The 60,948-nt window shown below is 46.1% G+C and overlaps 1 protein-coding gene across 1 annotated transcript; it reads left to right on the forward strand.

Annotated features, from left to right (window-relative positions):
- The first annotated feature begins 14,426 nt into the window (after positions 1 to 14,426).
- On the forward strand, positions 14,427 to 57,500 carry TSPAN31 (tetraspanin 31). Its single transcript, XM_088465925.1, has 6 exons — positions 14,427 to 14,696; positions 33,562 to 33,729; positions 33,943 to 34,023; positions 44,985 to 45,125; positions 45,616 to 45,729; positions 54,160 to 57,500. Exons 1-6 carry the CDS (start codon positions 14,634 to 14,636, stop codon positions 54,232 to 54,234), a joined length of 642 nt encoding a protein of 213 aa, XP_088322051.1. The 5' UTR covers positions 14,427 to 14,633; the 3' UTR covers positions 54,235 to 57,500.
- The last annotated feature ends 3,448 nt before the right edge of the window (positions 57,501 to 60,948 follow it).

Raw genomic sequence — 60,948 nt, forward strand, 5'->3', positions numbered from 1 at the left:
CTTGGTGTTATCAATTTTCTCCCAAATCATCCCTGTGTTATCAATTTTTCTCCTAATTCATCCCTGTGAGTATCAGTTGGTCTGCCAAGTACTGGAAGAGTGTGTACAGTGACAAAATCTTTATAGCAGATTGTTTCAGCAAAGTATATCTGAGATCTGCTGCAAAATTGGACAGGTGTGTAGGTATATATTGGGTGTTGAATCTGTGACCAGGTCTCCAATAGGACAGTGTTAATAGTCTGCTCTGGAGTTGGATCTCCATGGGATAGCACAAGTCAGAGCCGTAGCTAGACTTTTTGGTGCCCTGTGCCAGAAAGAGCATTGGCACCCCCCTCATTTTTCAAAGGGACTTTATACACCCAAAAAAGGGGAATGTCCTCATAGGGAAGGGCCAGGGAAGACATAGGGGAGGCCAGAAGATTCTGGGGATGAAATAAGAGGAAGCTACAAGTGAGAATGATAATAAACAGAAATTTGACAGGCCCAAACAGCGCCCCCTGACCTGTGGTGCCCGGTGCGATGGCACTGGCAGCACTACCCTAGCTACGGCCCTGGCACAAGTGTACCACATCCTAGTTATTCCAGCATCACATTAGATGTATAATTTGCTTTATCCAATGTTTCTAAATAAAAACAGCAGATAAAACTGAGGGAGGTGTCTAAAGGGGTAAGGATGACAGGCTAAAAGTCATTATATAGTCCTTACCTTAAGATGTTATTCAGATTTGATTTCTAAAGATGATATTGTTGTTTAGGACCTTATTGGAAGATGAAGTCCAGGTAGTTGTTATTCAAAGTTGCTAATTAAAAGCAGCACCCATTTAGAGAGTAACTACGTAGGACAAAATGTCACCACAAAATGGCTGCCAGCAGCATGGCATCCTTTACATACTTCTGTGACCTGCATTGTGACATCATAATGCATGCAGGCAGCAGCTGGAGATGGCTGTAGATTACATAAGCTCTGGGACCTAACTGACACATTTATATAACATGATTAGAATTAAATAAAAATGGAGAAATGTTTGGTTTTGATCTTTTCTTCTTCTTTTGAATGTGCACTTATTTATAGACATTATAAATTCGCTGTAATATTTTTGGATTTAGTTATTAATTTATAGCATAATATATATTTATATACTGTAAATATATACTCCTTATGGTAGCTGTACCCAAACAGTTTATTTAGCAAATTCTGTTTTTAACCAACAGCTACCATATAGTCTCTGGTGAGTTCCTTTTAGTAGCTGTATAGGAACACCATCTAGACTCCCAGTGGATAAATTAATCGTTTAAACCTCCTACAGCTGGTTTGTTCACTGGATCACACAGGAAATCTGGAGATAGTCACAAGACGTTATGTATCTCCTGGGTCAGGTCACCTGTCATCAGCTATGCAGCTTCCATGGATAGTGGGGGTGATATAACGCATTTCTCTGCCTATTTAAATCATCAGGGGCTTCCTCAGATATAGAAATGATCTCCCATTAAGCTGGTATTTATAGCGGGGGGTCTGCCCGCCATTTTTTACTGGAAGCGCATGCGCGGTCCAGCACTATGCGTTCCAGGCCTCATTGTGGATACTGTCTATATATAGTCTCCGGCGGCTATCTTTAGATGCATTCCAAGCCTCGTTTTTATATTGCGGCAGCCATCTTTGTTTGCCCCAGTGAATTGTATTGTGTATTTAAGTACAATGTCCAAAGCAGTGGGTGGGTTTGTGGGCCGATATGTGGAAAGGGGTTTTCAGCTGTCAGCAGAATGGGCTATATTGGGCATAAGGCCGCAGGGCAGTATAGATACACAAGGGAGAAGGAAATTATTAATGGCGATTTCTTCCGCAGCTCGGAAAACGATATTACAATCATGGGCTCACCCAGAAAAACCTACTATGTCTATGTTTTTAGACAAATTGTATTATTTGTTTCGGATGGACTGGGTTGAGTCAACAGTACAAAAGGAAAAAAGTGCTTCGAGATTTTATGATACATGGGGTAAATACATGGTAATGCTGTCCAGAACAACACGAGAAAAAATACAAATATGCTTTTCAGGGATTATGTGGTATGGATAGGGGGAAATAAAATTTGACCTGAAAGCTTAGATAATGGAATCAGATGGAAAAGGAGAAGGAGGAGAATATATTAGAGTATTATTACTGGGTTGTTGTTTTTTTGGGGGGGGTTATGGGGTTTAATTAAGTTAAGGATAGGGAACCTCTCCGTGTCCTGTTCTGCCATATAAGGTATTAAATTAATGGATTGTGCCCAGGTTTAATAGTGTTGTATACGCAGTATATTTATGAATAAGATATGTTGATATAGGATATGTGGATATTCTTGTAAAGAAAAAGAAAGAAAAATGTCATGTCTGATCTTAGAAATAATAGATATATTAATTGTATGGATTATAGTGATGTTTGTGGAAACTTATTGGGATATTGAAGTTGTGCAAATAAAGAGAGATTTAAAAAAAAAGTACAATGTCCAATATGTAAAACCTTGAATTTGCGGCGGACATTTTTGTTCACTCTACAGCACTGTAATCTTGTTTCTATTCCTTTTAACTACAGCATCCATCATTGTATACCCAGGGTTCCCTGATGGTGGCCATCTTGGTCCACCCTTAATTATTAATTTACAGAGACTGATTTTACTATTCCATTATTTTAAATAGACCCTACTCTCATAGCTTAATAAAAAATGAAAACAGTTATCATATTTTAGTTATCAAGTGTAAATCCTGTTGCATAAAAGTATAATAAATAGAAATAATAATAAAGATTATAAAAATTAATAATAATAAAAATAATAATACATAATTACATATAAAATATACCTTATTTATTTATTCCTATATTGTCACCAGTATTACTTTTCATCTACAATGGCTTGATTAAATGTATCTATCCAATTTCTTCAAAAGATCAGAGAAAATGTATAACAGAATATATAACAAGTGAGGGGGGATATAGGAAAACATTATGTAGTAGGGAGACTATACTGCATTCAATTCGATGGTATAATTTAACCCATATTGGTCCTATGTTTGTAATCTAAATATGTAGTATGCCTCCCTCCTACATAATCTGGTATATCTGGCTCCCTCTCTTACAGTTTTTCCCACTTGTTCAATGCCTACAATTCTGATTTACTCAACCTCGCCCTGTATACACTCAGTAACATGTTTGTATAATGCATTATTTCTTATTGTTTTTGTAATGTTTCGTTTATGCTCCATAAACCTAACATTTAAGGTTCTCGTGGTTCAGCCCATGTATTGTAGACCGCAACCACAGGTTAATACATAAATTAAACCATCGGGTTTGCGTACAGCAGTGAACCAGGCCATAAATCCTAAAAATAAGATACATCATGACAGGTTTTATCCCCATTAATGTGATCTTACAATCAACAAAATTCAAGTAAAAACCTCACCATGTTATTAGGAAGAAAATGTAAATAAATAACTACAAATAACTTAACGAACACTTATGCAACCAGTGTATTGTAGAGTTCTGTAATTCATAAATTTATTTTTCTGAAATGTCTATCTGTGTTTCTCTTGAATTGACAGGATTTATCTTTAATCAGGCGGGACCCAAAAACCTACAATGGCAATAACGATGTGTAAACAATTTATATATATATATATATATATATATAGAAACCAGAAAACCCGGCACTCTCATGTAGGGGATAAAATATAATACTTGCTAGGGTGCCTCTCCAGAGGTGCAAGCTGCTATCTCCATGTAGTTGGTGAAGAGAGGATGGCACTCCATAGACTTGCAAAATAATAATGTAAAAGCAGTCCTTTATTGACGTTTCGGGGTTTCCCCCTTCCTCAGGGACAACAGTACAAATAAAACATACAAAGTGCAGATATATAAAGCCACACAATCACTGAACATCACACTCACCTGCAGGACCCACGCATCTGACTCCACGAAATCGCGCCCAGCACACTCGGCGCCGAGTACGTGACATCATAAGACAGGGCCCCGCAGATCAGCGGACAATGTGATCTGGTTGCCAGGCAACCATAAACGACATATATTACACAATTATTATAAAAATATAAGCAAACGCTCATATATATGTCTAAGGCATATTAGTAATACCGCTAGGTATATCACAAATGCAACACAGAACTAATAAAAACAAACGGATACAGTAACAGCAGAGATGTTCTATTTATGCTCCAAGCTGTTGGAAGGGAGCTACTGGGAAACCATTTATGTTCTGTGTAGATGATCTGACAAGCAATTATTATTATACTTTACTCTTTTTCTTTTACTTTGTAATAAATGTCTTTTTAACTGATATTTGTTGTGTGGCTTGAGTAATGTCTTTGTATCCAAAGAATCTTATCTCGTTCCACCAAGAACACTTGGACATCATTTTGCCTTATAACTGTGTTTACAATGGATATACAATAAAATAAAGCAAATACTCTAAATCACTTTTTTGTGCGTTTCACTGAAGCCCAACGATGATGGCACAAGAGGAGGAGAGGCCAGTGGGTGAAGAGCTGGGCCCATCAGTGGAGAGGCAGGATTATCAACTATGGAACAGGGGCTATCGGGGGAGACACAAGGCTCCTAAGGATTTTGTTGAAGGTAGGTAAATGAGTAATTTTATTTTCTTGGCTCTTCATCTACTATTCCTGAGTTTATTTTACTTTAGAGATAGTATGGTCCTTATATGAGAATGTTCACCAAGCAAACTCATGTGTGTCAGTGATTGCATTAATTGCACTTAATTATCTTATATTGGGCCTGATTCAGAGATGGACGCAAATGGCTTCAAAATATGCAAATGTCGCAGCCGCCTGGATTTGTATTGAAATGCCCACTGGTGGCTTTGCAAATCCATTCGACTGTGCACAAAGGCCCTAATTCAGCAGCATTTTCTGATGTCTCCAGTGATTCTACAACACCTGGTCATAGAGATGCTCTATTAGTTCTATTATTTCTATTCCCATATATACATATCTGTTTTTTCAGATGTAGCTAGTTCTTCAGGAATCCGGTTGGGTCACACCCTTTAACCTTTTTTTTCCTTTCCTCTACCAATCGCCCCCCTCCCCCCATCGCTGTGGATTGCCACGCCACACTCCTTTCTTTTTTATTGTGCTGTTCTCCTTTTTCTTATTAATATTATTAAAAAAAAAATTCTGATTGTTATTGTGTTATTGTATTGCAGTTTTTGGTTTATCTCTCCTTGTTTTAATGGTCCCCTGCGTGGGTTCCACTGCATATTGTGTTTCATCTTTTGAATAAAATATTGATAAAAAAATATGAGATATGGTAAGAACTTACCTTTGTTATATCTATTTCTACGAAGTCCATAGGGTTCCACAGGATACCTTGGGGTATAGGTGATGACGTCAGGCATCGGGCACCATAGAGTTAAGTTTTCAGCCTCCCAGGATGCACTAGGGTCCCCCTCCTATACCCCGCCCCCGAGCCAAGGCACCTCAGTTACGTACCAAGTCATAGGCCGGAGGAGAAGGAAGAGAGAGAAAAAAGATCTGGACACACACAAGAATCACATTCTCACCAGAGGGAGACGGAAAAACCGGTGACCAGAGCAAAGCCCATCTGCAGCACAGGTGCGACAGGGTGGGAGTCCTGTGGAACCCTATGGACTTCGTAGAAATAGAGATAACAAAGGTAAGTTCTTACCATATCTCATATTTTCTACTTCAGGGTCCATAGGGTATCCACAGGAAACCTTGGGGATGTCCCAAAGCAGTATCCTTCAAGGGTGGGGATGCTCCTGTGCTGAAAGGAGAATCCGTCGCCCGAAGGAAGCATCCTGATAGGCAAAGGTGTCAAACGCGTAATACCTCACAAAGGTATGGACAGAGGACCACGTGGCAGCCTTGCAGATCTGGACTGCAGAGGCACCACGTCGAGCTGCCCACAAAGGACCCACAGACCTAGTGGAATGAGCCCTCACAGAGAATGGAACTGGCAGGCCTTCATGAAGATAAGCTTCTGAAATTGCCATACGGATCCAACCTGCCAAAGTTTGCTTTGAAGCAGGCCAACCCTTTTTACGAAAGCCATAGAGGACAAACAAGGCGTCCGACTTCCTAAAAGAAGAAGTGCGGTCAACATAAATCCTTAAGGCCCGCACAACGTCCAAAGTGGCTTCACCCACTGATAGGTCAGGTGAGTTAAAAGCCGGCACAACGATTTCCTCGTTGATATGAAAACGGGAAACAACTTTGGGAAGAAAATCAGGACGAGTGCGCAGCACCGGCCTGTTCCCATGAAAAATCAAGAAAGGGGGTCTACAAGAGAGAGCCCCTAAATCAGAAACACGTCTGGCCAAAGCGATGGCCAGAAGGAAAATTGTTTTAGCTGTCAGCCATTTAAGATCCAGAGCCCAGTGGTTCAAACGGCGGTCCCTGGAGAGCCCTCAGGACCACAGCTAAATCCCAAGGCGACACCGGTGGAACAAATGGCAGCTGAATTCGAAGAACACCTTGCATAAAGGTCTAGTCCCACCTGTAGGAAGGCTAGCACTCTAGACAGACGGAACTCCCGAGGCGCATAACCTCTCGGTCGACACCATTGGAAGAACGTATGCCACACATGATGGTATATTCTTGCAGAAGACGGTTTCCGAGCTCTCAGCATAGTACGTACTACAGAGCTGGAAAACCCCCTGGACCTTAACATGGCTGTATCAACAGCCACGCCGTCAAAGACAGCCGAGTCAGGTCCGGGTGAAGACAAGGACCCTGTGACAGTAGGTCCGGTCGTAGCGGAAACCGCAGAGGGATGTCTACGGACAGACCCTGAAGGTCTGAGAACCAGTGTTATCAACAGGAGCATCCCTCCTTCCTGTTTGAATTTCCAGATTACCCGTGAGGGAAAACGGAGGAAAAAGGTAAGCAAACTGGAACGTCCACTGGACGGACAGAGCATCCACCTTTTCGTCTCTTGTGCAAGACCCGTACACCGGCAACTTGTTGTAGTGCCGTGACACCATGAGGTCGATCTTTGGAAGACCCCACCTGTCCACCAGAAGTTGAAAGACGTCCTGGTGTAGAGACCATTCCCCCGGATGAACGTCCTGGCGACTAAGAAAGTCGGCCTCCCAGTTGAGGACTCCCGGGATGAATACCGCTGATATGGCCGGGAGATTGCGCTCCGCCCAGATCAGGATGCAGAACATCTCTACGAGAGCCGCCCGACTTCTGGTTCCTCCTTGCCGATTTATGTAGGCCACGGTGGTGGCGTTGTCCGACTGGATCTGCACGGGATGACCCTGGAGAACCCGATGTGCCTGCTGGAGAGCATTGAAAACGGCGCGGAGTTCCAAGATGTTTATCGGAAGTTCCTTTTCCACCTGAGTACATCTGCCCTGGAACAAGTGTGGACCCGAGACCGCTCCCCAGCCCCAAAGACTGGCGTCCGTCGTCAATAGGACGACCCAAAATGGACGACCCTTGTTGAGATGGGTCATCTGCAACCACCAGGCAAGGGACAGGCGAACCTCCGGAGTGAGCACCATCGTCTGGGACTTGAGACTCTGAGGCAGTCCATTCCATTTGGACAGGATCAATTGCTGCAGAGGTCTGGAGTGAAACTGGGCATATTCCACCATGTCGAATACGGACACCATGGAGCCCAGTAACCTCATTGCCGAGTGAAGAGACACACGGCGACTCTGCAGACAACTGCGGACCCTCAACTGCAAGGCAGAGATCTTTTCCCCCGTCACAAAGATCCTCTGCTGACTGGAGTCCAACAAGGCTCCGAGGTGCAGAATCCTCTGAGACAGGATCAGTGTGGACTTTTGCCAGTTTATCAACCAGCCGTGCCGTTGCAGTACTGCAATCGTCAGATCTAAATGGTATAGAAGGAGCTCTGGAGATCCTGCCACCAACAGAAGGTCGTCTAGGTACGGCAACATGCAGACTGCCTGCAGCCGCAGGGAAGCCGCCATGACCGCCATAACCTTGGGGAACACACGTGGTGCTGTCGCCAGGCCAAAAGGTAACACCCGGAACTGGAAGTGATCGTTGCGGATTGCAAACCTGAGGAACTGTTGATGGTGCGAAAGAATAGGGACATGCAGGTAAGTGTCCTGTATGTCCAACGACACCATGTAATCCCCAGGTTCCAGCACCAGAATGATGGACTGTAGGGTCTCCATCCGAAACCTTGGCACCCGCAAGGACTTGTTGAGTGCTTTGAGGATCGGACGGTACGACCCATTGGGTTTCTGCACCAAAAACAGATTGGAATAGAAACCCTGGCCCCTCTGGGAGAAAGGAACAGGCACTATAACTCCAGCCTGGAGCATAGTGTGCAAAACGTTCCGCAGTTCCGTGGCTTTGTTCCGATCTGATGGAAGACCCATGGTGAAGAATCGGGATGTGGGCCTGTGCCGAAAGGAGAGGGCATACCCGTGAGAAAAAACCTCGTGAACCCAACTGTCTGTCGTGGTTACCGACCAACACTGGGTGAACCGTAGCAGGCGGCCTCCCACTTTGGGATCACCCAAAGGGAGGCCCGGACCGTCAGGCCGCAGGTTTGTCATCGGACTTAGGGGCCGGATGTCTGGTACTCCAGGCCTGCTTCTGGGGCTTGGCCGATTTCTTGGGGCCAGCCTGTCGGGGAAAGGACTGTGCTTTAGGCCTACCCTGGGCCCTGTAAGGCCGAAAAGGCCAATGTACCTGAACTGGAAGAAACTGCAGCAGATGGGAGACATGCCGATTTGGCTGCCGCCAGCGTGGCTACAATTTTGTCCAGATCCAGACCAAATAGGACTTCTCCATTAAAAGGCAAAGCTTCCAAACCCTTTTTGGAATCAGCGTCCGCCTTCCAAGATCGCAACCATAAGGTGCGACGAGCCGCCACAGCTGCCAAGGAAATCCGAGAAGTCAGGGTACTGATATCTAAAGCCGCTTCATTGATGTAAGTGGCTGAATCCCGGAGATTGCCTATCAACTCGGTCTGTTCAGCCGAACAGTCAGAATCAAAAGACGCCTCCAAACTATCAGCCCAGCGCTCCATAGCTCTGGCTACCCAACAAATGGCCATAGCCGGCCTGGCTGCCCCCCCCGCGAGGGAATAAATGGACTTCAGGCAGATTTCCACCTTACGGTCCGTGGCATCCTTTAAGGAGGACATGGAGGGCATGGGCAACGTGGCACTTCGGACCAGGCGTGTCACATGAGAATCCACCTGTGGCGGGGATTCCCACTTAGCAAAATAATTGTCCGCAAACGGGTAAGCCACTGCTAAACATTTCTGAGGCTGATACCGTTTGCCAGGATGTTTCCACACTTCCTCTAAGTGGTCGACCAATTGACCCAAAAGAGGAAACACTGTGTTGTCACCCTTAACATCCTTGAAAAGGGCATATTTGGATTTTGATACCGGAGGTTCATCATCCTCAATAACTAAAGCTGTGCGGACTGCACGAATAAGGCCAGGTATATAAACCTTAGACTTAGCGTCCGACTCTTTAGTACGGAGAGGTTCTTGGTCCGAAAAATCCAGAATGTCCCCATCATCGGTCGTCCCCTCATCATCCTCATAAGGAGTGCGCAGAGACGCCACCGGCCACTTGTGAGGCCGCAACTCAGACTCCCCTTGTAACACGTCTGACAAATGCTGCACAGAACTTGTCAGAAAATTAACCCACGCAGGCTCCTGAGAAACCTGAGGAGGGGAAATAGGGAGACTGTGAGGTACCATCAGTTGTCTCGGGAACCCCTGGATGGGTGACGACACCACTGACTGCTGGGACAATCCCATCTGAGGGAACGCAGGTTGCGGAGCTAACTGGCCCAATAGGGTTGTGTCACGGCCAGGGTATTTCAGCATGGCGCTAGGCGAGTGTTACCTGTGAGGTCATTGTGGCGCGGGCTGTCTGGTGGAATAGCTGGTGTCTGGCGGGGGGCTTTGGCTGCGCGCGTTGTTGTGCGGGCCTGTTGTCACTGCGCTGGTAAGGCCTGGCGGCGTCTCCATTCCGTTTGGCATGGGCGCCGCCATCTTGCCTTCTGATGCAGCTGGCCAATCCTGGTGAGTCACATGTTACCTCCGGCCAGTAACAGCACGGCATGGGGTATTTAGGAAGGGTCAGTGCCTTCCTTCTTTGCCAGTGCAACGTGTATCTCAGCCTAGCTGAGAGGGAGTTCTCTGTGCTTATCCTGTTCCTGTGAATTCGCTGTCTGCCTGTCAGTTCCTAGCTCCCACTGGACTACCCCGCTTCCTCCATCACCCTTGCCCATGCCTGAGCCTGCTGACATCCTGTGCTTCAGTTCACTACCTGCATACCTGGCTTGATTATTTTCAGTTCACTACCTGCATACCTGGTTTGATTATTTTCAGTTTCACTACCTGCACACCTGGACAGCTCTAATTGTTTCTACTTGGACATTAACCCTTTTACTTCCACCACAGAACTCTTATACACATTTATATATTCCTGGACTTTTATTTACTGCCACATTATATGTCTACTCAAGCACTTATTAAAAATCCTAGTTTCATTTTCAAATCTGCTTCTGTGATCGCTCCTGCTACCACCCCGGGTCCACAAACAACACAGAACATAAGAGTTGCACTGGCCCCATGGAGCCGGCCACGGATCAGGATTGGATTTGTTCCGATGCATTTCTGGTCGTTTAGAAAATCTGGAAAACATGCAGCTTCAGATGGCTCAATTTCTGCAAGAGATGTCCAAGCGACAGGATAGTTTGCAAACTTCCTTTTCTACCCCTGAAGTACAAGCATCTACATCCGCATCAGCGTCTGGGAATACAGGAGGCAGATCATCTCCCCGCTTACATCTTCCTTTACCAAATAAATTTGACGGCAATCCTAAACTCTGCCGAGGATTCTTAAATCAGTGTGACATACATTTTACCCTGCAGCCTGACAACTTTCTAACTGCAAGAACTAAAGTGGCTTATATAGTATATATATATAGTGGCTTATTATAATCCGCTGCTGAATAATTATGCAGGCTTTGTGTCATCCTTCAGGAGGATTTTCGATGAACCTGGGCGTACTGTATCAGCATCATCAAACATCATGACACTGAGACAAGGGGTCCGTCCTGTCAGTCAATATGCCGTGCAATTTCAAATTTTAGCATCAGAGCTCAAATGGAATGAGGAAGCCCTCACCTCGACCTTCTGGCATGGGTTGTCAGACCGACTAAAGGATGATCTAGTCACTCGAGAGCTTCCTACTAATCTGAACGACATGATTTCGTTGTGTATCAAAGTTGACCTACGCTTCAGGGAACGTCAGGCTGAAAAAAACAGAAGTCACATACAATGCAAAGAAATCAATCCCTGCACTATCAGCGCTGATCCTCAACTACGCAGACACAGGGCCTGGTAGGACATAGCGCTGCATACACAGACCTGTTCCAACGGAGGAGAGGCATGCCGGGGGACCCAGACCACGATGCCACCGATCAGCAGCTTCCAGCAACGTTCACCATGCTTCCATAAAGATGGCCACCGAGGAGCAGAGAGGAGGCCGGCCTGGGGGAGGAGCGCTGCCACAGGGCCAATCGGCAGGTGCAGAGAGGGCTGTGTGCAGCGGGGGAGGCGCCAGCTGTGTACAGGGAAGGCGCGCTCCCCTGGCATGCATTTAACCCCTGGGACGCCGCAGCGCTACCGCTCAGCTGCGGTCCGCTGTCCCAAGGGGGTAGTGGAAGCGCAGGTCCGTAACCTGGCTCCACACTGCAGCCAGTCCCCAGGGAGCCCCCTGCCTGGGGACTCCAGACCATGTTCCAGCGGGGACCCACCGTGGGACCCCGCTGCTTACCTGCTGTCCCCCTTAAATCCGGCCATGGTCCCAAACATCTGGGGTCACCGCTAGCTGTGACCCCAGATGCCTACCAGCATCCCCAGATCAGTACCGGCGTTCTGGTACCGGCGGGGGTGTAGGGAAGACAGCATGGACGCCAAGAATGACTGTCCATGCTGTACCTCCAGATGTGCAGCCACAGCTGCCTTGTAGAAAACTTCAGGGGCTATCCTTAGCCCCCCTCTAACAGGTGCATCCGACTCCGGCCGGGCACCAAACGAAACTGAGATGCCTTGGCTCGGGGGCGGGGTATAGGAGGGGGACCCTAGTGCATCCTGGGAGGCTGAAAACTTAACTCTATGGTGCCTGATGCCTGACGTCATCACCTATACCCCAAGGTATCCTGTGGATACCCTATGGACCCTGAAGTAGAAAAAACAGATCTTCACTTCATTAACAAGACTGCATAGACCTGTGTTTGGCCCTATTTTTACCTCCATGAATTATTGTAACCTATACCATAGCCATACCTTCCAACATGACCCATTGCAGGAAGAACAAAATGCTCTGTTCATCATGGATTTTTCTCTAAATTCATGATTGCCGTCACCTTTGTTGAAACACCCTTCTTATCAATTAACTAGATCACCACAGGTGATGGCAATCATAAATTAGGCGGGAAGTCCAGGAACAGAGCATTTTGTCACTATTGGAATGGGTCATGTTAAGAGGTATGCCATAGATAATGGAATCTGTGTAATTCTATGTGAATATAGGTTCTGGGCCACAACAAACTAGTCATCCACTGCTCTTTTACAGTATACAGACCGTCAAACATGACCCCTTCCACCTGGTACAAAATGCTCTGCACCTGGACTTCCTTCTTAGGATGGTATTCAATTAGTTTTGCACCTGCGGAAAAGTTTTGCCTGCCGGACTTTTCGCCTACATCGAGTCTTTTGGCCATGGAAACTTAGCGCGCACGTCCCCACTATTCAATTACAAAAGACGCGAAAATGGCGGCACGCGAAGTCAGAATAGGCGAAAAGTGGTGTCAAAATCGGGGAAATCAACCTGATCCCCCCAAAGAGATGCAAAAACATTGGTGATCATTGTAGTAGTGCCTGAATAGCCTTAATAAAACTGTTTGAGGTACTTAAGTTGGTACAATAGCATCTAATTAGCGTCTTTGCACAAGTGGTGAAGAATGGCATAAAGCAGTATTTTTTGGTGAAAATAAGTAGTCCTGGCAAATTTGGGGTACCTGAAAATGAGTGCTAGCAACTTTTGTTTATAAAGTGAAGTATTAATAAAAGTGAAATTCCTCCCTCATAAAAGCACCTGCAATCCCCAAAACACTTGACCCCTTCTTAGAGCACCCCCAGAACCTTATTTAGCTAGTTTTTGAATTTGTCCCCTCACTTTGTACTTTTCGCCCCCAAATTCAAAGTACTTTTTTGGGGTGTTATTTGATGCAATTTTTTGACGTAGTTGTCCTTTGTGGGGCTGTCCCAAGGGCTCTGAGTGTTTTCTCCACCTTTGCACCCCAAAACAAAAATGTTGCTCTTCTTTTCTCCTGCTATTCAGTGGGAAATCTTTTTCGCTAAAAACATTGCATTGATTTTCCGTGTATGCGAAACCCGGCTGGAATTGAATACGGCGATAGTTTTCAGACAGGCGAAAAGACGCAATCAGTTATACTTTTTCGCGGATCTCAGCTTTTCGCATCTAATACCCCTTTCAGACATATCTTGAATCCCGGGAATTTTTCCTGCCTTAGCCAAATTCCCGGGTAGCCGCGTATGTCTGAAAGGTACCCGGGTAGCCGACCCTTCAATCGACCAGGGTTTTTCCCGGGACTTAAGTCCCAGGAAATTACCCTGCTCATGTCTGAATGGTGCTACCTGGGAATTTACTACTCCCGGGCTGCACCAAGCAGCTTTTACATAGAGTTGGCAGCGCAGTGCGTCCTATAGGACGCTCAGCGCTGCCGCTCACCACCCCCGTCGGTGGCTGTGTCGCTGTAAATGGAGTCAGCGTCACAGGACCCCAGCTGGACGCTTGGGACACTTGCTTGCGCTGGAGACCGCCGACTGGTCTCAGCAATAGCGGGCCACCCGCACTCCAGCTGGACCACCAGGGCAATAACAGAATTAAAACAAGTAATAAAATGTAAAAAAAAAATGCAGCATTTTGATTGCCCAGCTTCCGACAGCCCAATGATGACATTGATGACATCATCAGCGGTAATTGAAAACGGTCCTCAATTGATGATTGCAGTCACCTGTGGCGAAACACCTGTCTCATCTATTAACGAGCTCAACACATGTGGCTGCAATTATTAATTAGGTGGGAAGTCCAGGAGCAGAGCATTTTGTATCGGGGAGAAGGGGTCATGTTGGAGGGTAGGCAGTATATACTTAAAATAAAATGCTGACTGTGCACACATTTTCCATTACTGATGCACAGACAGCACCAGAGGCGCAACAACAACAACCACTAGCACAGACTTGGGCAGGGAGTGGCTGTGGTAGCCGCAGGAGGTGTAGCAAGATGGCAGCTGATATACGCTCCATCTGCCGACGTCATCCCTGCGCCAGCGTAACGTCGCCATGCCAGTAACCGGCTAGCGAGGCGTAAGGGATGCCTGGGCGGTGTTGTTTCCTGCGTAGCCAATCAGCGCTCACCGGTGACGTTACTGGGAAGGGGCAGTGACGTCACCGGCTAGCGGGGTCAGCGGAGGAAGGAACGAGGAGTGGGAGCTAGTTCTCATTGTAAAGAGGCACCCCCGTCATTCGCTGGAGCCCCGGGCCGGCCCGGCGAGAGGAGGAGGAGGATGGTGTGTGGCGGCTTCACCTGCTCCAAAAATGCACTATGTGCACTTAACGTGGTCTATATGGTAAGTGTAGCCGGGAATCGGTGCGACTTCACTGTCCTCACTTCTCCCCTATAGATCAGTCCTGTATCCTCCCCCCCCATCTCCCCACACACAGGGCTGCCCCTGTCTGCTGTTCTGTAGTGCTCACTGTAGGCCCGTCATACCCAGCAGTCCTCCCTGAATCAATAATTCAGTTTGTGTTCTGTTATATAGGAGTAGGACAGAGTATATAACGTGTTGTAGATTGTCAATGTGCTTTTTCTGCATTATGCTGACAGGAACTCTATGACCCAGTTTGAGAAATTAATGCTTTTGATTTATATGCAGTTTAGTGTGGTAAGTTCTTAAAGGGTATTGTAGCTGTAATGGTGGGTACACACTGGGCGATATTACTGAGCGACTGCACGATTACGACATCGTAATCGTGCACTTTCATGTCGGAAACGACCAGCGATGCGCTTTCCCACTGGTCATTTCTGACATTGTCCATCGCCTGAACATGCAGCACAATCTGACGATAACGACAGATTGGCATGTTCAGGAATGATGGACAGTGCCTGCACTGAATGACTGATCGTTCAGTGCAGACACTACAGGGGATCAGGAACTACGGTACGATTACGATGTCGTAATCGTACTGTTTTTCCTGATCGCCTAGTGTGTACGCACCATAAGTGTTATGAATGTATCTGCTGTTCTGGTTACATGATAACCCACCCCCACCCCCCCCCATCACACAGTGTGTGGGACTACTTTGTGCGTCAGGTTGATGCTCTTGATGTCCTCTGCCTTTTGTATTCTCTCTTGCTCATGAGCTGTTCTCTACATCATGGGGCAGATGTATGAAGCTCTGGGAAGTGATAAAGTGGAGAGTGATAAACGACCAACTGATCAGCTCTCAACTCTCATTTTTTTAAACAGTCTGTAACATGACAATCAATTGGGAGCTGATTGGTTGATCATTTATCATTCTCCACTTTATCACTTTCCAGAGCTTCATACATCTGCCCCAATATCCTCAGTACTGCTCTGTGCATTCCCAGTACTTTCTTTCTCACCCTGGCACATGAGTGACTTAAGTTACTTTGTGACTGGTGAAGAGTGTCAGGGAGCACCAAGAGGAAGCGCTGATTGGATAATGTACAAGGTGGTGTCCACCAGCTCTTACATGTGTTAATGTCAAGGTACAGTACTAGGCTGCACCCTAGATTCTCTCAGCCTCCGCTTCCAATCCAAATAGCTACTCCATCTTGAAATAAGTAGCTTGTGAGCCATTGGCGATCTCAAATCTGCCAGTTAGTGGCAGATTTGAAATCGCCAATGGCTCACAATGTTTAGTCAGTAAAATCTGGCACACTTTTCGTATGGCACTCATCACATGTAAGCTCAACCATTTTTCCAAATCTTTAGCTGTGGACGGTATGCGTTCGGCATCCTGGCAGGGAAGGTTAGGGTTATGGTAGGGAGAGGGGGGGAGGGTTAGCATACCAACCAACAAGTGTCGGTATGTTAACCCTGTGGGATTCCGGCGTCGGTATTATGACTGTCAGGATCCCGACTGTCAGTATTTCATAATGATTCCGCTGTGGACAGCCCACTAAAAGGTCCCCTTCAGCTTTAGTTGATGCTCTCTGAGTGACTGATTCAGATGTACTCTATTGCTGCAGTCACACCAAACAGCCATTCTCTGCAAGCCAGATCCCGTGCCACTCAGCTTGCACAGAGCTATTTTTTTTTGACCGAAAATGCATCTTAGTCGCAATGCGATGTGACTAACATGCACCAGGAGACCACACTGATTAATGTGACACTTGTATATCTGTGTGCGACTGAGTTTGTATCTGTTACGATGCCATAGCCTTTTTACACGCCAAGCTCCATCGTGCTTTGTTTACAGACTGAGTCGCAGACAGATATACAAGTATCACATATTAATCAGTGTGGTCTCCTGGTGCATGTTGGTCACATCGCATTGCGACTAAGATGCATTTTCGCCCGAAAAAGTTACACAGTGCAAGCAGGCTCGCATGGGACCTGGCAGCTCACTCGCGCCAGGCATCCTGCGCCGCATGGCATATTAAGGCTAGGTGTATGAGGACACATCTGTATTATATTGATTTTCATATTTGCTTGTGTTTAACCTTTTAAGTAAACCTTTTTTTAAACAAGATTGTTTCATTGGGTCCTATTTGACATCTGTTTACATCAGGATTCAACTTTTTTTTTTTTTCCTTAAATCCAAAGTCCAGCTAAAAAGCGTAGTAGCCTGGCAACAGTTTTATATAATATCTGTTAATAAATATTGGACCATACACATAGTTCAGCCTTCTTACATACAGTATAGCACCTTCTTCTTCTTAATCTCACACGTCTTCTATTTCCCTCAAGTCCATTCTCTATGCTCCCTCACACCTCAAAATCATACACCCCACTCAGCATCATCATACCCCATGACAATTATTTTATTCTTCTTGTAAACCTTATTTCCTTATCTCCCTATCAACATATCATTTACCCTCCTGTCCTCTCCTCATCATCAAAGTGCCCCATTACAATTCTAATCCTAATGATCTTCCCTCCTCGGTCATCATCCATTCCTGTGCGCTGTCATTATTTACAACCTAGTTCTGCATTTTCTTAAATCCCCATCTGTAACTTCCCATCATGACATAAACCATTCTTGCTTGTTCCCCTCTGCTCTGCATTTACTCAGTTGGGAACTGATAATTATCACTTCCCCCTCTGAGTGCTTCAGAGCCAGTGCTGAGTCTGCTTGAACAGAGAGGAAGTGAACTGTAAACCTCTGAACAAGATTCCATTTTGGCTGTACTCTGCTTTCTGGTGTCTCAGACGCTGGTGTTGGTGGTCAGTGTAGACAGCTCTTTACACAGCTCACTGCAGCCGCTTACACTAAGCGCAGCGTGACACCGCAGCACTCAGAGGAGGAAGAAGGTCCAGTTTCACACAATTCACTGTTATAAAGGTGTAAGGTGTCACAGCCCAATTTTTAGGTGTCCTTATGCCCAGGGCTTGTTGGTTTACATGCATTTTATTATCATAAAAAATGCATAATTTCTACATCAGGGTCCATAGGGTATCCACAGGATACCTTGGGGTATAGGTGATGACGTCAGGCATCGGGCACCATAGAGTTAAGTTTTCAGCCTCCCAGGATGCACTAGGGTCCCCCTCCTATACCTCGCCCCCGAGCCAAGGCATCTCAGTTTCGTTTGGTGCCCGGTCGGAGTCGGATGCACCTGTTAGAGGGGGGCTAAGGATAGCCCCTGAAGTTTTCTTCAAAGCAGCTGTGGCTGCTCATCTAGATGTACAGCATGGGCAGTCAGTACTGACGTCCATGCTGTCTTCCCTACACCCCCACCGGTACCAGACCGCCGGTACTGATCCGGGGATGCTGGTAAGCATCTGGGGTCACAGCTAGCGGTGACCCCAGATGTTTGGGACCATGGCCGGATCCAAGGGGGCAGCAGATAAGCAGCGGGGTCCCGTGGTGGGACCCTGCTGACACATAGTCCAGAGTCCCCAGGCAGGGGCCTTCCTGGGGACTGGCTGCAGCGTGGAGCCAGGTACCTAACCTGTGCTTCCACTACCCCCCTGGGACAGCGGACCGTGGCTGAGCGGTAGCACTGCGGCGTCCCAGGGGTTAAATGCATGAAAGGGGAGCGCGCCTTCCCTGTAACACAGCCGGCGCCTCCCCCGCTGCACACAGCCCTCTCTGCTCTGCTGACTGGCCCTGTGGCAGCGCTCCTCCCCCAGGCCGGCCTTCTCTCTGCTACTTGGTGGCCATCTTTCCTGGAAGCATGGTGAGCGCTGTTGGACGCTGAAGATCGGTGGCATCGCGGTCTGGGTCCCCCATACCTCTCCTCCGTTGGCTTAAGGTCTGTGTATGCAGCGCTGTGTCCTACCAGGCTCTGTGTCTGCGTAGTTGAGAATCAGTGCTGATAGTGCAGGAATTGATTTCTTTGCGTTGTATGTGACTTCTGCTAGCATCTGCTGCCTGTACTTTTACTTTCTACTGTCATCCATTTTACTGTCCCTGATCTTTTTCTGCTAAAGCCCTTGCGGTGCGGTGATTGCAGGGTGGTCTCACACTGTACTAACAAGTATCAGTGAGAGGGGTCACATACTTATCATCATGTCTGAGTGACTTTCCTCTCCAGCTTATGTGTACTACATGCAAGGTACCAATAGCAGAGGGGGAGGGTAACGCAGAGGGGCTATGTCGGCAGTGTTATTTATTGGCGCGGCCAATTACTGTCACGGCTCCGGTACAGAAGCCGCCCTGGGCTTGTTTCGCCAAAGCGCTTACAACCCTCGTGGGCCGGTTAGCTCCGCAGCCTGCGTTCTCACAGATGGGATTGTCCCAGCAGTCAGTGGTGTCGTCACCCATGCAGGGTTTCCCGAGGCAATTGATGGTACCCCACAGTCTCCCTATTTCCCCTCCCCAAGTCTCTCAGGAGCCTGCGTGGGTTAATTCACTGACAATTTCTGTACAGCACTTGTTGGACGTGTTGCAAGGGGAGTCTGTGTTGAGGCCACATAAGCGGCCGATGGCGTCTCTGTCCGCTCCTTATGAAGATGACGACGTGACGTCTGATGATGGGGAGATTCTGGATCTTTCTAACCAGGAACCTCTCCGTACTAAAGAATCGGACGCTAGGTCCAAGGTGTATATTCCTGGACTTATTCGGGCAGTCCGCACAGCTTTAGTGATTGAGGATGAAGGTCCTCCGGTGTCCACGTCTAAATATGCCATTTAGAGGAGGCGTGGAAACATCCTGGCAAACAGTATCAGCCTCAGAGACGCTTGGCGGTGGCTTATCCGTTTGCGGATAATTATTTTTCTAAGTGGGAATCCCCTCCACAGGTGGATTCTCATGTGACACGCCTAGTTCGTAGTGCCACATTGCCCATGCCTTCCATGTCTTCCTTGAAGGATGCTACGGACCGTAAGGTAGAGATCTGCCTAAAGTCCATTTATTTCCTTGCGGGGGGGGCAGCTAGGCCGGCTATGGCCATTTGTTGGGTAGCCAGAGCTATGGAGCACTGGGCTGATAGTTTGGAGGCGTCTTTCGATTCCGACTGTTCGGCTGAACAGACCGAGTTGATAGGCAATCTCCGGGATTTGGCCACTTATATCAATGAAGCGGCTTTGGATATCAGTACTCTGGCGTCTCGGATTTCTTCGGCAGCTGTAGCTGCTCGTCGCACCTTATGGTTGCGATCTTGGAAGGTGGACGCTGATTCCAAATAGGTCTTGGAAGCTTTGCCTTTTAATAAAGAAGTCCTATTTGGTCCGGATCGGGACAAAATTGTAGCCACGCTGGCGGCAGCCAAATCTGCATGTCTCCCGTCTGCTACAGTTCCTTCCAGTTCAGGTACGTCGTCCTTTTGGCCTTACAGGGCCCAGGGAAGACCTAAAGCAGTGTCTTTTCCCCATCAGACTGGCCCCAAAAAATCGGCCAAGCCCCGGAAAAAACAGGCCTGGAGTACCAGACATCCGGGCCCTAAGCCAGATGACAAGCCTGCGACCTGACGGTCCGGGCCTCCCTTTGGGGGATCCCAAAGTGGGAGGCCGCCTGCTGCAGTTCGCCCAGTGTTGGTCGGTTACCACGACAGACACTTGGGTTCTCGAGGTGGTTTCTCACGGGTTCGCCCTCTCCTTTAAGGCAACAGGCCCCCGTCTCGATTCTTCATCACGGGTCTTCCATCAGACCGGAACAAAGCCTTGGAACTGCGGAAGGTTTTGCACACTATGCTCCAGGCTGGAGTTATAGTGCCTGTTCCATTCTCCCAGAGGGGCCAGGGTTTCTATTCCAATCTGTTTTTGGTGCAGAAACCCAATGGGTCGTACCGTCCGATCCTCAACCTCAAAGCACTCAACAAGTCCTTGCGGGTGCCAAGGTTTCGGATGGAGACCCTTTGGTCCATCATTCTGGCCCTGGAACCTGGGGATTACATAGTGTCGTTGGACATACAGGATGCTTACCTGCATGTCCCTATTCTTTTACGCCATCAACAGTTCCTCAGGTTTGCAATCCGCAACGACCACTTTCAGTTCCGGGCGTTACCTTTTGGGCTGGTGACTGCACCACGTGTATTCACCAAGGTGATGGCGGTCATGGCGGCTTCCCTGCGGCTGCAGGGAGTCCGCTTGTTGCCGTACTTGGACGACCTTCTGTTGGTGGCAGGATCTCCAGAGCTCCTTTTACGTCACTTGGACCTGACCCATTGCGGTACTGCAACGGCACGGCTGGTTGATAAACTGGCAGAAGTCCACCTTGATCCCGTCTCAGAGGATTCTGCACCTCGGAGCCTTATTGGACTCCGGACAGCAAAGGATCTTTGTGACGGGGGAAAAGATCTCTGCCTTGCAGTTGAGGGTGCGCAGTTGTCTGCAGAATCGCCGTGTGTCTCTGCACTCGGCGATGGGGTTACTGGGCTCCATGGTGTCAGTATTCGACATGGTGGAATATGCCCAGTTTCACTCCAGACCTCTGCAGCAATTGATCCTATCCAAATGGAATGGATTGCCTCAGTGTCTAAAATCCCAGACGATGGTGCTCACTCCGGAGGTTCGCCTGTCCCTAGCCTGGTGGTTGCAGACGACCCATCTCAACAAGGGTCGTCCGTTCTGGGTGGCGAATTGGGACCTGTTGACAACGGACACCAGTCTTCGGGGCTGGGGAGCAGTCACGGGTCCACACTTGTTCCAGGGCAGGTGGACTCGGTTGGAAGCAGAGCTTCCAATAAACATCTTGGAGCTCCGCGCGGTTTTCAATGCTCTCCAGCAGGCACATCGGGTTCTCCATTGTCACCCAGTGCAGGTCCAGTCGGACAACGCTACCACCGTGGCCTACATAAATCGGCAAGGAGGAACCCGAAGTCGGGAGGCTCTCGTAGAAAGGTCCCGCATCCTGGTTTGCGCGGAGCGCAATCTCCCGGCCATATCAGCAGTATTCATCCTGGGAGTCCTAAACTGGGAGGCGGACTTTCTCAGTCGCCAGGATGTTCATCCGGGGGAATGGTCTCTGCACCAGGACGTCTTTCAACTTCTGGTGGACAGGTGGGGTCTTCCAGAGATCGACCTCATGGCGTCACGGCACAACAACAAGTTGCCGGTGTACGGGTCTCGCACAAGAGACGAAAAGGCGTCTCTGGTGGATGCTCTGTCCGTCCGGTGAACGTTCCGGTGTGCTTATCTTTTTCCTCCGTTTTTCCCTTCTTCCACGGGTAATCCGGAAATTCAAACAGGAAGGAGGGACGCTCCTGTTGATAGCTCCCGCGTGGCCCTGGAGGCACTGGTTCTCAGACCTCCAGGGACTGTACGTGGACATTCCTCTGCGGTTGCCGTTACGCCCGGACCTACTGTCACAGGGTCCTTGTCTTCACCCGGACCTGACTCGGCTGTCTTTGACGGCGTTGCTGTTGAGACGGCCATGTTAAGGTCCAGGGGATTTTCCAGCTCTGTAGTGCAAACAATGCTAAGGGCTCGGAAACCATCCTCTGCAAGGATATACCATCATGTGTGGCATACGTTCTTCCAGTGGTGTCGGCCGAGAGGTTATGCTCTTCGGGAGTTCCATCTATCTAGAGTGTTAGCTTTCCTACAGGTGGGACTGGACCATGGGTTTCGCCTTGCATCTCTGAAGGTGCAGGTGTCTGCCCTATCCGATTGGTTTCATCGTAGGATTGCTGCAATCCCTGATGTGCGCACCCATTATGCAAGGTGTTCTCAGAATTCAGCCACCTTTTTGTTGTGGTCCTGAGGGCGCTCCAGGGACCGCCGTTTGAACCCGCTGGGCTCAGTGGACCTCATATGGCTGACAGCTAATACAATTTTCCTTCTGGCCATCGCTTCGGCCAGACGTGTTTCTGACTTAGGGGCTCTCTCATGTAGACCCCCTTTTCTGATTTTTCATAGGAACAGGGCGGTGCTGCGCACTCGTCCTGGTTTCCTTCCTAAAGTTGTTTCCAGTGTTCACATCAACGAGGAAATCGTTGTGCCGGCTTTTAACTCACCTGATCTTTCAGTGGGTGAGGCCACTTTGATTGTTGTGCGGGCCTTAAGGCTTTATGTTGACCGCACTTCTTCGTTTAGGAAGTCTGACGCCTTGTTTGTCCTCTATGGCTTCCGTAAAAAGGGTTGGCCTGCTTCAAAGCAAACTTTGGCAGGCTGAATTCGTATGGCCATTTCTGAAGCTTATCTTCATGAAGGCCTTCCGGTTCCATCCTCTGTGAGGGCTCATTCCACTAGGTCTGTGGGTCCTTCGTGGGCTGCTCGACGTGGTGCCTCTGCAGTCCAGATATGCAAGGTTGCCACATGGTCCTCTGTCCATACCTTTGTGAGGTATTACCCGTTTGACACCTTTGCCTCTCAGGATGCTTCGTTCGGGCGGCGGATTCTCCTTTCAGCACAGGAGCGTCCCCACCCTTAAAGGATACTGCTTTGGGACATCCCCAAGGTATCCTGTGGATACCCTATGGACCCTGATGTAGAAAATATGAGAAATGGTAAGAACTTACCTTTTGTTATCTCTATTTCTACGAAGTCCATAGGGTTCCACAGGTCTCCGCCCTGTCGCACCTGTGCTGCAGATGGGCTTTGCTCTGGTCACCGGTGTTTCCATCTCCCTCTGGTGAGAATGTGATTCTTGTGTGTGTCCTGATCTTTTTTCTCTCTCTTCCTTCTCCTCCGGCCTATGGCTTGGTACGTAACTGAGATGCCTTGGCTCGGGGGCGGGGTATAGGAGGGGGACCCTAGTGCATCCTGGGAGGCTGAAAACTTAACTCTATGGTGCCCGATGCCTGACGTCATCACCTATACCCCAAGGTATCCTGTGGAACCCTATGGACTTCGTAGAAATAGATATAACAAAGGTAAGTTCTTACCATATCTCATATTTTTAATGGCAGTTGGTGCAAGGCTGTGCTGAGTTGTGTAGACCAGTGTGTGGTAGGGGTAGCTATTGTATAAAGGGGGATGAGAGAGTGGCAGAAAAGAGGGTTAGACATATACTGCACATACCACTGATCCTGAGTTTGTAACATTGAACTGTGCAATTGCCCATGCTGCAGTCGCACTAAAAAGCCCTTCCCGGCGCCATGTGACTCTGCTAGAGACGGGCGCCTTTTTGCATTTTTTTGGCGATGCGACTAGGACGCACCAGCAGACTATGCTGATTAATTTGATATGCAACACTTGTATATCTGTGCGTAAGACAGTCTCTGAATATGTATATTAAGTGCTGCAATGTAGCGGCTGCAGCTTTTTTCATTGAAAAATAAGTTGTGCTACAAGTCGCGATACACATAACGTGGGAGCTCAGTGTGTGATTCAGTAGTGCCAAGCGTCTTTTCGTGCGACTTTTTACCTTCAAATGTGTCTTATTCACACAGCTATGCAAATAGAGCACACAAGCAGCTTCTGCTGATTACAATGATATGCAGCATGTTTTGTGTGTGACTGTGGTTGTATCTGCATACAAATCGCTACGTTACAGTATTACAGCCGCTGACAATGTAACATAGCGTTTCACATGTAGATACACCAGCAGTTGCTCACAGAATATAGGCATGCAGCATATCATTTAAATCAACAGAAGCTGCTTGTACTAGGTATTCGCATCGCTGTGCGAATAAGACGCATTTGAAAAAGTTGCATGAAATGACACTCAGCGCTACCGAGCCACTACACGGCATGGCGCGACTAGAAGGGCTGTTTAGCGCGCAAGAAGACTAGATTTATGAGGACACATCTGTACAGATTCAGGTGCACATAAATAACCCAGTGTCACATATCAAATTAATCAGCACAGTCTGCTGCTGCGTTTTTTTAATCTCAATGTACCTACCTGTTGATTTTCACCCTTGCATTCTGAGGAAAAATTTTGTTAGTGCATTTTAACACACATTTCTATGGCTCTGTGGGTCATTTAGGGGCAATGTTAAATGATGAACACTGTCTTTTATGTTTTGGTCTGAACGTGATATAATTGGAAAAGTCTCTGTGATTTGTGCCTTTAGTACAGCCATAGGTTGTAGCGATTGATACTGTTTGTCCATTCCCTCCCCCCAAAAAATATTAGCTTTTTTAGAGTAATAAATGGTTTTCCTTGGTTAACATGTATTGGGGAACTTGTTCATGTCCATTATAATCAGGATATGTGCAGATGGATAACAGTACTGTGTCTCTGGTGGTTTCCATGAAATATATAAATTAGGGGTGTGCATCGGCCACTTTTTGTGTTTTAGATCTGGATCTTTCTTTGTGTTTTGGATCTGGATTGGTTTTGCCAAAACCACCCTTCCGTGTTTTGGGTTCTGGGTTTTGTGTTTTGGATCTGTATTTTTTTTAAAAAAAAGCATAAAAACAGCTAAAATCACAGAATTTGTGGGTTTTTCTGCTCCTATGCTATTATTAACCTCTATAACCTTAATTTCCGCTCATTTCCAGTCTATTCTGAACACCTCACAATAGTGTTTTTATGTCCAAAAGGTTGCACCGAGGTAGCTGGATGACTATGCTAAGAGATACGAGTGGGCGGCACAAACACGTGGCCCATCTAGGAGGGACACTGCAGTGGCAGACAGGATGGCAGTTTGAAAAACTAGGCCCCAAACAGTACATAATGCAAAGAAAAAAAAGCGGTGCAAGATGGAATTGTCCTTTGGCCCTCCCACCCACCCTTATGTTGTATAAACAGGACATGCACACTTTAACAAACCAATCATTTCAGCGCCAGGGTCTGCCATGAAATGATTGGTTCGTTTGGGCCCCCACAAAACAAGCTGGCAATTAATCTGTCCCTGCACAAACTGGCTCCACGGAGGCAAGATGTCGTCCTCATCCACCGATTCCTCACCCTCTTCAGGGTTGTGTACATCCTCATCCTCACAGAGTATTAACTCGTCCCCGCTGGAATCCACCACCACAGGTCCCTCTGTACGTTCTGGAGGCTGGTCTCCCTGGAAGAGTTGATAATTCATTTTGATGAACATCATCTTCTCCACATTTTGTGAAAGCAACCTCCTACGCCTTTCGCTGACAAGGTTCCCGGCTGCACTAAACACTCTTTCGGAGTACACACTGGAGGGGGGGCAACTCAGGAAAAATAGAGCCAGTTTGTACAGGGGCCTCCAAATTGCCTATTTTTCCTGCCAGTACAGGTATGGACTGTCTGACATGCCTACTTGGATGCTGTCACCGATGTAATCCTCCACCATTCTGTCAATGGTGACAGTATCATATGCAGTGACAGTAGACATGTCAGAAATTGTTGCCAGGTCCTTCAGTCCGGACCAGATGTCCAAATTTGGTCCTGTCTGCCCTGCATCACCGCCAGCGGGTTGCTTAGGATTCCTAAGTTTTTTCCTGGCAGCCTCAGTTGCGGGAGAAAATGAAGGAGCTGTTGACTTGTCACGTTCTGCTTCAGCTGACAGTGTTTTCACCAGCAGGTCTTTGCACCTCTGCAGGCTTGTTTTGGGACGGAAAGAGAGACTCCACATAGGCTTTAAACCTAGGATCGAGCACAGTGGCCAAAATGTAGTGGTCTGATTTCAACAGATTGACCACCCTGGAATCCTGGCAAAGCGAATGAAGGGCTTCATCCACAAGTCCCACATGCCGAGCGGAATCGCTCCGTCTTAGCTCCTCCTTCACTTTCTCCAGCTGCTTCTGCAAAAGCCTGATGAGGGGAATGACCTGACTCAAGCTGGCAGTGTCTGAACTGACTTCACGTGTGGCAAGTTCGAAGGGCTGGAGAACCTTGCACAACACGGAAATCATTCTCCACTGCGCTTGAGTCAGGTGCATGGCCTTTTGCTGCTCCTCCATCCTCTGAAGCATATAGAGGGTTGAGTTCCACCGCGTCACAACCTCTTGCTTCAGGTGATGCGGGGCAGGTTCAAGAGTGTTTGCTGGCGCTCCAGTCTTCGGCAGGCAGTCGCTGAGTGGCGAAAGTGGGCAGAAATTTTTCGGACCACCCAAAGCGTCTCCTGCACGCCCCTGTTGCTTTTCAGAAAATTCTGCACCACTAAGTTTATTGTGTGAGCAAAACATGGGACGTGCTGGAATTTGCCCAGATGTAATGCCCGCACAATATTGGTGGTGTTGTCAGATATCACGAATCCCCAGGAGAGTCTAAGTGGGGTAAGCCACTGGGCGATGATTTCCCTCAGTTTCTCTAAGAGTTTGTCGGCGGTGTGCCTCTTACTGAAACCGGTGATACACAGCGTAGCCTGCCTTGGAACGAGCTGGCGTTTCTGAGATGCTGCTACTGGTGACGCTGCTGTTGTTGCTGCATAAGGTGATACATCTACCCAGTGGGCTGTCACAGTCATATAGTCCTTAGTCTGCCCTCTTCCACTTATTCACATGTCCGTGGTTAAGTGGACATTGGGCACAACCGCATTTTTAGGACACTGAGGACACTTTTTCTGACGTTTCTGTACAGTCTCGGTATCGCCTGCCTAGTGAAGTGGAATCTAGACGGGATTTGGAACCGGGGACATACTACCTCCATCAATTGTCTAAATCCCACTGCACTAATGGCGGATACCGGACGCACGTCTAACACCAACATAGCAGTCAAGGCCTCAGTTATCTGCTTTGCTTCAGGATGACTGCTGTCGTACTTCATCCTCCTCGCTAAGGACTGTTGGAGGGTCAATTGCTTAGTAAAAGTAGTGGTGTTCCTACTTCCTCTCTGGGATGATGAAGGACTCCCAGCAGCAGCTTCTTTTTAGCAATGCAGGATCCTCCGGAGGAATCCCGGATAGGAGAGTCAGTCATGCCAGTGACATGGCCTGCAGGACTACTTCCGATCCTGTCTAAGGAGGAAATTGACGAGGAGGGAGTTGACGGTGTGGTTTGCAGGCGCTTGGATACAATAGGACAACGGGATTTAGGTGTCCCTGGACTGCTTACGGTCTTAGCCAAAGTTTCTGAACTTGACAGTAACTTTTTATGAATGCGCTGCAGGTGCCGTATAAGGGAGGATGTTCCTAGGTGGCTAACATCCCTACCCCTACTTATTTCACCTTTACATATGGTACATATGGCAAGACAGTTGTTGTCCGGATTTGGATAGAAATATTGCCAGACCAAAGAGGTGGAATGTTTGGTCTTCTGCCCAGGCATGTCCGTGATGGGCTTTTTCATCCCACGGACAACAACTGTCTCCCCCGGAGCCTGATTTAAACAAACCACATCACCATCAGAATCCTCCTCGCCAACTTCCTCCTCAGCGCCAGCTACACCAGTATCCTCATCCTGTTGTACTTCAACAGTGACATCTTCAATTTGCTTATCAGCAAGTGGACTGTGGGTGCTCCTTTCAGCACTTGCAGGGGGCGTGCAAATGGTGGAAAGAGCCACCTCTTCCCGTCCAGTGCTGGGAAGGTCATGCATCGCAACCACCACCACACTTGGACTCTCCTTGGGGATTTGTGATATTTTCTTAGAATGCACAGTTCTTCGCTGTGCTTTTGCCAGCTTAACTCTTTTGATTTTTGTAGCGGGAGGAGGGCTTCCATCGTCATGTGAAGCTGAACCACTAGTCATGAACATAGGGAAAGACCTTAGCCGTTCTTTGCCACTCCATGTCGTAAATGGCATATTGAAAAAAGAAGAATTTTTTATTCTTTGTGGAGCACACTTTGGGGGTTACACCACCCTTTAACAGACAGACGCACGCTTGGCGCTGCTCCTTTGTTGATGCACATGCAGCCACAGTGCACACAATTCACAAACACAGAAAATATTTTTCTTATTTTGTTTGGAGTGCCCTTTGGGGGTTACAGCACCCTTTAACGGACAAGCCAGCTGGCCCTTTACTTATGGGGCACAGGCGCACGCTTGGCACTGCTCCTTTGTTGATGCACGTGCAGCTACTGCGCACACAATTCACAAACACAGAAAAAATATTTATTTTTTTTGCACTTGGGGAGAGCACCCCTGATGGACAGAGCACCCCCTGGACAACACTACTGCACCCTTTTAGGACTGGGACACTGCACAGGACTTTGGAGTGGACACAGCCCCTATGGACAACTGACTGCACAACACAGTCCAGCCAGCCCCTATGGACTTTGGAGGAGTGGACACAGCCCCTATGGACAACAGCAGCACAGCACTACACAGCCAGCCCCTATGGACTTTGAAGTAGTGGACAACAGCAGCACTACACTACACTACACTACACTACACTGCCCAGCCAGCCCTAATTCCCACCCTCCCTCTTCACTGTCCACAGCCGAGTGAGAAAATGGCGCCGACGCGGGAACCTTATATAGATTCCAAAACCTGCGAGATCCGGAAGGCGGGATGATGACGTTTTGCCTCGATTTCAGATCCGTGTCCTACGGGAAAAGTAGAGCCTGACTCGGATCGGCCTCGGATCGGGGGGCTCGGATTTCAGAACTCCGAACCCGCTCACCCTTAATATAAATAGTAGTAATGAAGCAAACATTTACAATTGATAGGTTGTGTCATCAAGGTATATGTTAATGGGGTTTGGAATTTATAAATGACTCTCATGCAGCATTGATGTAGTTTTGTGCGCTTGATAATATTTGTTCTTCTCCTATGTAACCGTGTGACTGTTCTTGATTTTGTTTTAGTGTTTGTGTTACAGGTTACTTCCCTGACCATTGTAATGATTGACCCTGGCAGGTACTAGAATAACATGACCTTGGATTTTGTTTTTCCATAAGATTGGAACAAATACAGTGCGTGTTTCAGTAGATTATAGAGTGGTCTTTTCTAGCACAACACAAAAGTTGATGCTTACCAGGCACTTTTATTTACCGTATATACTCGAGTATAAGCCGACCCGAATATAAGCCGAGGTACCTACTTTTACCACAAAAAACGGGGAAAACTTATTGACTCGAGTATAAGCCTAGTGTGGGAAATGGCAGCAGCTGGTAGTGCCCCCAGTAGTAATCCCCCCCCCTGGTAGTACCCCCAGTGGTAATCCCCCCCCCCCCCCCCCTTTTTAGTGCCCCCTGTAGTAATCCCCCACTGGTAGTGCCCCCTGTAGTAATCCTCCCCTGGTAGTTCCCCCAGTGGTAATCGCCCCCTGTAGTAATCCCCCCCTGGTAGTTCCCCCAGTGGTAATGCCCCCTGTAGTAATCGCCCCCTGTAGTCCCCCCCCCCCTCCCCCCAGTAGAGAGAGACACGTGACAAGAATAAAAACAAAAAATCACTTACCTGAAACTCCCGCTCCTGGTCCCGCCGCTGTCCGCTCCTCCGGCCGCTTTGCATTGAGAGACGTCGTCATGATGACGTGTCTCCCATCACCCACTGCGGGAGCCGAAAGATGGCTCCCGCAGTGGGAGCAGCAGCAGCCGCTGAGAGTCTGACAGACTCTCAGCGGCTGCTTATTACACCAAACACGCAGCTGCCGGCTCCGGCGGCTGTGTGTTTGACAGTGTGTAGCGCTGACCGAACTCCGTCCGGTCAGCGCTACACTTGACTCGAGTATAAGCCGAGGGGGTACTTTTTCAGCACATTTTTTGTGCTGAAAAACTCGGCTTATACTCGAGTATATACGGTAACTGGTATTCTTGAACATTCTTCTTTTGTGCATGAACTACATAAGGGACGAGAGTTGGAGAAAGGTGGGGTCTTCTCTGAATAAATGCTAGGAGATGGTTTTCATAAAATACTTCATAGGTCACCAAATTGTGCAAAAGTATACATAAACATTTACATATAGTCAGGTGCATAAATATTGGGACATTGACAGAATTTTCATATTTTGGCCTCTATTCACCATCACAATGGCTTTGAAATGAAACAAACAAGATGTGCTTTAACTGCAGACTTTCAGATTTAATTTGAGAGTAATTACATCCAAATCAGGTGAACGGTGTAGGAATTACAACGGTTTCTATATGTGCTCCCACTTTTTAAGGGGCCAAAAGTAATGGGACAAACTAAACAGTCCTAAATCTAACTTTCACTTTTTAATACTTTGTTGCAAATCCTTTGCAGGCAATTACAGCCTGAAGTCTGGAACGCATAGACATCACCAGACGCTGGGTTTCATCCCTGGTGATGCTCTGCCAGGCCTCTACTGCAAATGTCTTCAGTTCCTGCTTGTTCTTGGGGCATTTTCCCTTCAGTTTTGTCTTCATCAAGTGAAATGCATGCTCAATCGAATTCAGGACAGGGGATTGACTTGGCCATTGCCTAACATTCCACTTTTTAGCCTTAAAAAAACTATTTGGTTGCTTTTGCAGTATGCTTCGGGTCATTGTCCATCTGCACTGTGAAGCGCCGTCCAATGAGTTCTGAAGCATTTGACTGAATGAGCATATAATATTGCCCGAAACACTTCAGAATTCATTCTGCTGCTTTTGTCAGCAGTCACATCATCAATAAATACAAGGGAACAATGCCCACGCCATGACACTACCACCACCATGCTTCACTGATGAGGTGGTATGTTTTGGATCATGAGCAGTTCCTTTCCTTCTCCATACTCTTCTCTTCCCATCACTCTGGTACAAGTTGATCTTTGTCTCATCTGTCCATAGGATGTTGTTACAGAACTGTAATGGCTTTTTTAGATGTTGTTTGGCAAACTCTAATCTGGTCTTCCTGTTTTTGAGGCTCACCAATGGTTTACATCTTGTGGTGAACCCTCTATATTCACTCTTGTGAAGTCTTCTCTTGATTATTGACTTTGACACATATATACCTACCTCCTGGAGAGTGTTCTTGATTTGGCCAACTGTTGTGAAGGGGTTTTTCTTCACCAGGGAAATAATTCTTCTGTCATCCACCACAGTTGTTTTCCGTTGTCTTCCAGGTCTTTTGGTGTTGCTGAGCTCTCTGGTGCGTTCTTTCTTTTTTAGAATGTTCCAAACAGTTGGTTTGGCCACACCTAATGTTTTTGCTATCTCTCTGATGGGTTTGTTTTGATTTTTCACCCTAATGATGGCTTGCTTCACCGATAGTGACAGCTCTTTGGATCTCATATTGAGAGTCGACAGCAACTGATTCCAAATGCAAATGTCACACCTAGAATCAACTCCAGACCTTTTACCTGCTTAATTGATAATGAAATAACGAGGGAATAGCCCACACCTGTCCATGAAATAGCTTTTGATTTGATAGTCCCATTACTTTTGGCCCCTGAAAAAGTGGGAGGCACATACAGAAACCGTTGTAATTACTACACCGTTCACCTGATCTGGATGTAATTACCGTCAAATTAAATCTGAAAGTCTGCAGTTCAAGCACATCTTGTTTGTTTTACTTCAAAGCCATTGTGGTGGTGAATAGAGGCCAAAATATGAAAATTCTGTCAATGTCCCAATACTTATGCACCTGACTGTATAACATCTGTCACATAAAGGTCTTCTAAAAAATGAATTATATTAATGAAAGCTTTGACTCTCATCTATTGTGTAATTCAGCGTGCTGTTGATAGTGCCGGAAGGGAGCTCTTGGAGCTACTCAATTCAGCACTCTGTTAGGATGACTAAATGGAATCCTTCTAAAGTGCTGGCCGCGAGGCTGTTTTCCAGCTTAGCGCAGCACTAACAGCCTCGCAGCCAGCACACTAGTCGGAGAATGGAGGTTCTCGTGTCTAAACACCCAGGTTAAGTCGCAAGGACCGGCATTCTCCGACTTGGCTTGTAATAATCGGACTAAACAGTGCGTTGAATTGAACAGCTTCGGGACCAATTTCCTGGCGCTATTTAACTCCCGCAGAATTGAATGACTTCATTTCACTATAGATGGAAGTAATTGTTTTATGCTGACCAAAAGGTACCTTGCTGCCGGCCACATACACATTTGTTCAGCCGGATTGTATTTATGCGTAGCAGCGGCAGAGTGATGTATGAACTTTGGGTCTATACTGCATCTTTGACATAGGGAGGAATTTGCTAACCTGGTGGTTAAAGGACACATTCCTGTTGGAACTTTTCATGCTGTTCCTGTTTGGAGCTATAGCATCGGCTGCAGATCCTAAAGAGCCTTGCTTAATAACTCTCCAACATTGCTGCTAACACTGCTGCTTCTAAATAGGGCTGCATAGCTAACATTAACATCATTAGCCTTACCGCTATTGAGACACCAAGAACCTATTGGCCGAATAAGTACAAGCTCCTTTCTCCTGTAAGTGTACATATACAATTTAGGTGCCCAAAGTCCATTTAAATATGGATTTTTTTTTTTTTATGCGAGATACAGAGTGGCCAAATTATTACCCGGCTTAGTACCTTGGTGAGCCATGTTTTGCTCTTAATATGGCTTGAATCTTTTTAGGATCCTACTAACACACAGATATACAAGTGTCACACATCAAATGAATCCGCAGTCTCCTGGTGCTTTCTAGTCACATGGCATTGCCACTTGGATGCATTTTCAGCAAAAAAGATGCAAGGTGCTAGCAGAGTCTTACATGACCAGGCCCTTTGAGAGGTGCTGATTGGCTCGACTGCAGCAAAGACTAGGGAGGACACATCTATATACTGGGAGCTACTATTGTGAAGCTAAAATTTGAATTGGCCCTTAGACTTAAGTATATATTTTTTTTATTTGAGATAGAGAATAAAATGCTTATTTTGAAGGTGTTATGTACTTTAATTTTGAAAAGGTTTGCTCCATTAAAGAATAAAAATGATACAAATGTTTTGTATTCAGTCTGGCACCATCCCTAGTCCGTGTCAAACTCCCGTTCTGTACCGATGCAGAAAATCTTTGAGCAGGAGCATGTCTGATTGCGAAACCTCACTGAGATGTTCACCATATTGTTAATAAATGTATTGTCAGTAAATGTATTGTCAGTCTTTATGTTCTGTGTCTGTTATTGGGGTCTGCACTAACCTCTGCTTCTTCTTTTTCCAGCTGGTGGGCTTGTTGCTGATTGGCGTGGCAGCATGGGGCAAAGAATTTGGAATAGTCTCCAGCATCCACATCATCGGGGGAGTGATCGCAGTCGGAGTTTTCCTTCTGCTCATCGCCATCATTGGCTTAATTGGCGCAGTTAGTCACCATCAAGTGATGCTCTTTATTGTATCCTTAATTGATATTGATCTCCTGTTCTGTGAGACTGGTATAGTCCTATCGTGCTATAGACTATTGCAAACATTCAGTTTGTCTTCTCTAATGCACAAGTACTTGGTGGTCTGCTATTCCGTACAGCACATCTCCCTCCCTCCGTATACATGTCGTTTTTACCAGGGACAATTCCTTGTTATGTTTCTATAATCCTTAACTAGAATGTAGTATATGGTGGTGTTAATTCTCATCTTTATTTTCCAACTGGTGGTCTCCTGCTCCTGTTTGGCTATGAACAGATCTCAACAGGTAAGACACGCATCTTAGCATTGTTAGTCTTTGCTGACATTTGTAATGTTATTTCTCCAAGGATAAGCACCCCATTACCTGACCATGAGAGCCACAGAGCACTGACTTGTGCTTGTTTTGAAAAAAAGTTTGTTACAGACAATATTTATTCTTCACACCTATAGAAGACCTTTCATAAAGTTCTATTGTGGGCTGTAAGTGGACTTCTCTGGGTACACACCTTTTCGAACCGCGGGTGATAGGGTTAAACGCTCCCGATCAGCCGCGCATTGTGTCCCCACTGTGACCTCCTGTCCGCTGCCTGCGAGTACCGTACACACTGTGCAGACAGTTCAGTGCATATGGGATCTGGAGGTTGGGCCAAGAAATATTAAACGGCACATAAGATGCAACCTCCCGATCTTGACTGTTGCAGGAGCGTTATAAGCCGTTAATCGGCTAACTATACTACATACGCACCTATACAAATGTCAGCCCAATCACCAGAAATCAGGTGATTGGGCCAAAGATTGTAAAGGTGTGTACCCAGCTTTAGTCCACCATCCCCAAGAGACCTACTGCAAATAGGGGTACATAGCACAAAGGATTCATTGCAGTTTAGAGCTAAGCAACCACATATGAATCAGTCACACAGAATAAGCAACATAGTTAGTTAGACTGTGTTAAATGTGACCTATAAGGGTAAATGTGTTGGCTGGATAGTTTTTAAGTTGTAAATGGAGTTGGAAGGTAATGAAGAACAGAGAGGTGCTGTTGTGTTGGTGATATAACTATTAGCTGATAAATGGACAGTCTTGCTGTGACTGGTTTGACTTCCTTCATTGTGACTTGTTGGTCCTCGCACGCAACCCATATTTTGGCCATTGCTGTTAGAGAAGCACAGGAGCTGCATGGAGCATTTACCAGGTGGTAGTGCAGATTTAGCCTGTGTACCAAGGGGCTTTGGTTGTCAGGGTGTATATTTTAGTCTCCTCTGGTGACTGACTGTTGTGCAGGTCTGACCTAAAACATATATAAAAAAGAGAATATAAGCATTTCATAGTGTACCTGCTAGAGGGCGGACAGGGCAGGGTGCCGAGGGTGTGAGCAGGGAGTCTCTGCATGCACCTTTTAGCACGTGTGCTACTGAAAAGGGAGCGTAGCTGACCCCCAATTCGTCACATTTGGGGGGTAACCGAGCTCTCCCCACACAGTGAATAGATGCCTTGCACATAGTTTTTTTGGCTGCTATGCATGCGTCTAAGCCTTACTGCGCATGTGTCTGTACAGAATTACAGTTGAAGTTGTAGTGTGTGTTCATGGGTATTGACAGAAGAGGGGGCGTGTTATCAGTGTGTCGCAAGTGTGTCTCTGAAAGTGGCTGCATACACAAGCGCTCAGCCGCTCACATAGGAGGCCATACTCTGCCAGAGAAACAGCACTGGCATAGGGCTGCTGTAAGTTTCAACGGTGTGACCATGGTGGTGTCCTTGGTTGCACCAATCTGTATTACAGCGTGTACGGACATGTGGGCGCCTCAGTACTTACAGCACATATGAACACACTGATGTACACAAGGGAGGGAGTTTATAGCGCCATGGAATAAAGCCTCAGACGGGCGTCCGCCAATAGTAACTGCTGCGAGTGCTTCTACGTCCACCCCTGAATCGGGCCCAAACTGCCAGATTTCTACTTCAGGGTCCATAGGGTATCCACAGGATACCTTGGGGTATAGGTGTGACGTCAGTCGCAGGGCACCAAAGAGTTAAGCTTTCAGCCTCCCAGGATGCACTAGGTCCCCCTCCTATACCCCGCCCCCGGGCCAAGGCACCCCAGTTTAGTTTGGTGCCCGGCCGGAGTCGGGTGCACCTGTTGGAGTGGGGGCTAGAAGAGCCCCTGAAGCTTTTTCTTCATGCAGCTGTGGCTGCACATCTGGATGAACAGCATGGACAGTCAGTCCTGACGTCCATGCTGTCTTCCCTACACCCCGCCGGTACCAGAACGCCGGTACTGATCCGGGGATGCTGGTGGGCGTCTGGGGTCACAGCTAGCGGTGACCCCAGATGCTCCGGACCATGGCCGGATTCAAGGGGGACAGAGGTAAGCAGCGGGGTCCCGCGGTGGGTCCCCGCTGATCACATGGTCCTAAGTCCCCAGGCAGGGGGCTCCCTGGGGACTGGCTGCAGCGTGGAGCCAGGCGACCAACCTGCGCTTCCACTACCCCCTGGGACAGCGGACCGCAGCAGAGCGGTAGCGCTGCGGCGTCCCAGGGGTTAAATGCATGCCAGGGGAGCGCGCCTTCCCTGTCTCACAGCCGGCGCCTCCCCCGCTGCACACAGCCCTCTCTGCACTGTGCTGACTGGTCCTGTGTCAGCGCTCCTCCCCCAGGCCAGCTTCTCTCTGCTCCTCGGCGGCCATCTTCTCTGCAACGCATGGTGAACGCTGCTGGAAGTCTGGAAGGAAGCATCGTGGTCTGGGTCCCCCCGCATACCTCTCCTCCGCTGTGGCTCAGGTCTGTGTATGCAGCGCTGTGTCCTACCAGGCCCTGTGTCTGTGTAGTTGAGTGATCAGCGCTGTTAGTGCAGGAATTGTTATTTCTCTGCATTGTATGTGACTGTGCTAGCGCTGCCTGTAACTTTTCTTCTCTAAACTGTCAGCTTTATTACTGTCCCTGTTCTTTCTGCTAAAGCCCTTGCGGTGTGGTGCTGCAGGGTGGTCTCTCGCCTATTTAATACTTAATTGGTGAGAGAGGTCACATACGTGGTGCCATCATGTCTGAAAGTGATTTTCCCCTCCGGCTACAGTGTACCACGTGCAAAGTACCGTTAGCGGAGGGGGAGGGTAGCGCGGAGGGCCTTTGCCGGCAGTGTTTGTCCATGGCGCGGCCTATTACGGTTACAGCACCGGTACAGGAGCCGCCCTGGGCTTGTTTCGCTCAGGCGTTAACAGCTTTAGTGGGCCAGTTAGCTCCGCAGCCCGCGTTTACTCCGATGGGTTTGTCCCAGCAGTCTGTGGTGTCGTCACCCATGCAGGGGTTCCCACGACAATTGGTGGTACCCCACAGTCTCCCTATTTCCCCGCTCCCGGGTTCTCAGGAGCCAGCGTGGGTTAACTCCCTGACAAGTTCTGTACAGCACTTGTCGGATGTGTTGCAAGGGGAGTCTGTGATGCGGCCTCATAAAAGGCCGGTGGCGTCTCTGTCCGCTCCTTATGAGGATGACGAAGGGACGTCTGATGATGGGGAGATTCTGGATCCTTACGATCAGGAACCTTTCCATACTAAGGACGCTGATGCTAAGTCCAAAGTATATATTCCTGGACTTATTCGGGCGGTCCGCACAGCCTTGGTGATTGAGGACGAAGTTCCCCCAGCGGCTAAATCTAAGTATGCCTTTTTCAAAGATGTGAAGGGCGATGCCACAGTCTTTCCTCTTTCGGGTCAGTTAGTGGACCATTTAGAGGAGGCGTGGAAACAACCTGGCAAAAGATACCAGCCGCAGAGACGCCTGGCGGTGGCTTATCCGTTCGCGGATAATTATTTTGCTAAGTGTGAATCCCCTCCACAGGTGGATTCTCACGTGACCCGTCTTGTCCGTAGTGCCACATTGCCGATGCCATCCATGTCCTCCCTTAAGGATGCTACGGACCGCAAGGTAGAAATCTGCCTGAAGTCCGCTTATTCCCTTGCAGGGGGGGCAGCACGGCCGGCTATGGCCATTTGCTGGGTTGCCAGAGCGATGGAGCGCTGGGCGGATTCATTAGAGGCTTCTTTTGAATCCGACTGTCCGGCCGAACAGGCGGAGTTGATTGGCAATCTCCGTGATTCGGCCACCTACATCAACGAGGCGGCTCTAGACATTAGTACTCTGGTGTCTAGAATTTCTTCAGCAGCGGTAGCTGCTCGTCGCACCTTGTGGCTGCGATCCTGGAAGGCGGACGCAGATCCAAGAAAGGTCTGGAAGCGTTGCCGTTTACCGGAGAAGTTCTCTTCGGTCCGGATCTGGATAAGATTGTGGCCACGCTGGCGGCAGCCAAATCTGCTTGTCTCCCGTCGGCCGCTGCTCCTTCTGGTTCTGGACCATCGTCCTTTCGGTCATCTAGGGCCCAGGGCAGGCCCAAACCACAGTCGTTTCCTCGACAGGCTGGCCCTAAGAAATCGGTCAAGCCCCGGAAACAGGCATGGAGTACCAGACGTCCGGCCCCCAAGCCAGATGACAAGCCTGCGGCCTGACGGTCCGGGTCTCCCCTTGGGGGATCCCAGGGTGGGAGGCCGCCTGCTGCAGTTCTCCCGGTGTTGGTCGTTCACTACGACAGACACTTGGGTTCTGGAGGTGGTCTCTCACGGGTACGCCCTCTCCTTCCGGCACAGACCCCCGGCTCGATTCTTCACCACGGGTCTACCATCAGACCGGAACAAGGCTACAGAGCTGCGGAAGGTATTGCACACTATGCTCCAGGCTGGAGTTATAGTGCCTGTTCCATTCTCCCAGAGGGGCCAGGGTTTCTATTCAAATCTATTTTTGGTACAGAAACCCAATGGGTCATATCGTCCGATTCTCAACCTCAAAGCACTCAACAAGTCTTTGCGGGTCCCGAAGTTTCGGATGGAGACCCTACGGTCCATCATTCTGGCGCTGGAACCTGGGGACTACATGGTGTCATTGGACATACAGGACGCTATGGCGGTCATGGTGGCTTCTCTGCGGCTGCAAGGAGTCCGCATGTTGCCGTACTTGGACGACCTGTTATTGGTGGCAGGATCTCCAGAGCTCCTGTTACACCACTTGGACCTGACCATTGCACTGCTGCAACGGCACGGCTGGCTAATCAACTGGCAGAAGTCCACTCTAATCCCATCTCGGAGGATTCTGCATCTTGGAGCCTTATTGGACTCGGGACAGCAAAGGATCTTCGTGACGGAGGACAAGATCTCTGCTTTACAGTCAAGGGTGCGCAGTTGTCTGCACAGCCGCCGGGTGTCCTTACACTCGGCGATGAGGTTACTGGGCTCCATGGTGTCGGTGTTCGACATGGTGGAATACGCCCAGTTTCACTCCAGACCTCTGCAGCACCTGATCCTGTCCAAGTGGAACGGGCTGCCTCAGTCTCTGAAGTTCCAGACGATTGTGCTCACCCCGGAGGTTCGCCTGTCCCTTGCGTGGTGGTTAAAGACGACCCACCTCAACAAGGGACGTCCGTTCTGGGTTCCAAATTGGGTCCTGTTGACAACGGACGCCAGTCTTCGGGGCTGGGGAGCAGTTTCGGGTCCACACTTGTTCCAGGGCAGGTGGACACCGACAGAAGCGGAGCTTCCAATAAATATCTTGGAACTCCGTGCGGTCTTCAATGCTCTCCTGCAGGCACAGCGGTTTCTCCAGGGTCACCCGGTGCAGGTCCAGTCGGACAATGCTACCACCGTGGCCTACATAAATAGGCAAGGAGGAACTCGCAGTCGGGCGGCTCTCGTAGAGGTCTCTCGGATCCTGGTTTGGGCGGAGCGCAATCTTCCGGCCATATCAGCGGTCTTCATCCCGGGAGTGCTAAATTGGGAGGCGGACTTTCTAAGTCGCCAGGACGTTCATCCAGGGGAATGGTCCCTGCACCCGGACGTTTTTCAACTACTGGTGGACAGGTGGGGTCTTCCAGAAATCGACCTCATGGCGTCCCGGCACAACAACAAGTTGCCGGTGTACGGGTCTCGCACAAGAGACGAAGGGGCGTCTCTGGTGGATGCTCTGTCCGTCCGGTGGACGTTCAGGTTCGCATACCTGTTCCCTCCGGTCTCCCTTCTTCCACGGGTAATCCGGAAATTCAAACAGGAAGGAGGGACGCTCCTGTTGATAGCTCCCGCGTGGCCCAGACGGCACTGGTTCTCAGACCTTCAGGGTCTGTCCGTGGACAGTCCTCTGCGGTTGCCGCTACGACCGGACCTTCTGTCTCAGGGTCCTTGTCTTCACCCGGACCTGACTCGGCTGTCTTTGGCGGCGTGGCTGTTGAGACGGCCATGCTGAGGTCCTGGGGGTTTTCCAGCTCTGTGGTGCGTACCATGTTACGAGCTCGGAAACCGTCTTCCGCAAGGATATACCATCGCGTGTGGCATACGTTCTTCCAGTGGTGTCGACCGAGAGGTTATGCACCGCGGGAGTTTCGTCTGTCTCGGATTCTCGCCTTCCTGCAAGCGGGACTAGATCATGGGCTTCGCCTTGCTTCTTTGAAGGTACAGGTTTCGGCCCTATCTGTCTGGTTTCACCGTAGGATTGCTACAATCCCGGATGTGCGCACCTTTATGCAAGGTGTTCTCCGTATTCAGCCGCCCTTTGTTCCACCTGTGGCGCCTTGGGATTTGGCTGTGGTCCTGAGGGCTCTCCAAGGACCGCCGTTTGAACCACTGGGCTCAGTGGATATTAAATGGCTAACAGCTAAGACTGTTTTCCTTCTGGCCGTTGCTTCAGCCAGACGTGTTTCTGAGTTAGGGGCTCTTTCTTGTAGACCCCCTTTCTTGGTTTTTCATGGGAACAGGGCAGTGCTCCGCACTCGGCCCGAGTTTCTTCCCAAAGTTGTTTCCCAGTTTCATGTTAACGAGGAAATAGTTGTTCCGGCCTTTAACTCACCGGGTCTTTCCGTGGGTGAGGCCTCTTTGGATGTTGTGCGGGCCTTAAGGACTTATGTTGACCGCACTTCTTTGTTTAGGAAGTCGGACGCTTTGTTGTCCTCTATGGCTTCTGTAAAAAGGGTTGGCCTGCTTCAAAGCAAACTTTGGCAGCCTGGATCCGTATGGCTATTTCTGAAGCTTATCTTCATGAAGGCCTACCGGTCCCTCCTTCTCTGAAGGCTCATTCCACTAGGTCTGTGGGTCCTTCGTGGGCAGCTCGACGTGGTGCCTCGGCAGTTCAGATCTGCAAGGCTGCTACGTGGTCTTCTGTCCATACCTTCGTGAGGTATTACAGGTTTGACACCTTCGCCTCTCAGGATGCTTCCTTCGGGCGGCGGATTCTCCTTTCTGCACAGGAGCGTCCCCACCCTTAAAGGATACTGCTTTGGGACATCCCCAAGGTATCCTGTGGATACCCTATGGACCCTGAAGTAGAAAATATGAGATATGGTAAGAACTTACCCTTGTTATCTCTATTTCTACGAAGTCCATAGGGTTCCACAGGACTCCCGCCCTGTCGCACCTGTGCTGCAGATGGGCTTTGCTCTGGTCACCGGTTTTCCGTCTCCCTCTGGTGAGAATGTGATTCTTGTATGTGTCCAGATCTTTGTTCTCTCTCTTCCTTCTCCTCCTCTGGCCTATGGCTTGGTAACTAACTGAGGTGCCTTGGCCCGGGGGCGGGGTATAGGAGGGGGACCTAGTGCATCCTGGGAGGCTGAAAGCTTAACTCTTTGGTGCCCTGCGACTGACGTCACACCTATACCCCAAGGTATCCTGTGGAACCCTATGGACTTCGTAGAAATAGAGATAACAAGGGTAAGTTCTTACCATATCTCATATTTTTTCAGATCTGTCAGATGAACGATTTTTGACTGCATTAAAATGAATGGAATCGCCCAAGTCTGACTGCAAACACATCAGATGTCAGATATCGGTATCTGACCATCGGGAACGCTCATCGTTCATCGTTCAGATATGTCAGATTTTCCTTCAGATATGAACGATTGAACGATTTTTTAAATCGTTATCGTTCAGTTCTGAAGAAATATCTGACTGTGTGTATGCACCATTAACAATTTTTGTTATCAACGATTTTCTGTCAGATTTTTTAGTGTAATGAATGATTTTTTGAACTACAAACCATTTTTGTAACTTCCCTTAATGAAAATCGTTCAGTTGGTCAGTGCACTACAAACACGCATGAACGATAATCGTTCATTGTTATAACTCAGAAACTGAACGATTTTTTCAATGATTGAACGATCATGACGTCGTTATAGTTAAATCATTCAAAAAATCGTTACGTGTGTATGCACCTCAAGTTGAATTATCCAAGTTGTTGGAAAAAGATAAACGTGACACTTCTTTGTTGGCAATATTGGCTTCTTTGTTGGCTATTCATGTTGTTGGGGTTAATATTTGTGTTGTGTGCCCTTTTAAATTGTATTTTTGTTTTTTGGTTAATGTTATACATTTATATACTGAGATGCTTAGATTTGTAATAAACATTTCTTATCTACAGTTACCATAACAATGTATATGAGCTGGTGGTAATTGTGGTGCATCCATAGTATCTATATATTAATTACAGTTAGACTAGGAACAATGCACTAGCTGTTTTATGAATTGACATTTTGTGAGAATTTATACAAACTATGCACCGTTAGCAATCTCAAAAGTAGAGTTCAGAGATTGGGAGTTCCGGTCTATAGATAGACAGTAATTAAATAGGCACCAGATGTTAGACAGACAGGGACAAAAGGTCGACATGAAAATGGTCGGCACGTTTTTATTTTATTTTTTAGAGTTCGGTTTAAGGTGAGGGTTAGGGTTAGTATGAAAATTAGGCTTAAAGAGAAAATAAATCGACCGTTTTTGTGTCAACTTTTGACCTTGTTGACCTTCTTACATGTCGAACTTTAGTGTGTCTGACTTTTGCCCATGTCGACCTTTTATCCCTGGCGACCTTTTATCCCTGTCTAACCATTGACTGTCTAACACACCCGAGATTGGTGAGCAGGCTAGGGCATTCATTATTAAGAGTTGGATACAAATGTTGTTACAAATTTTTGTGATCTATTCTGAGTTGGCCGCATAAACAAGTCAGCAACTGAGGCTCCATCCCATTCACGTACCTGTGCCAGATGCGTCAGGAATACAACTGTAGGTGTGGATATGGTGTGAATAGATTAAATGCTACAAATCGCAGTACACAATGCAAACCCAATTCATTAAAAGGGTTGTATAGTGCAGGTAATAAGTACTCAATAGCCTAATAATCACACTCCCAAACCTATGGGCTGCCTTTCCTTTCCCCAGCACAGTATGAAGCATACTTTATTTGTGTAAACCAAGTTTTCAGTGCAATATAATTTCACTTTTGAAAACCCTGCATTTGCATTGGTGGGTGTGTTTTTAGTCACTTTTTTTTGTCCAGTCAGAAACAGTCTTATGGTGCATACACACGTTCAGATTTTTCCTTCAGATATGAACGATAACGATTTAAAAATCGTTCAGTCGTTCATATCTGAAGGAAAATCGTTCATATCTGACATGCCTGAACGATGGACGATCAACGATGCGCGTTCCCGTTTGTCAGATAACGATATCTGACATCTGATGGGTTTGCAGTCAGACTTGGACGATTCCATTCATTTTAATGCAGTCAAAAATCGTTCAAAACTTTGGTAAAATCGTTCAATCGTTCATCTGACAAATCTGACAAGTCTGACAAATCTGACCGTCTGTATGCTCCATTACATTCGTCATTGTCATCCGTTGGGAATTGCACAAGGGTTTCATTACCTGTAAGTTGGCTTCCTCCAGGCAGACACGGTTGTGTATTTTCTGCAGCCATAAAGCCACAATTCACATTAACACGCCCTTACAATTATTTGGCCCTGTCTACACACCCACTACAACCCCAGACCTTGCCCCCTATTCGCACAGAGTCGCAACTAAATGTGTGTGGAAAAATACACCCACTGAGAAAAGATGCACATTAAAATGTTCTCAATGTTATTGATCCTGTACCTAATGTCGGCGCAATCATACAATATCTGAGGCGGAGGAGGACAATGAGGTGGCACACTGTTGGCATGCATAGTGCTTGGGGGTATAATGAGGGTTGAGGGTGCTGCCAAAGCTTACATTGTAAAAGGAAGGGGTGAATGAGACCATGTGGAGAGATGGAAGGATGAATAGGACTTAATTCCTTCTATTAGCAATAACCATAGTATTTGCTCTATAGTAACATGGTACTCGCATATACCTCTGCTGGCTGACTTTTGTCACTCTTTGGCTCTGTAGTGGGATACATTCAATTCTGTGTCATACACAAACACCACTGCACCTTCTGCTAATGCCGCTGACCCCACTTAGGCTGAGCTTCTTTAGATGCACTATGGAAACTTGCTGCAGCCGCTTGGCAGGTGCATTTTGTCTGTCTGTCCATGACTCCTGTGTGAGCTGTAGTGCGTCCCACTGAATTCCACACAGTGTTTCAGATACTGTTCTGCGTCCCTGAGCGGTGACCATCAGGACGCATGTGCAGGCCTCTAACACCTGCCAGCTGTGTACGGCATTGCGTGCAACTCAGTCACTAATTATTCCTGCAGGTGCTGTATCAAATCTTCCCCTGCTATGGAGTTCATAACCAGCTCCAAAGGTGCATATATATATATTTTATTCGTTTTAAGAATCTGATAAATGTGGTAATTGGCGGGTAACACATTGAATGGGCCCCTCACCAATATAAATGAGTTTTACTTAATTCCCTACCTCCTCAGAAATAGTGAAGTGATAAAGCAGCTTTACAGTGTGTTGGTGTATGCAAAATATTTGTGACATAACTTTCATATATATAATTAACGTAATTTCAGGGTCAGTGAGCTAAGATTTACATTTTTATATTAGTGATGCAGTGGTTTAACCCTTCCACAGATTGTTTCAGACAGTATTGTTGTTGGGAAGCAGTAGAGTAAAGTTAATTTTCAAACTCCCACTTCATTATTTATCTGCAGTTTTAACAATAAAAACTGAAAAATGCTGCTACATATTATTTTCTACAGTAGGCCGGGCTAAGGTTGGAAGTGACTGAATTAGACACCTCAGAAGCAGCACAGATGTATGATGATCTGAAAATTATTGTATGGTAATTAAGCTATCTAACTTTAAAAATGGGTCATGACAACTTTGGGTTGGGTCTGTTTCCTCAGTTCGTCCATATATCAGATGAGAAGAACAGCAAATCATACCTAATTACCATGAATCTGTCCCGTTACTCCCTTCAGCTGTAACCAATGTCATGCTATATTCTGGCTTCTTACAGGAGCAGTTCCTAAATGCAACATGGACCAGTATGAGCTCTGTGACCCAGGGCGAGATGGAGAAGAACCTGAACTGTTGCGGATTTGTGAACTCCACATTAAGCAGTAAAGAGTTTAAATCTGACTACTCAGAATGCCACGCGGTGAGCACGGAACCATCTCATTGATATGTATTAGATTATTATGTTTGGAAAAATTCCTTCCAGTATAGGCTGTCATTTGTTCTTTTGTGTTGGGTTTAGCATAGGATCATGTGATGGTTTTTTTTTTTTTTTTCTATTGTATTTTAGGAACTTTGTTTCAATGACCAGTTCTTTGTGGTTTGACATTGGACATCTGGATTTCCCATTATGTATACATTTTGATGATCTTGTAAGAACTTGTTGGGTGTTAATGCATTTTTACTTTATGTAGCGTTTTATTGGCTTCTTAATACTTAGATGTATACATAAGCCACATTTTTTGCTTTTCTAACCTAACATTTCAAATGGATCAATTTTGAAGATGGCGGATGAGTCTGTATTGCACAGCTCAAAGCTTTCCAACTCGTTAGTAGCCCATGTATCTCTAATGTAATGTATAATATTTTTGGTTAACATGAACAAACTGTGTCTTCCCATTTTTCACATTCAGGAATGTAGGGAGAAACAATCTAATTGTGTCACCTGTGGCGAAAAAATGCTGAACCACGCCAGCGAAGCCCTGAAAATCCTTGGAGGCGTTGGACTCTTCTTCAGCTTCACAGAGGTAATATAGGTTCCTCATGGTATAATAATGTTACATAAGCCCAAAGTATGAAGAGTCAGATACTGAGTAATGTTATTATCTGGGTCTCAAGGTGACAGCTGTGTGAGGAAATATATGACAGATGCAAATGATATGGTTATTGCATCTTGTGGCATTTTAGATATAACAATTATAACCACTTATTATCTGCCTTTTTTGAAGACTTGTTTATGTACCAAAAGTTTATTTTAGTTTCAAATATTATTTTTACTGCATATTTCTATGTCGCCTGACTAATGTGGACCAAATTCGGATTCTTGGATTAACTCGAACATCAAAATATTACTGTTCTGATGTAAAGCAAATATTTAAATAGCTGTATTACTTAGCCGTTGGGCAGAAGAGTTATTTCAGATAATTGAGATGAGTCATGAATCGCTCGTTGTTCTTGATCCTGACTTGCCTATAAACAATCCCGAGTTTGAGTACTTTCATTTTCTTGCTCATCTGTTTTAAAGGGAGAAATGGCCCCAAATAAAAATAGATATTACATTGTAATAGGTTGACAATGTATAGATCGACACCACATGGTCGACAGACAGAAGGTCGACTGATAAAAAGGTTAACCAGGACAAAAAAAATGATCAACACATTTTTAGTATTATTTTTTAAGCCTAACCCTCCACCTGGTGCCTAACCCTCAGCCAAGTGCCTAAACCTAACAGTAGCCTAACCCTAACCCACTCCTTAGTGCCTAACACCAACCTTAAACATGTTGAAAAAAAGTCTACTTTTTTTTGTCTGACGACCTTTTTGTCATTTTGTGAATATGGTGTCGACCTGTCCATATGGATACCGTAGACCAGTGGTTCTCAAACTCTGTCCTCAGGACCCCACACAGTTCGTTTTCCAGGTCTCGCAGTTGGTGCACAGCTGTAGTCCATTACTCACTCACACATTTTAAAAGACCACAGGTGATCTAATTATTTCACTTATGATTCTGTGAGGAGACATGGAAAACATGCACTGTTTGGGGTCCTGAAGACCGAGTTTGAGAACCTGTGCCGTAGACTCCCATGATCTTCCACTGCCATAGCCTGTATTGTATGACATTGTTTTAATTGGGTACATACAGCAATAAGTTATAATCATGTGAAACTTGGTTAGTGCTATCAGACATTCTTTAGCGTGTTATTTTTTATTCTTTTTTTTTATCACGGACAACAAATGAATAGCTCATGATTTCCTGAGGTTTCATTGTACCACAAAGGGCCATTTACACTGAGCATTAAATGGTTTCAAGGGCTAGTACAGACTAGTTTGTACATAGTTTATATTTCTAAAAGATTTTATTTGCATTTGGGTCAACTCAATAGGTACATTACAAGATATCAAATTAATCAGCACAGTCTGATAGTGCCTCTTAGTCACATCACATTGTGACGTAGACGCATGTTCGTCAAAGAAGACGCCCGGCACTAGCAGTCTTTCACTTGGCGTGACGAGCGAGGCTTATTGACTCAATGATGCGTAAGGACACATCTGTACAACACTGAAAAAAGGTAGTTAATCAGAGCACTGCTAATGGTGAATTAAGTCAGTATCCTTCAAAAAACACCAATATAAGAATCGCACCTATATTCACAAGAATATTATACTACAAATACAAGAACATTATTATAATAGACCATGAAACCAATGGGCATTGTCATAAATGTTATTCCTCCTGGATAATGTCCAGATGTAATGAATGTAAGTCACCTATGGAAGTCCAGTCTATAAGAAGGTTTTTGGCGTACGGGATCTGCAGGACCAAAGCCCAATTTGTAATTATAGAGAGCCCATGTTTGTTACCAGGCTGGTAGTGGTGAATGCTAATGTGGGAACCACTCTCAATAATCCGGATATACCAGTAGTTCACAGAATATAAATTGTTTATTCAAGTACAGCCGCCGGCAGTTGGTTCTGGTGTACAGATGTCGAAGTACCAATATGCAGAACGTCCCTGGAATGGGTCTCAGCAATAGGTCTCAATGGTAAATTTCAAAAGCCAGTAAACTGGGCTGCTCCAGCAAAAGTCTGTGTCCCAAGATTCAAAATATACGCATAAATTTTGGAGCTAGACCTCAGCAGGCAGCTTGGACGCAATGTAGAATGCCTTGAATGGTGTAATAGTCGTGGCAAGCTTCTCAACTGCAAGACGCAGATATTGTATCCAAGTTGTCAAGTTGCCAAGTTCAGAGTCTCGCCAGGCAGTTGGAACAATGCTGGGATTGGGATCTCTACATCAGAGTATAGGGTGCCTGTCCAGATCAAATATCAACAATCTGGGTCAGGATATGAGTTTATTACCGAAAACCTATTTCTGAGAACATGTGGGAGAGAAGGCTCGGAATCTAGGATGGGGAAAGGGGCTGTGGGGAGACTTAAACATCATGGAAAACAGACTTTCACAATCCATGTTAAAAATTACATTAGTTGTTAAGTTTGTCTGTAATATGAAAACCTACTTTTGACAGAGCCAACACAAGTGATGAGCAGAAAACTGTTGGACCCTATCTGATAACTTAAGGAAAGGCCAAATAAGTGACGGAGGGGCTGATCTACAGGTGGGAAAAGAGTAGGATAGAGCAAATAACTGGTGTACGTGGATAAACCATGTTGCAATGCAAGGGGGGCAAATACATATAGGTTTTTTTTTTTGCATGGAGGGTAAATACTGGCTGCTGTTGCATGTAGCCCACAAATGCTGGACACTTTTTTTTTTTTGATTATTATTATTATTATTACACTGCAATTTAGATGTCCATTTGAACACACCCCTCCCAAGTTTAATCTCTCTGCACATGTTACATCTGCCCCACCTGCAGTGCAGCACGGTCTTACCAAGATGCACAGTTGCTTGCTTGCTCTTATTCTGCGTACACATCTATAGATATCTGTCCAATCTGTCTGGTGGGATTTAAAATAACCATAGAAATTTGATCCCAAACACTGGAAAACGGACCAGATTTTCCTTCCCACCAGACAGATCTATCTATAGGGATGTGTGTATACACACTCTGGGGGTCATTCAGACCCGCTCGCGAGCGAAGGTCGCTCGCTAGCGGGTCGATGGTGGGCGCATGCGCGAGACCCGGCGAGCGACAAGAAATACGTTGTTCGGGGTCTCGCACCAAAGGGGGCGTGCTGTCGATGGTGAGTGACAGCACACCCCCTTTGGTGGGCGTGCCGGGGCGTGGCTGCCAGACGGAGGTCCAGCCCCACTGACATCACTAGTGATGTCAGTGGGAGTGATTTTGGCTCTGATAGAGCCAAAATCACTCCAGAGCTTGCGGCAGTGAGACCCTACCGCAAGAGTCTCGTCGCAAGCCCGATGGTCGCGATGGTCTTACCACCCACAGCTTATGCGAGCGTCCATAAGGCCGCTCCACATTTAAATAGGACGGCCCTGATTCAGAGCGAGGGTTCTGCTCTCAGCGTTCAGCTCTGAATCAGGGCCTCTATTCCTAGCTCTGAATCTGGCTCAGGGTTTTCTTTTCAGGACTATGAATGTCTGGCAAAATGAGTTGGTTTTCTAAGGTCAAATGCTCCAAAGTAGTGATACAAATAGCGGCTATTCATTGCATGGCATATGCAGTTATCACAGCATCAAGAGGCTTGCAGGATGAAGAGCCAGTCCGCTGCTCTTGTCTGTGGCTAAGATGAAATGGGAATGTCTGTCAATTCAGGAGACTAGATTGTTGTCCATATCAAGTTATCTTCACCTTCAAAGCAAAGACAGAAGGGGATTAGAAACCAGGCCTTTCCTATCAGACCTTCTAAGGAAGGTTAAAAGGATGAGAACATCCCGGCACGGTCGCACTGCAACTCCTTACCATTGTGGTGAAGTAGGCTTTGAGCGTGGTGCTTGTGTCGGGCTCCATTTGATTAGGTTGAAGCTAAAGGCCTGATTCAGACTTGTACACTATTAGCCTGTTTCTATAATGCAGTTGTCTGAGCAGGGCACATCATAAACCAAATTAAAGGTCTTGTTCTGTAGATTTGCAAAAAATATTGGCGGCGTAATTTGTTGCTTTGAGTTATGTGGCAAAAACTCCACCTGTCATTTACAATGCATTACCATTTTACTCTGGAAAATGTGACAGCTGATGAACTCTCCCTGTGCATCTGCTGGATGACCTGGACCATGTGACCTGCTGGGAAGTCTGGAAACTGTTACCGTTATTTGCAGCCACATACAGTATATCAGCGTGTCTTTCGGGGATCCCAATCACTGAATGCTGTTATTTCATTATTTACTTCACCTCGCATTGTTAACACCAAACATGCCTAGAGGACATCGACGTGGTGGAACCCTTTAAAGGTCACCCAGAGCGTGTAGTTAAAAGATTTTAAAGAACGTATAACAAGATCAACTGATCCACCACTTGCATTGAACATGACATATTTGCCACAATACTACTCTTTGGGTCCTATGGGCGTGTAATGTGAGCTGTGGTGTCCTTCACATCTTGGTCGAGGAGGTTAGCTGCCATTTTTCAGACTGCAGTCACAAGGTTTCATTGACCAATGTGGTTGTTCCACCATATTTAGCATATCTCTTTATGACAAATACCCTCAAATTACAGACTCATTATCTCCATAATATCCTCCATAACTAAGGTGGTTACTGCCGGGATTCCCTAGTTATTACTCGTTGTTGCAAAGTAGACTTTGCCAACTGATTTCTAATACATTTTTAGACTCCTGTGCTCCACATATTAATAGTGAAGTGGGGCTGGTTGGTTGGTGTTTTTGTGCTGCAAAAGGCACCAAATTGAACTGGTAGGAATCGCCTACATATATTGACTTATTATTATTCTATATACAGTGCCTTGCAAAAGTATTCAGCCCCCTTGTATTTTTACCTTTTTTGTTACATTACAACCTGTAATTTATTTTGTGATGGATCTGCACAAAATAGTCTAATTTGGTGAAGTGAAGTTAGAAAATTATATATAAAATATCTTTATAAATAAAATGCAGAAAATTGGCATGTGCATATATAATCACCACCTTTTTCTATGAAGCCCCTCAAAAGTTCTGGTGCAACCAATTACCTTCAGAAGTCACATAATTAGTGAAATGAAGTCCACCTGTGTGAAATCTAAGTGTCACATAATCTGTTAGTATATAAACACACCTTTTCTGCAAGGCCCCAGAGGCTGCAATACAACTAAGCAAGAGGCATCACACCATGAAGACCAAGGAACTCTCCAAACAAGTCAGGGACAAAGTTGTTGAAAAGTACAATTCTGGGTTGGGTTATAAAAAAAAAAAAAAATATTCAAATCTTTGATGATCCCCTGGAGCACCATCAAATCCATCATCATCAAATGGAAAGAACATGGTACCACCACAAACCTGCCAAGAGAGGGCTGCCCACCAAAACTCACAGACCGGGCAAGGAGGGTATAAATCAGAGAGGCAGCACAGAGACCAAAGGTAACCCTGAAGGAGCTGCAGAGTTCCACAGCAGAGACTGGTGTATCTGTGCATGTGACCACAATAAGCCGTACACTCCATAGAGCTGGGCTTTATGGAAGACTGGCCAGAAAAAAAGCCATTAGAAAACATGATTTGAATTTGCCAAAAGGCATGTGGGCGACTGCCCAAATGTATGGAGGAAGGTGCTCTGGTCAGATGAGACTAAAATTTAACTTTTCGGCCACCAAGGAAAACGCTATGTCTGGCGCAAACCCAACACATCCCATCACCCCAAGAACACCATCCCCACAGTGAAACATGGTGGTGGCAGCATCATGCTGTGGAGATGTTTCTCAGCAGCAGGGACTGGGAAACTGATTTGAGTCGAGGGAAAGATGGATGGTGCTAAATGCAGGGATATTCTTGAGCAAAACCTGTTTGTCTGCCTATGATTTGAGACTGGGACGGAGGTTCACCTTCCAGCAGGACAATGACCATCCGAAGCATACTGCTAAAGCAACACTAGAGTGGTTAAAGGGGAAACATTTAAATGTGTTGGAATTGCCTAGTCAAAGCCCAGATCTTGATCCAATTGAAAATCTGTGGTCAGACTTGAAGATTGCTGTTCACAAGCGGAAACCATCCAACACGAAGGAGCTGGAGCAGTTTTGCCTTGAAGAATGGGCAAAAATCCCAGGGGCAAGATGTGGCAAGCTTATAGAGACTTATCCAAAGCCACTTGCAGCTGTAATTGCAGCAAAAGGTGGCTCAACAAAGTACTGACTTTAGGGGGGGGGTGAATAGTTATGCACGGTGAAGTTTTCTGTTATGTTGTCCTAAATGTTGTTTGATTCACAATATAAAAAAAAACACATCTTCACAGTTGTAGGAATGTTCTGTGAATGAAATGATGCACACCTTCAAACAATCCATTTTAATTCCAGGTTGTGAGGCAACAAAACATGAAAAATGCAAAGGGGGTGACTACTTTTGTAAGGCTCTGTAGTTAGAGCTCTGCATTTCTTGGATGTAGAAAATAAAAGTAGGAAAGGAAGATTGGAGAGGGAACACTGGTTCTTATCCTGCCATACAGTGGGGCCCTGGGCCAGCCATACCTTTGATGATTACAGCCAGATTTTCAAATGAAGAGATCTTAGGGCTGAATTAATTTAGCCCTGTTCGTTTAACAGGGGTGAAAAAGGGTGGAAGCCTCGGTCTTTAATGTTTGGGGCTTTCAAACTACCCTTTTTATCCCCCCCATCCCCTGTTAAATGAACATGTTAATAGGCGTTAACACATAGAATCCGTGATAAGTTCACTGACCTATGCGTTAACAGGGTAGCGACACCCGTTACCACTCTCTTTTAGAGGGATTTTTTTTCTGGTCCGAAAAAAAAATCCCCGCCAAGTGCAGCCTGTGTGCTGCCTTCAGGACTAATTGATTATTTGCCAGGGAATTAATTAGCCGCAGTAAATTACAGTGGCTAATTGAATTCCCCCCTATATGTTCTGTGGAGGTGTTTTCTGTCAGCTGTAGCAGTTTACAAGTGAGGAGTGTAGAAAAAACTTGCTTCACTTTATCATTTCTAAAATTGTTACAGGGAGGAGTTCTAGAAAAGTACTGATTGTTAGGCCTATGATAAGTGAGTTGTGAATTATACCCTGAAAATCAAATTAAGTCATCCAGGAAATAAGTCATTTGAGTCGTGGTTGGTTGGTGATTTTCCTGCAGGATGATGCACGGACCGATATTGCTAATAATACAAGATATGAAAATTTATCTTACATGACCAAAACAAATTCTGTGGTTTGGGTCTGGTCACCGTTCATCTATCGATGACTGCAGAAAAATGTTGAGTTTAATGTGACGCTCGAAAATTATATTGTTGCACCTGTTACAGATGATCAAAGTGTAATGGTACGCATTGGAAAGCTTATAGCTGCTGGACACCAGCTGATTCACAATCTACAAAGCCCTCTTCATGCATAACAATGTCTGATCCATCCTCTTCTTGCATAGACTACGTCAACGATGATGATCATCATGATGTAACTCTGTCTAATATAGATGATGATAAAGTCTGACCCAGGCACAGCTGAATCAGCAGGTGGTATCGCAGCTAAGGTGTAAGTGTAATCTGTACTTAGCGCGTGAATGAGCTTTTTCTGCAGCAGTGTATATAGGGAACAATATCCGAAGACAAATTGGCTACGACACCCTGGGCACTCTCCTTTTACTTAGGTTGTAATTTCAGCAAATAATAAAAAAAAAAAAAAAAAAACGCTCCTAAATGTTTTATAATATTGCAGTTTGCATTACATCAGTCTAGTCAAGTAACTTCCAATTCCAATGTAGAGGTTTGAGCTGTCTTACTTTTTTTTTTTTTTTTCCCTTAAACCCAATCCTGAAATTAATCCAGAGATCCTGAAATCCCAGGATTTGTAAATAATTTGGGACCTGGAATACTTAATGAGACCTAGGCTTGCTCCTCAGGCTGTCTGTTAGTCACAGTCAAATGGAGCAGTGACCATTTGGGAGAGATGGCAGAGTCTGGGTGAGTTTTTGTCTTATGCAGAAAGTTAAAATTATATATATTTAACGCAGAGCAGTCAATATCTTGACTGCAGGGATTCTGGCATCGGAATCACGACACTTGTCAGAATCTCGGTGCCGGCATCCCGACCGCCACAATCCTGAAGGTAAGTTGGAGGGTTAGAGTCAGGCACTAAGGGGGAGGTTAGGGTCAGGCATTGGGGAGGGAGTGTTAGGGTAGGGAGAGTGGGAGGGTTAGAATGGCATGCTAACCATCGGCATCCCGTACCCATCCCATATTTAATGTATAGAACTTAGAAAAACCACAGATCTGTTAGTTGGACACTTGATAGGAATACATCAAAAATGCTAGTAATCATCTTTAAATTGTAGATGTGTTTTGTGATAAATTAGCCTTATGTTTCCCCTACCCTTACTCTGTTTTGCAGATTCTTGGTGTTTGGCTTGCATTCCGATACAGAAACCAGAAAGACCCTCGAGCAAATCCCAGTGCTTTTCTATAGTGTTATGAAATCTGCACCCCATACTTCAGTTGTCTATTTTATTTGAAAGTTTTGATCCTTTCTCTTAGCCAGTTATTTCTGACCCTTTGATTCCATGTTCCAAGTGACTCGGAGAATGGGACACAGGATGGGGAAAGAAGTCAGACAGGCTAAGAACAATAAATAAATAGGGTCTTGTTCAGGAATGCAATCAGACCAAAATGTTAGTGGCTACATAAAGTAAACCAATAAAAAGGTTACCATGTATTTGTGTTCTGGGCTATCGGCGATGAATCATTGTAGCCCAGTGCAAGAATATTAGTATTGTTCTATAAATGGGGTATGCTGGCAATTAGGCTGCTTGCATGTCTGCTTTTGTTTTGAATAGTCTCCTATGAAGTCTTAATGAAGCATGACTTGTAAAGAGACACTCTTTGCCATGTTTTAAAGAGTGGATTGGATGATTGGTAAGGTGTGTATAATATGTATGTAAAAATACTTACTGATCGTTCCTGAAATGATGTTTTTTATGTTCATGGCAAAAATCAAAAGGAAAAGCCCCCAAGGTTTTTTATTTTATTTTAATAGTACCATTGAATTAACTGGACTAATAATGGGCAGTCAGTGTTGCTTTTAAGTGCTGTATATGCATCATTACCCTGCCATGTTCCATGTGTCTCTATTACTGCACCCAGTGCAAGGAGAAAGACTATTTATTGTAGCAGCGAACCGAGGAATCGGCGTCCACCAACCTAGTAGAAGTGTCAGTATGAAAGATGGCGACTTGTGTGAACACAACCCTGCAGTGCTAAGCCTAAGATTGTACCCAATCCCAACCTTCCCAGTTATTTTATCTACTTCTAGGCTCCAATATGAGACAATAAGTCAGAAAACAGCCATTCCAGTATTGCTATGCATGCAGAATACCATTGCACCTGTCACCTACAAGTACAGTCACCTTACACAATGCATTACTGAGGTCATTAGTTCCTAATGTGTTGACACCACAAGTTTTTTTTTTTTTTTTTTGGCCTAAAAATACACGAACAATTCCTAACAATAGCTGTCTATAGAAAGCACCTAACCACAGCATTGTGATACCTTCACGCTAAATGTAACCTAACAATCTGCATGCTGCCAAAGGCAGTTACCTTGTTTTAATTGATGCAGGTTTTATACCTTATTTTTTTGTGCACTTACAACTTTTTACTAAATACATTGCTTTATCTTCCTAACTTCCTTCTGTCCATTACAGCCATATATTTATATACTGGTTTAAGAGGGTATCCATACTTTATATTTTGGATATGATGCACATCATGGCTGAAAAGCACAGAAGGAATGAATCCAATATACTGGTGTTAGCAGCTCAATGTAAGAGGGTTCCACTATTCCAGGATCTCGGACTACATGCAGTCTAGCCCCGTTCCTGTTCTAGTACTGTATGGCAGTGGGTTGGGTGCTGTCGGCATTGCAGTAACTGTGAATACTGTAACCTAATAAAGGACATGTTGTAACAGATGTATCATGTTAGAATAGGCAACATAACTAGGCCAGGTCACACGTACCTATGTAAGGTGGTTGTTTAGCCTCTTTCATTTCATGTTTATGATGTCATTCCATAGAAAATAACAGCATCTTATGGTGTTATGCAAACAGTTTAAGGGGCATATGTATCAAAGCTTGATGTGAGATAAAATTGTGAGATTTATATCACTAACCAATCAACTTCTAACTTAAATTTTGCAGGCTGTGTTTAAGAAATGTTAGTTTGGAGCTGATTGGTGATATATATTTCACAATTATATCTCACATCAAGCTTTGATACATATGCCCCTTAGAGGTGTATTCAATATGGGAGCGAAAAGTCCGTGCTGGACTTTTCGGTCCACATCTGAGCTTTTCCTGGGATAAAGTATCGGGCGCGCGCCTGCTTTATCCCAGTATTCAATTAAAAATCAGCGAAAACGGGACCCGGCGAATTGGGAGGAACGAAAAAAAACGTGAATTTTTGGGAATTAATTGTAGGACCCCCCCCTAAAGCTGTCCAGACATGGGGGATCACTGAGTACCCCCGTTTTTGGCTGCAAAAGAAAGTCTGGGTTTTAAATAGCCGCGGCAGGTGTTTTTTTCCCGGCATTGAAGAAGTGATGCAGAAGAGAACCACTCTTTGGGGGGGGGGGGGGGGGTTTAAGTGGTCCCATCAAATTTGGGGTACATGAAAATGGAGATAAGCATTTTTTTAAGTCCCTAGAATGACTTTTCAAAATTCTGCAAAAATGCACCTGCCGCCAGCACCTGCATTCTAGAAAACACCTGCCGCATACATTGGCAACGAGGCTATTCCGCTAATTTAATAATTTTTTTCAAACACTTTAATTTTGGAGTTTAAAAAAAAAAAAAAGTAAATTTTTTGGGGTGTCCCTGATTTTTTTTTTTGACACCGTTCCTTTTTAAATGACATTAGCAGGGGCTAATTTTTTTAAGCCTGCACCCCTAAACCCCAGTTCTGCCCTTTTTTTTCGCCATGTAAAACATGGCGAAAACTTATTCCCGTTTTTTTTTAAAGACTTTCCGAACCTGCGAAAAGTCTTTGAAATTGAATACGGGGATAATTGAAACATGCGAAAATGATGTCATTGGCAATAATTTATCGCCGATTCTGACTTTACGCAGCCTAATTGAATACCCCCATAGTCTGGTACATGTTCCTACTGGAGATACATATAGTTAATATACTGGTCTGAAACTCCTACATGTCACAACTTGCTGTAACTTAGAGATGTGGTTACAGCAGTAACAGCCTATAATGAGTTGCTCAATGACAGAAAATGCACCTTCAGGCGATATCTGTAAAATCAGTTGGTGCAGTTCAGTAAATACAGCTGTCCCAGCCATAAGTACAGTAAAGTATGCGAGAGTTTGCTGAAACTGAATCTGCCTATATTTTACTTAATTGTTTACTGAGATATACAAGATAAAATAAAGCATTTCTAAAGGGCGTGAACCCTCCAGGTACCTGGTCTTGGCCCAACGTCCTCTCTCGGCTGTATGTAAAATATAAGGTTCTTTTCTCCCCGGGGTTGAATCTTCCCTAAAGTTAAAACAGTGCAGCAGGGCAAAGGGCCTGTGTGTATTATTTATTCAGGTAACTGATGGAAGGTACAATAAAAGATTTGTCCCCTGACAGACATGTGGCTTGTAACTATTTTATTTTCCTAACCGTTCTTTTTCAAATCACCTTTATTAATTTAACGTGCATAGTAAATAAAGTTTTGGAACAAGAATATGTGTATAATTATTTTGAGCATCATTCTTCTGTGACTCCATAATACTTAAATTAGTGTATTATCAGAAAACAGATCAAAACTGGGATATCACTCATTGGCACTATACATCACAGGACTGAATCTGCCTCAGTTTTGTTCCCATTGCTGCTGCTTGAGAATAAAGATCCAGGTACTAGAGCAGGGAGGAAAATGAAGCCATCAGATATTATGAACTTAAGTTCACAAATTCAAGGTTATTACAGTGAAGTTGGAACATTGGACCTGGTGCTGAGTAGTGAGTACTAGACCAGTTTGTGTAACACATCTCGTGTCTTCACACTGAGCATGCCCAGATAATGACTGCACGCACGCGCACTCACACTCTGCCTATTTTTTTGCTAGAAACTGCATCAGTCTCTTTTTGTATTTTTATTAAGGGTCTGAATTTGACACCTTTTCCTGAGTCTTTTACTGTATGAAACCCACTGTAACTATAGAAAGCACCAGTACAAAACCAGTCTGTGATTAAATGGAGTTGTAGGTACTTTTGTACTAGTCAGTTTGTAGTTAAGACAATAACCTCATGCCAGCATACGCCAATATAAACTAGGGCTGGAAAACTGCATAACACATTTTCCAGAGTCTCTGCTGATGAACAGCATAGGTGAGCTGGCACTAGGTAGCATAACAGGCACTTTTCTTAAGGTTCCATAGCATCCACAGGATCTACCTTGGGGTATGGAGTTGTATCGCATGCAATGCACCAAACAGCAACGCTATGGAGCTCCCAGCATGCACTGGTCCTCCCTATATACCCCGCCCCCAGCCATTCAGTTTTTTTGTTTGGTGCGGGGCAAGACGCACCTGTCATAATAGCGGGACTGCTAGGCAGTCCTAGGCTTTCTTCTTTTATGCTTTAGTAGTCCCCCGCCTCTGGTGTTGAAACGCATCAGAGGCGGCTGCGGGTGAAGTCCTCGTATAACGTGTCCTTACTAAGGCAGCTGGGGCCATATCGTCTGTCGCTGGGGACAGGTGGTAAGACGCACTAGTCAACTTCTTGCTACTATGAGGTCAGCGTACCCAGCCGTCAAAGTCGCAGCCTAGGGGAGATGGACGCTTTCCCCCGTACGCAAACTTCCGGGTACGGATTCCAGCGTCTGGTTTGTTATAAACGACTATGTCGTGTTTGTCCGTGCACTGCTGAAGTGGTTGGTCTCAGAGGTTTGGTCTGTCTCTCTATATACCTCTCCTTTGGGTTTGGCATTTAGCGCACTCTATATCCTACCATTACCCCTCTGGGGCTGATCAGTTGATTGAGAGTCCATATTGCTTTAGCAAATATGTGTATTTATGCATTGTATGTCACTGTATGCTAGCTGCTGGTTGTACACTGCCTATGTTTTTAAAACTCAGGTACATCTATCACTGTGTTTCTCCTCATCCCTCTGAAGGTGTGTGGGTTGTTTCATTGATACAAAGTCACATTGCATTTCTATTGTATACCTTATACCATTTATGGTGAGGTGAGGGTGAGAACCCTCCAGTACTTATATCCTCTAAGTCTTGTTCTGCAGGCCTGTCTGCAACAGTTATTACACAATCCATACTGGTTAACATCCTCGTCAAACAGCTATCCAATATATCTGGATGGCCATTACATCTAAGGTTTTGTCCTATTTAATAGGCAAAGCCACAGATGTACAGGCTCCCGTAACGCCTCATGCTATGAGGTAGGCACAGACTGTGCATCATCCTATGTGTATGCCCCCCATGAATCCCTGTTGTGGTTATCCAGCTGCTCACTCTAGTCAGAGTATACTGCCATCTTCAGCCTATCCACAGGTGGATAGACCAGTGGTAGTAGGAAAAAAGGGCATAAAAGAGGCTCTCGTCATGTGTTGCCTTAGGAGTCTGATTCAACCTCCTCATCAGATTCGAATACTCAGAGTTCTGGGTCTGTCTCAGTGAAGGAGAGCCATCCATCACTGGTGGATGTTCCCTCTCTAGTGAGAGCGGTCAGATCTGTCCCTCAGTATGGAGGTAGAGGAGGTCATTGGCATCTAAGGAGCCAATCTTCAGATGTCAGGTGGTGACTAACGATTATTTCCCCCAGTCTGGGCAGCTGTCGAATCTCATGTCTGAAGCATGGGATATTCCTAGTAAGCAGTTTCATGCCACAAGGAATAGAACCTCTCGGTACCCATTTGCACCAGGAGTGTGTAATAAATGGGAAGTTACCCCAATGATCGATGCTCATGGGCCAAATTTAATCAGGAGGGCTACATTGCCCATTCCTGCAGCATCCTCTTTAAAAGAGGTTACAGATAGAAAACTGGAATATCACTTGAAATCAATGTTTTCACTATCTGGAGCTATTACTAGGCTAGCTACGGCTGTATCTTGGGTGGCCAAGGCTATGGAGGAGTGGATGAAATCTCTGGAGGATACTATAGTTGATCCAACCAGAGAGCAGCAGTCCCTTCTCGGCCAGATGCGGGAAGCAGCTATGTATATAGGAAAGCGGGAATTGACACAGGCATCCTGGCTTCTAGGGTCTCTGCTAACTCAATTGCAGCCTAAAGAACCCTTTGACTGAAGACCTGGAATCCGGACGCAGGGTCTAAAAAGGCTCTGGAATCTTTGCCTTTTGCAAGGAAGGTACTGTTGGGCCAGGATTGATGACATAATGACTTCTTTGGCAACACCAAAGTCTGCTGAATTGCCATCCTTTCATCCATAGGGTAGGACAAAGAAACAGTCCTCGGCCAGATAGTCAGTCCCACAGAAAACCGCAGCCCAAGAAATCTTGGTTTACGGTGAGCCTACTGTCTGATGGGGCGGGCCTTCCCCTGGAGAATGTCCGGGTTGGAGGCCGACTTCTACAGTTCTTCCAGGCCTTACTGCAGCAAACTACAGATGCCTGGGTGCGAGAGCTGGTTTCTCAGGGTTATGCCATCACATTCCTGAGGCATGCCCCTCAGAGGTTTGTGGCTACAAACCTTCCTGCAAACCCGGTCAGAGCCTCGGCTTACCAGGAGTCTATTGGGGCACTTCTGAGATCGGGAGTCATAGTCCCCATTCCTGTGATGCAACAGGGAAGGGTTTATTTTTATTCAAAATTTTTTTTTTATTCAAAAAACCAATGGGTCACACCGCCTTATCCTGAATTTGAAGTCTCTCCTACAGATTCATCAAGGTGCCCAAATTCCGTATGGAAACTCTCCAGGTAGTTATGCTGGCGATGGAGTCTGGAGCCTTTATGGTCTCACTGGACATACACAATGCATATCTGCATTTCCCGATTGCAAGATCCCACCAGGCTGTTCTCAGGTTTGCGGTAGATCAACAACATTACCAATTTCAGGCTCTACCCTTCGGTTTGGCAACAGCCCCTTGGGTATTTGCCAAGATAATGGCAGTCAGGACGGCTTGTCTCAGAAAACATGGAGTCAGGATACCATATCTA

Source organism: Taudactylus pleione, unplaced genomic scaffold (genome assembly GCF_031769625.1).
Source record: "Taudactylus pleione unplaced genomic scaffold, aTauple2 ptg000065l, whole genome shotgun sequence".
In the NCBI taxonomy this organism is placed as follows: Eukaryota; Metazoa; Chordata; class Amphibia; order Anura; family Myobatrachidae; genus Taudactylus; species Taudactylus pleione.

Excerpts from the sequence above, each read along its gene's own strand:
- TSPAN31 (XM_088465925.1), top strand. The coding sequence starts at position 14,634 with ATGGTGTGTGGCGGCTTCACCTGCTCCAAAAATGCACTATGTGCACTT. Across the intron at positions 33,730-33,942 it reads ATCAAGTGATGCTCTTTATT|TATATGGTGGTGTTAATTCT; the intron begins GTATCCTTAATT and ends ACTAGAATGTAG. Across the intron at positions 34,024-44,984 it reads CTATGAACAGATCTCAACAG|GAGCAGTTCCTAAATGCAAC; the intron begins GTAAGACACGCA and ends GGCTTCTTACAG.